Below are 63,150 nucleotides of genomic sequence, written 5' to 3'. Positions count from 1 at the left end.
GGCTGGGAGCATTTCTGAAGGCAGCAAGGTGAAAGCTGCTGAGAAGAGAGTGATTTTTTGGGGTTTTTTGGGTGCCCGCTGTGGTTTCTTGACTAGCTTTTTAAAATGTGCTGCTTGCCCCACATACTCTTTACAATTAACAAAAGCTGGGTGTTGTGCAGTGCTAAGAACAATACACTCAAAAAGAAGATTTTATTCTGAGTCAGAAAAGGAGTTTGCCTGCAATGCCGTGGGAGGGATGCAGAAAGGAATCTATGAGAGAAACCTAAATTAAGTCCCTTCAGCCCAGGGCCAGGGGCAGAAGGGAAATTTGAACTTTTCTGCCATTTGCTTTGTCGCTTCTTTAGATTTTTCACTCTCCTGCATGCTCTGTGCTCTTATGTCTCCAGGACAACCCTGTCATCAAGAGGAAGAGGGAACAGAAATAGCCAGAACACCACAGAAAACACCACCAGCATCCAGAGAAGGAAAGGTTGCATTGCACTTTCTGTTAATTATCTACCTCAGTATGAATAAGAGAGAATTCTTGGAGTCCAGAGCAGCGAGAAGCAGTTTCAGGGAGAGACAAATGTGCCAATGCTTGTGAAAGTCACATACCCCTGTGGAAGAGAGTATGCTGGTTGTAGCCACCATAGTGGCAATGGCAGGCTGCAGCCCCATTGGTCACCATGGTCCTCAGCCATGGAGACACCCATGTGGAGATCAGCAAAGGTTCCAAGCTCCAGCAGATGTGAACACAGGTGGTCCCAGCAGGTTGATCAGATCAGATGTACAGTGTCATCTCCACTGCATTTTGCCTGCAGATGTGAGGGGACATCTGCCCCTCCAGACATCTTCTCTGCCACCCTCCAGAGCAGCAAAGAGCAATAGAAAAAGAGCAGCAGGGGGTAGTACTGGCGTGCTGCTGTCCCTCTGAGCAATCCCGTTCCCTGCTCCCCCTTCCCTCCTCATCCCCTCACCTCCCTGCCCTTCTGTACGACCCACAGTTGCATCCCGAGCCAGCCTTTTCCCCAAGAGATTGAGGTGGGTGGTGAGCAGGGAACAGCAAAGAAACAAGCCCCAGTGTCCCGCGCAGGATGGAGGGCCCCGAAGGGCATGTGGTTTTTATGCCACATCTGGGTGACAATGCCAGCCTTGCTGTGCTGAGCCACAGAGAGCACCTGGCCTCGAAACTGCTGATGCTGAGCTTTGCCGAAGCTTCGAAACCACAAATGGCACTAGAAACTTCTTGCTGTGAAGGCTGCACCTACTTCTCCCAACTTCCTAAAAATAGAGCCCAGTGTGGGGAGGCCCACGGCCCCAGTCCTGCCAAACAAGCCCCTCTTGCTTGAGTCACGGCGGAAGGGAGCAGAACATCCCGTGCCTTCCCCCACTCTGGGTCAAGTGCCAAAAGCTGCTCTCCCTGCACGGGGTGCGGGGCCCTGCGCCCATCAAAACCGCAGTGAAACGCCCCGGCGGCGCTCTGCCTTTTCATGTTGTGAAAGGAGAGGGGAGGAGTGGGGGAAAGCAAAACCCGGGGAGGCTGCAGGACTGCTGGTGCCAGCGCTGCCTCCCACGGCGCGGCGCGATGGGTGGGTGGGGAGGGTCCTAGCATTACCTTTACATCTCTCCTTCCTCCTTGCCTGCCCCGTCGGGACAAAAGGGTGGACGGGACTGCGTGTTCAGTATCCGTGTGGGACACACAAACAAAAGCCTCGGGAAGAGAGGGAGGATGCTGCTGTTCGTCTCCCCACTGTGGGGCTTAGCCCCGGCAGCCGCGACTGCAACTGGCTCCAAGCACTGGCTGGACTCCACAAACAAGCCTTGCCACTACCCAGCCTTGCGACAGCAGAGCCACCTCAGCTCCCACCACCCCACAAGAGCCCCTGGTCACCGGGTAGGACATGCCTATGGATCAAGGCATTGTGCCCCATGGACAGTTTCACAGCTCTTGACCAAAGTCCAGGAGGTGATGCCAAGCGCAGCACTGTGATGGATGGGACCCCAAGGATTTCGTGTGGGTTCTGTCCTGGGAGGTGGGTACCACACAACCTGAATCAACTGCCGTTCAGCTCAGCCTTTCTCTCCTTTCCCTCCCTCCACAGGTGGAGGTTTGCAGTGAGCCTTCACCATGGCTGAGTCCTGGGCTGGCCGTGCCTTGTTATCCCACTGGGACAGCACAGTGACACATCCTGCAGCAAATCATCTGGATCCTGATTGGAAATTATCAAGACATGAGCAATCTCCCAAGGCAGATTTGGCAGCTACTAGTTCAATCTTTTGCCTTCTTCTTCTGCATTACATCACAATCCCCCTGCCAAGGAAATATTATTGCAAATTACTCATCTTTTCCCAAATCTTTCACACATCAAGCTCCACAAGGCTCTCATCACAGGGCTTTCTTCACCACTACAGGAATCACCTCTGTGGCTCTTCACTCATCCCCTTTCAGCCTTTGCTGTCATTTCTCCTCTTTCCTCGTTGATCTTTGGATCCCCTGCAGGGGCTGTGCTCCAACCTTCAGATAACTAGGATCCCATTGGGGTCACACACAACCCCAAGGTGAGCAAGAGAGAGTGGCACTAAGTGCGTCAATGGCAGAAGATGAGCCAGGCAGGGTGAGCAGCCATAGGGGTGAGTGGCAGAAAAAGAACACTGCTCTGGCCTGAGAGTTCAGGGGAGGAAATCCTCAGCCCCTATTTGGCACTAACCAACCCCATGGAGAAGGCAGTACCGTGAACAGCAGGAATCTGTGCTCAGGTGGAAATTCACATGCAGCCATCTCAGTCTGGGAGCCCAACCAAGACACTGCATGCATGATCAGAGGCAGCAAAACCAATCTTGAATCCCTTGCAAAGCAATGCAGAAGCAGAGAAATGCTGCCTTCCATGCATGTATAGACACTGCAATGGTGTCACACAGCCCTTTTGCCTCGGAGCTGTAAGCCCAGGTGCTCTGAGCAGGTCATGTTGACATCACATGGAGCCCTTTCCCTGCACACTGCCACTCCTGCTGCAGCTGTGGCACGATGGTGGGAATGCTCACCTCAGTTCCAGCCCCAGCTTGCTCCTTGGCCAGGCTGAACACCTCCAGCCTTGGGGCATCATCTTGGTAACAAATCCACCATAAAATCCCTGTGAACCTGTGAGAGGAACAGCAGAGAGCAGAGAACAACTCTGCCATCTACTGATTCCCCCGGCTCCTCTCCCTGCCCCATCCATCCCTCCATCCCTGCCTCACACAGCCACCTGGAAAATTGTGGCTAAAAATGAAGGGTCTCCATGCTGGGATGTGACGCCACAGGAGATGCCAGAGAAGCCCTGAAGTCAAGCACACATCCTGCCTCACCTGCCCAGTGCCCCAGGGATGTGGTCACAGTTCAGGCTGCAGAGAAAAGAGCTTTGTGGGGAGAAGAGCAACGTAAAGCTGCAAAAGCTGCTGCTGACATAACAACATTCTTTGCACTCATGCAAGGGACAAGACCTGTTTAAAGAAAAGAGAAAGGCCAGTTTCCATAAAGCACTGATGCTTCAGGAATTCCTCTGTCTGAAGACACCTCAGGTGCAGGTTTCCTTTGCAAGGAAGTGGCACCTCATGATTGGTGAGTGTCTTGTCAAAGGTTCACAATGGCTTTCCTCACAGTCCATGCGAGCAGGGCTGGCTCAGTGTGTGCTCAACCCAAACACTGGCAGCCACGGCAGGGAAGAGTGGGTGACAGTCCCAAGCCAGTCTTGCAGCCCTGACACCATGACCAGAGCGGGTGCAAAGCCTGGGTTTGGGCTGAGCACTGACCTCACTCAGCTGATTCTCCTGATGGTCAAAGGAACATAGACAACCCCCCTTTTGTAGGAACTCCTGACTGGGCTGAGTACAGACACCCGAGCAGCACAATCAGCTCAGTGTCACCTCAGTAGTGAAATTAAAAGGAAACAAGACATAAGAAATATCCCTGGTGCTATGAAAACCACCCTGCCTGTGTGGGAAGGTACCTCATGGACTAAATCCTGGACACTGGGGCACTGCAAAGCAAAGGAGCTTTGGCTGTAGAGATTTGGGAAGACTCTCAATCTTAAGGACAAGAACATCACTGGCAGCACAGCGTCAGCTCATGCCTAAGTTCACACCTAAGCAGCACAGAGGCAGCTGTGTGTGATAAGTGGGAGTGTTGAAGCACCAGAAATTAATTTTCTCTTTTGTTTTCCTCTACAGCAGTGTCCTGGAGTACTGGGGTGCAGGATCTCCAAGGCTGAAGCACCAGGGCCTCAGCCCCAAATTCCCACCTCCACACCAAAGCTCCGAGAGGGTTCTGGAAAGGAAAATAGTGGCAGTATGACGACAAATGCCAAGTTTGCATCTCTGGGTCTGGGGACTGCTTCTCCTTGTAGCACTTGGGGTGTCCACCAGGTGGGGGATGGACACTCCCTGTGGCAGTGCTGCAGTGGGATGGTGTGACCAGACTTACTGACATGAGGGTCTTTAAGATTCTAAACAGTAGTTTCTCTTTCTAAACAGTGAGAAAGCTGAAACCATGGTTGCTGTGTAGATGAGCTGCCCCACCAATACCTTATTTTCCCAAGGCAGATTATTTCCTTTTCAACACAGGTATCAACGGCAAAAGGCTGGGTTGTGGCTTGAGCCCTCCTTCCTGCTGGCACACTGTTTCCATCACAGCCAGACACACTTGTCATCAGGAATACCTGCTTTGAATTTTATTCTTTTGGTCACCACCCAAAGATCTGCAGGTCTCCAAACACCCTGGTCAGATGTCTGTGCTAAGCATCCTTTCTGCAAAGGGTGCTGCGCACTTGAAAATGAGCAATGAGGACAACAGGGGTGGTCACGCATGGCACCTGGTGATGGCACAACATTGGATGGGCCAGTTCAGCATTCTCCTCTGCCCTTTTCAACGCAGAGGATATGCATTTCCAAGAGGTGGCTCCAGCCCGGGTGGATCACAGCCAGCAAGGCTCTGACATGCAAGCAGGACATCTCCAAGAGGATATTGCAGCCCCAGCTCCTGCATCCTGCTGATGCTGGGAGCAAAGCCATTACAGCTTCTAGGTACCTGTGGCTCTTACTGGCAGACATAGGGTGCTTCTCAGAGCTCACTGTCTCTTTACAGAGGCTGAGAGACCTCAGCTCATCTCACATTTACCACAGGGGCCAGAGGTGCATCCAGATAGTGCCCACAGAGCACCAGCCCTTCTTGGATCCCCACGCCTGGCTCCTCTCCCACCATACTCAGGCTGTGACGGGCTGGTGGCTGGAAACCCCTGAATGTGTCAGCAGCTTGCCAGAGATTTCCTGTAAGATATGGAAAAAATTGTGTAGAAAAAACAGAGAAACATGGCTTGTTCAAGCACTCTGTTTCAGGATATGATGGGGTTAAAAAACCCCCCAGACTGAGATGAGTATCCACATGCAGGTCCCCCAGGATGAAGTCACACCAGAGGGACAAGTTTCTCATGGAGAAGACCCCTGGAAACACATCTCATGCATAATAAATCAGACACAGAGCTATGTGCCTCATGGGTGGGTGCTAGTTGTGGGTCCAGATCGCCACATCAAATTGCATGGCCATGGGATTTCAACTTCTTTGCTGGTGCCCAGGCTCATCCAGGGTGCCCGACAGCACATCCCCACACCCCCTTGGAACAACCATGCCCTTACTTTCACTGATGAGAACTCACCTGAGGATAGACAGATGCTTTTCAGGACACACGTTTTCTTTCCAGAGCAGCTCCCTATAAGCCCAGGCTGTTGGACATATTTCTCCTCGCTCGCTTGAATGAGTCACCAAACCCCAGAGGCTGTAATTCCCTTTTAGCAGAAAAGTGACCTTATTTCAAAGTGGAAAATCTTTGGCCTAAAACCCCCTGCACACCCGGAGGGAAGTATTACACAGAGGTGATGTAGTCAGAGAGGCTTGAATGCTGGAATGGCCACTTGCTGCAAAACACAATGAAAGGAAAACCCCAAACATGCTGTTCAAGGAAAACATTACTGGCACTAAGCGTAAGGAAAGGGAAAAAAGGACCATTTCTCCCCAGTATTCAGGGAGGGGAAGATGAACATGCAACAATCACCATTTTGCTGAGCCACAAGAAAATCTACCCACGTAAGTATTGTGTTGTCATCTCTATGACAGTAATTGGGGGAATCATACCGGAAACCAAGTTCAGTGGTTGGACAGAAAGGAAAGCAAACCTAGAGCACATCCCAATCTGTTCTCTCAGCATCAGCCTCCTTACATCCCCTTTCAGGCCATGAGCCAGCCACGATGTGCATCCTGTTTGCCTTTGGGATCTGGGCATATAGATGGATCTGGAAGGCAGGACACTCACTTTCTCCTGCTGCCTGCGTCTGGTTGCTTATGATACCTTAGATAAGTCAGTTGGTCTCAATTTCATCACTGGTGAAATGAGGCATCTCTGCTGCTGGGAAGGGTAAAGATCCAGAGTTATAAATAGCCAAATGGATTCAGCATATATAGAAAAAAATCATTATGCCAGCTCTAATCTGCAGAGCAATATAATTTCAGGGTGGATTGAATCTCAGTGTGAGGCTGCAGGAAAAGCAAAATCTTTTTTTCCCCCAAGATGAGTCTGTTTTGGACACAATGGTAATTGCAGAGTGATATCCAAGTCCATATGTCAAAGTTTTTTTCATCTTAGCTTCCTTCCCTGTCTTGTTGAGTGGCTGGGTGGGCATCTGGCAGCCAAGGTCAACCCACCATGAGGTCCCAGCCCTCCCATGAGCTACTCTTGAGTTGCTACCCTGCAATGCAGCTCCTGAGGAACATCACTGCTCTTCCTGGCTTCCTTGCCCAGGAATTCACCCGGTTTTCAAACTGAGCTGAATCACTACAGCTAATAATGATGTACTGCAATGCTGAGTCCTAGTGCTGCCACAAGCACACAGCTGTGAAGCTCTGTTGCACTGACACATACAGAGTCTGTAAGTCACAGCCTGGATTTGGTGCAGAAAGGCAAATTTACCCCAAATTCCCTTCATAACAGCAGAGCATGCAGCCTCTGGGATGGTTGTTGGGGTCTTTGAAAAGCGGACTCGGGTGAGTTTTTTTAAGTTTTGCAGGGCAAGAAAATCAATGGAACTGAAAGTCAGTTCACACCACAGTGCCCACCCATGCAAAATTATCATGAACCACAAAACCAGGTAATTACACAACCTCCTTCTAATGTTTACCACATTCATTTTCTGAGCACTGGCTGCTGCATAAAGCAGCCTCAGAAGACTTTAGGTAGAAAAGACCTCTTGGTCTGCAATGGGCAGAAAACCCATTGAGCTTGTCCCAGAGGGTAGAAGCACAGGATTCAGGTCTCTGAGAATGAGCCCCAGTTTTCAAATAAGAAAGTGTTTTGTACAAACCCAGAGCTCTCACATCACCTTCCTTCACATACCTGAGATCACAGGGAGAAGATGTAAAGCAAGTTTTCCACCCTGTATGGTGAGGATGGACAGGCATCTCCCAGGAGACTAGAGCCTGAGGTTCAAGGTACCTGGAAAGAACTATATGGAAAGGCCAGATGGCAGGCAATGGGCATCTCTAAGACAAACTATGTCCTTTTAGCCCATTCCAGGAGCTGCCAAACACTGTCCCCACTGATATCCACACCAGGTTCTCCAGGTTCTCTTTGGTCATGGCCAAAGGCACTATCACACAGCAAAGATGTGGATAATCACTCCTTGCTCTAAGTAGATTTACTAAAACCGTGAGATATCCCTCTCCAGACTTGGGAAGAAGCACAATTTACAATCCCTTCGCACAGGTGGGGACATGCCACAGGGTGGGGACCCTTCTTGCATGGCACAGGAGCAGCAACATTCCCTGGAAACCTCCGCTGCCATGTCCTCTTCACAGCCTTGGATAACCCGTGTTCATAGGATGGGGCAAATTTCTGCTCCATCGCAGAATGAGGAGGAAATTTCTTCCCTAACAGCCACCACTACAACCCTTTGCAGCGTGGTGGCTCCTGCTGGGTGGCAAGGTGCCAGTGAGTCATTCATAAAATTATGCCTCAGGTAGGAAAAAGGTGAGAGCTCTGCATGGGAAATTAAATGCTCTTGAAGTTCCGTAGCTGTCCTGGGGATACTAACATACAAAATTAATGAGGAACCCTTGAGGGTTTCATACATCTGTCCAATGTGCAGCCTTGGTGAGCACCAAACCCCAGCACTTGCAGCTATGAGATGTGACTAAGGCCAAGGAAGCACTGACCAGACACAATTCCTGAATTTCTGTGTCCCTGCAGGGTGTGGTGGTGGCAGGAGCTCTCCCCTGGATTGGCAGCACATTGCCCAGTGGTTTTGGTCCACACACACAACATTAGAGGATGTGAGATGGGGTAGCATGATGCTCAGCACACACCATCACACAGATCAAGGGCTGGATTATAATTCCAGCCCAGCCCAGCTGGAGCTCAGGAGACACCAGGCATAAAAGCCATCCTACATTAAGATCACAGCTGCAATGCTGACCTCCAAGAATAGCTGACAACCAAGGAAATGAAGGATCCACCTTGTCCACATCAAAGTTTGCCTGTAACTTCCTACACTGGAGGTTACATCCAGAGAGCTGCGTTTAGGAGAGACCTGTGCTTCCTGCTGTCCCCCACAGCATCCCTGAGCTGGGAGCACCACAGTTTGGTCACACACTGCAACAGAAACAGTTCTTTCTCCTTGCTTCACCTTGTCTGATTCTTGCCAAGCTGCTCTATAGCTTCCACTTCCTTAGCCTTGAGAATTCACTGGTTTTACTGATGCAGTGCAGTAATGTGGCACTTTTCCAAGCTAAACCTGATGGAAGTTTGCTTCCCACACTGCACTGTTTGACAGCAGCTCTGGGACATAGCATGGCTCCCTAGGAAGCAGTGGTAGCTGTTAGAGCCTGGACCTTAGGAAGAAGATCTGGCTTGCCTGCAGTCTGTTACTGTCACCTTTTGAGGACTAAGGCATATGCAAAGCACTGTGCCTGGAGCAGGCATGAACTTCGCATTATCCCTCTTCCACTGGGCAATGCAGGCGGCTTTACCAAGTATCTTTCTCTATTATCAAAAGGCAAAAGGTAGTATTTGTGTTCCTTGCCCTAAACCATTACTTATTCTTGGGCCTTTTGCTGTTTATACAGCCAATATACTGTTCAAAGACTGCAGCAGTAGCAGAGTGTGACAAATGTCAAAGTCCTTGCGTTTACTGAGCATGTTTGTAATCTGAACATCTCCAGATGAGCCTTGTACTGATGGAGCCTCTTGGAATTACCATGCCAGCATCATGACGTGGCATCTGTCACCCAGGAGCTGCACCATGTATCTCTCACAAGCCCCAGCAGCACCATGAGTGCACTCACAAACCAGAGGCAAACTTCATGGCACGCGTGCAAATACATTGCACACCTTCAGGCACACAGAGTGATAATTGCCAGGTGCTGGAATGTGCAGAAGCAGCCAGACATTTGGATTTGCTGTTTTGACTGTTCTCACTCTCCTTGCATTGTAGTGGTGGAAGTAACACAAACCAGGAAATAAAGAGAAAAACCCTGGAAAGCAAAGAGAGATGCAGTATTTGTTTGATCCAATGACACAGGAGACTACTGCACATGTGTGAAGACCTGTTGCAAAAAAATACATATATAACAGGGTGAGATCAAGCAACCTTCCTGACTGAGCCATACTGACACAGCTAGACTGCCCAAGTTAAGAGGAGATGCTCATCCTCTGACCCTGCCACCCACACACCAGCAGCACCCAAGCACAACACAGAAGCCCAGCAATCCCTGGAGCATCACTGCAGAATGAATGATCACATCATAATCACTAATACTATTATTTTTCCAAAGAGATCAGCTAGGAATACATTAAATTTCTTGAAGAGAGATTTAGGGAGATCCAAGCTCTGAAAACAAACAAAAAAATAGTGGATCACATTTGTCCCCGGATAGTCAGTTACACTGAGCATTCAGGAAAAATGTAAGACCAGACTTATTTCCTCCATGGGCAGAAACAGCATCTTCTTTCATGCCATAAAGACTACAGGCTCTCAGTATTTTTCCTGTACGCTAGATGAATGAAATAGAGCTACTTGATTTTAGAGCCACCAAGGAATTAGACTGAAGTGATTGAAGCCATTGCTTCTGAAGGGTTCTTAGAGAAGTCCAGAAACAAACCAGATCTAAATGCAGGCTTGCAAGAAGGGCTCTTAGTTTCACATCCAACCACATTTAATCATGAAAACCCAAAAACTGGTTATTACCTGAATAATTTATCCAAACCTACTTCTGAATAATCATAAATAATCAAAGTAGCTGTCAGCCGAGACAGCCTCAAGAACATGCATCAAGAGCCAACATAACAGCTTAAAAAATCCTGCAAATGCTTAGAATGATTTGACTCATTTAATTGCTTAAATGAAGCCAAAATCCAATTTAATGACACCCTTGTAGACAAAGAATATGTCACAAATAATGCATCAACAGAAATACATGTTTAACACAAAGAAGTAAAACTGGTTTTGCAGCAGATGCTCATTTACGTATGTATCGATTTAATTGCAGATTTCTCTCCCTCCTTTCAGGATTGCTTAAAAAGATGAACACAATTCCAGAACTGCACAAACTGAGCCAGAGAGACTAGAGACACTAATTTCTTCCTTTGGTCGTGCCTACAGACATGTGCAACATTCCTGCTCTTATTGACATAAACAAACTCAGAGGCATGGGAAGGACTGCCACAGCTGCAGCTCCTGATGTTCCTCTGCATCTGAGGGAGCCTGTGTCTGCCTTCATAAGCATAACAGGCAGAATCAGGCCAGGAAATCCTGGGCTTTTCAGTCTGCATTAAAGCAGGTTTCTGTGCCTGCTGCAGCTGTGTGTATTAGAGACCAGGGCATGGATTTGCACAGGGGTATAAACCTGGCTCTGCGTTCTCGTGCTCCCCAGTTTGCAAAACCACAGAAAGCATTTTTCCCAGGCAAGGAGGAGCAATAGAGAAGGCTCTTATTTTCCTGAAACCCCTCCCTTCCCAAGCTTCTTCATAGAGACAGGCAGCCGTTCTCACTAGTCACTGTTACACAGTTGTTTTGTGCCCTGCAGCCTGTCAGTGTGGGAAAACTGCCTGGAATCAGAGCAGCCTGGCAGTCTGCTGCAGCACCAGCTCTGCAGGATAATCCCAGAGCTGCTTCCCAAACTGTCATTTCTCACCAGTATTTTCAGGCTGCTTTCCTGTGAAGCAAGAAAAAAGACCCAAACCCCAAATAAACCCAATTCCTTTTTGGGATATCTCTAGCCAGCCTGTGGGCAGACAACAGGTTTCTGTGCAGGCAGGGGCATCCTTCCTTGTGCCTGTGCCAGGAGAATGCTGCCCAGGATGCCTTGCAGGGATGAGGCACATCCCTGACTTTCTGTCTGCCCAGGTCTGTGAGCTCCACTGTGGCTTTGTCTCCTGATCCCATTGTCCCACCATCCCATGGGTGTTCCTGTGAGACGAGCCCCACAACAGTGTGTTTTTAAGGGCAGACCTAGAAGCCTCCTCATCAGACCCAGCTCATCCTCCAGCCCTGTCCTGACTCATGCCCTGTCAGCAGCTCAGCCCCAACTTGATGGGGAAGGAGCCCCACTGACCACCTCTGTTCAATGTACCACCTTAGAGGTGATACATGTGGATTTTATGCCTTAAATCCATCTAATAAACCAAATTCTCTGTAATAATTTTTTTGCAGGAGACAGTAGTGCAACCATGATCTTGCTCCTACATATTTGAACAAACACAGAAAAACAGTCCCAATCATCCAGGGCAGGTGTTGGGCAATCATTTCATGCTCTGCAAATGTAGAGGTCAGCAAGAGGGTGCTTAAATCCTGCATGGAGCAGAGTGGAAACAGGCCCAGCCTCTCCTGCCCCTGCTCTTTTAGTCAGAGTAAATCACCTTAGTGCTACACAGCAAGTTTGGTTGTTGGGCATCCAGAAGTGGCACAGTCCTTAACTGCTGTTTTTCTAGCAAAGTCCCTTTGTCATTCGCAAGCACAATAATGCCTGACTGTTCTTTGCACACTTCCAGTCAGCAGCCATTAGTGCAACCTTGGGAAGGGGAAAAAAAGAGTTTTCATGCTAATCTTTTCCTAAAATGTGGCACAAATCCAGCACCAACGAACAACGTGGGGTAAGTGGAACTGTGACAGCATCACATGCCTCAAGTGTCTTGGTTATGTGACAGCTTGACTAAAGCCAGGAAGTTTACCTTAAAATCTACTTAGTCTACCTTAGAAAAGAAAAACCAAACAACTTTGTGCATTAAAAAGTCCAGCTGGAGAACTTTCCTTATTGCCTATCATTTTTAATTGGCTGATGTGTTTTTCCCCTGGAGTGGGTTGAGCACAGTATCCAGGCTACACACATTGTACCTTGGCTGGGGAGCTGCATATGGCAACTTCTCTTACATATCATTTATCCAGCACGTTTGAGACTTGATATTTGGGCAGTTCACATGAAGCCCGTGGAGTGTGGGTGCATCTCCACTGCTCTCCAGGCACAGGATGACAGTGCCCAACAGACAGCTGGTGCAGGATTATTTTAGGCTGTACTCAGTCACCAGCGATGCCCGTTGGGTGTTCAGTACATTCAGTTTCCTTCCATCCACTCAATTTGTTTTTCTGTTTGGCAGAGGGATCTATCTAAAGTGACATCGCGCTCTGGGAAAACACAGTATTGGGAGTTAATTGAGTGCTTTATAATTCTGAGCTTAGAAACTTTTTATTTTTGTGGGGGAAAGAGCTGTTATTTTATCCCTATCTCAGATAGAAAGGTCATAATCAGGAGCTGTAATACTGCTGTATTCCAGAATGAAATGCTGTTTGATAATAGTTTTATAAGCCTGCGCTGATTCCAGCATTAGCCTTTTGGAGAAAGAGAGGTGGGGAAAACACAAATGTCCCTGCTCAGACACAAATCCAGAGCTTGCAAATCCCAGGTTGGGACAATGGAATGAGATGGGGGTACAGAGGTGAGGATGAAGGTCATGGAAGCAGCCACCTTTCTGAGGGCTTTGCTGCACCCAACTTAACCCCCACCTAGAAACCAGGCTTGGGGAGAGCACGAATCACAGCAGTGAATTCCTGGCACTAGGCTCAGCCAGGTTCATGGTGGCTCACAGGGGACCCTGGGCACTCCTGCTGAACCCTGGTCCTGCGGAACACCGCATCTGAGTTGGCTCACATTGGCTCAGCCAGCTCCATTACAGCTCCAGTCACCTGCAAACATCCTCTGTGCTGTTCTGGAGAGCCCAGCTGCTGCCTGCCCACCTCTCAGCTACCCTTGCACCTCCTCAGTAAATTGTGATCTGTAGGATGTGACCTAGAGCAGCTGCTTGTGCAGCAATATTGTCAGAGCAGTAACCCTCTGACATGGCCCATGATACTGAAACCCCTCCCAGATACCAAGGCACCAAAACCAGCAGTTTGCACCAGTTTTCTGCTGAAATCCTCCAAGTGTAATGATATATGCTAGCTCAGAGGAGTACCAAACTCTCAGTGGGCCAGCAGCTAAGTGGAATAGAGCCCTGAGCCCAAAACATGCAGTGTTTTAAACCAGACACTGCATGAAAACAACACAGAACAAAGTGTCGCAACACTTTTTCCCTGGACCAGGATTGCTGCGCTTGGTACAGCCTGCCAGAAAAGAGAACTAAAACCCACAAGCCGGTTGAAAATTCCAGTGATGACTGAATGTTTACCAAAGGCTACAACATGCCACATGGGTACATGAGGTGTCCCTCACTCACCTGGGAGGGGACAAATTAATTGACACCCAAACAAAAATGAAAGCAAATGAAAACTTGTGTTCCCTTCTTTGAAAGTGATGAACATTGCTGCCTTTATATATATATATATATATATATATAAAACACTTTAGGTTTTTCTTTCATAGCAAAAGAATCTCTCTTGTTTGTCACTGCAGTCTGGGACTATTTTTAACTCTAATGAGTGACTAAAGCAGGGTGGAGTAGCTAAACCAGCTCGCTGCTCCCAGCCACCCACAAGGTTTATCCGACCCTCAGAGGAAGACCTGGACCAGGGCCAGCTCATGTGAGGAGTCAGAGCTTGCAAGACGCCTGCAAAGTGTCTGCGTCCTGGGTCACACATGGTGGAAAAAATGCACACCAGTTCGTTCCTGCAGCTGAGTAAAAAAAGGCCCAGACTCCACACAGGGCAGGCATGTCCAATGCTTGACATAAATCTCTGAGACTAATGCGTCTCAGCAATGCGTTAATCTCTGACCAGAGCTCATAGAGCATGGAGCTGGCATCGCATCTGCCCATCAGAAAAAGACAGGACAAAAGCCATCTGTGCAAACAAGTTATTCCTGGACTAGAGGACACCCAATCAAAGGCAAGTAGTGGTTTCTCACAGAGAAATTAATAGAAAATCATGAAATCATTACGGTTGGAAAAATCCCCCAGAGCATCAAGTCCAATCATTAATCCAGCATCACTGTGTTTCACCATTAAACCACATCCCCAAGAGCCACATCCACACACTTTTTGAACACTTCCAGGGATGTAACACGTGGCCCCTTTCTATCCTTCAGAATGGTCGCTGCAGAGGCCCATTAGCATTCAGGGAGTCAGAAGCTGTTGAAAAGGGAACATCCAGTATCCCTTCTCCCATCACCTCCAGGACTGCTGCATTCAGAGGAGGGATGGAAAATAACTGTGGGAAGTACCAGATGGCAGCTGCTGGATGCAGTGTCCCAGCTGCCAAGTCCTTCCCAGGAAGGAGAGTACGTACTGAATGGGAATGAAGACACAGTCACTGGAACATGACGACAGCAGGACAGCACAGGAACACAGCAACAGCCTGGGCTGGAGAGCAAGAAACACTCCACTCTGGACAAACAATATTTTAGAGGAGCATAGATGTGTATCTATATTGTTTTAATCCATACACATATAAATAAAAGCCTATCTGATGTAGAGAACTTCTGTGAAACGCTCAAAACTCTATTATACTAAAACATTAGAGGCAAATTGGAGCGATGGGTTAACAATGGTTATTGCAGAAGAGCAGTGAGACGCCATAAATGCAGGCACACTCTGGTGCACGGTGCTGTGGTGGTGTAAGACAAAATGCCAAAGTAGCAGAGCCTCTGTGCCGCAGCTTTATATTCCATCCTCATTTCTCTAAAAGCCAGGGAGGAGAGCAAGTATCTGTGTGCCTGGTGTGAAGCCTGCGCTGCCAAGGGGTCCAGAGACCTTTGGGCTACTTGGACACTTGCTCCCTTTCTCCAGGTCTGCAGACAGCTGGACACTGAGGACACAAACCTTGCAGCAACGGCTCACAGCGTTACCCTGTCAAGGCAGATGCCTCATGTTCTTGCAATAAGGGACATGCATTTAAAAACAATTGCTTTCCCCCCCCCCACACTGTCCAAACCCACTTGGCTGATTCACCAGCACGAAGGACTCTATAAGCAGTCTTGAATATTTCCCAGCTGTAACATGCCCAGAACCAAATTGTTCAAGGAAGCACTACATTTAAGAGCATTTAAATCTACTGTCTTCTCAGACCTTGCACAGAAATTACATAAGCATTTTCCTTTGGAAGGGATAGAAGAGGAAGAAAAAAAATACTTCAATATTTTGAAGCAATAGAATTATAATTCGCTAGACTTATAGCACATGCCAGTAAGACAGATGTACAGAGCACAGCTTGGAAATCTTGGCTTTGGCCCACAGAGGAAGTCAGATTATATTACAATGTAGCCTTAAAAATCAGGGAATCAAGTGATTTGGGATAACAAAAGAAAACTACTTGGAAAAGTATTCTTAAAAGAGAAGAAAGGTATTTTTGTAGAAATATTAAAAAAGAGTGGGTGTTTTTTTCAGTGCTCATCTATAGGGAGACGGGATATTGGTGTATCTTTTATTAATTTAGTTAAAACAGAATTTTAACTAAATCTTGTGATCTCAGATTGATCTAGAGCAGGTAACTTCTAGAGCAGACCTGTAAAATTAAAAAAAATTCATTTTAAAATCTCAGTTTGTAAATTAGTACCTGATGTTACTAAACTCACATTATTTATAAAATTACACAAGGTGTTACAACTGGAGCAGTGGCAGCAGAGATATCTGGTGCAACAGTCACAAACACTTACACCAGCTCAGGATTTGTTCTATAAAATCACAAGCTCTGTGATCTCAGAGGTCAAATTGCCTTACGCAACTGCATAGAGCTGTCAGAAAATGCTAATCATGCTCCATTATATTGTATTAATGTATAACAAATGGAGAAGGAAAAAATAAACCCAAAGAGTTTATTTACACCTGCAGAGAGGCTGGGAAAATAGAAGAGTCCTACCCACAGCTTTTTGCTGAATGGTATTTTAATTGTACTCAGTGAGAATCCAGGTTTCCTCTCAGAGCTACTGTGAATTCACTGCTTTCTAGAGGATGATTATACATTAGTGAGACGGCGAAACAGAGCCTTCAGGCACAGGCATATTATATAACTTCTAAAGAGTATCCCTGGGATCCCTGAAGGCAAGTATGGTTACAAATTGCTGCACTTTCAAAACATAAATAAAATAATGTGCTTTACTAGCCTGTGGTTGAAGTCTCTCGCAAGTGGTCTAAGACTATTTTAAACAATACTGAGATATCAAATCAAGCTAAGAAGCTGCAGCATTGAATTTATGCTAACTGCATCCCTGCACTTATCGGTTATCAGCTGCATTGATAAGAATTGTGCTTCTTATCAGGAGATGGTAAATGAATAAACACAGAAAGATTAAAAAGTGCAGGAATCCTTTCAAGAGGGCTACATGAAAAGTCTTAAATAGACAATATATCACCACAACAAACATACTGTCAGGTTAATACCACAAACATTAGAAATTATTTACTGTATAGAAAAGGATTATTTTGTCATTCCCCAAATAGTAAATAGTACATGTATTCTTCCAGCTGAGAGAAAAACACAGGATAGCTGCAGTTCATTTCGTCTTGATTCACAGTTGCAAATAATAAAAGTTCACAGAAATAACTTTACCTTTCCCAACAAAGTAGAAACATCCAGTTGCTAGAAGTACAAATCTCGTCTTCTGTCATGAATCTGAATACCTGAAAGACACAGCAGCATCAGGACAGTCAAACAGCACAGTCCTCACAATCTCTTAAGATGTCACGCAAACAAAATTGCACCTTTGGGTCTGGTGCAAAAGAGCCCTTACTAGAATAACCAGAATGACCCATTCAAAGTATCCGCAAAACACTGCACATCAAAGAACCGACACGGGGTATGACCAGTCTCAAGAGACCAATAAAAATATGGAAGCCTGAATGCTTTGGGAATAATTTCTTAGAACAACTCACCCAGCAGTATGGTGGGTTTGTTGGTGCAAACTGCAGCGGTGTTACCACATGAGTGCTTGAGGTACAATGCAAGGGCTGTTCTATCTTTCTGGGATCTGAAACTTGGACAGTGAGCGCAAAACACGCATTGTGAAATGGCAGCCTGATGGTATAAGCACAGAAACTAAGGTAGATGGGGTTAAAAAAAAAAAAAAGTATCTCATTTTAATATAATGTCATGTTTTTCTTCTTCTTTGTTAATGTAGTTATGGGGGGTGGTGGTTCTATCTGGGGGAAGAACAAGCTTTTGAAATACAGTCTGGAAGCAAACAAGGAAGCATCTTTAATGCCGCATGCATAGGCAAGGCTGCTGTCTGATTTGTTCCAAACCTGCTGGTTTCTTTACTCACCTGCAGTGGCATGACTTACACTGGGATTTTCTGAGCCGTGGTGAGAGCTTGATTTCCTCTCTTAAAAAAAAAAAAAATTAAAAATACCAGCAATGAGCAGATATTCAGCACAGAGCTAAAAGTAGACAGTAGTTACTAAAGAAACCTTGCGCTTTTGCAGCCCAGCCTATAGCACAGGTGCTGAGGAGCTCTGTGCTGGTCTGGCACAGCAACATACACTTCCAGAAATATAAATATCAGCTGTTCTTAAACATGACACAGAGCAAGAAGTATATTTAACAGATAGAGCCAAGAAACAGGGACTCCTACAGCCAAACTAAATGCACACATCCTAGGGATTTGCCAAAGACTTCCTGTGAACATGGACCAGCCACTTCTTATCTATCCTTGTTGGGTTGTTTGATAATCACAAGGATAGTGTTACATGTGTGGTGTTTAGAGGCTCCCAAATATTCAGAAAAGCCCTGTATACATCCTGAAAGCAAAGACTTTAATTGGTAATGGCTGGGGAATACTGAGCTCTTTAATTTCCTTTTCAATTTTTTCCCTCACTCATTTTCTTCCTGAATTTTTGGGAAAAAAAGTCCACTGTTTTTAGCAGTGTTTCCCTGTTTTCAACACAAAACTAATTTCATGAAATACCTCTTTTTCTGAATGAGTCAGTTCCTGGGGCTCCCAAGCGTTGATAGGCTCACATTGCCCCCTTGGGGGAAGAGGGCACCTTACCTTGTTCTTAAATGAAATCCCAGTTCAGAGAGTGTCTTTAATTAAACTCACATTCATTAGCTACACAAAGTCTAGGGCGAGTGCCTGTGCAACACATACACAAAACCTCTGCTCATATACCATGAGCAGAAAGTTTGCATTCCAGCTGAAGATACAGACATTCTCCCTTTACCATGCACAGACACAGACAGGCATTAGACATTCTAGCAGTAATAAGTTAACAAAACACCTACAGTCAGGGTCCTCATAACAACATAGCTCTGCTGTATCCTCAAAATAGATAAACCATAGATAAACTCCTGTTTGTATCTGCAGGCAGTCTTTAACCCACATTCTGCCAAAGTCCTGCTGATGCAGTTTCAAAACTGGGTAACCAGGAGATATTTCACAGCTGCTTATTTTTTGAAACCTAAGCCTCAGGATTGCTTCTTCACATGCCTGATCTTTTTTGTCTAGAAGCACCAGGTAGGATGCACTGTATTTTTTCAGCAGATTCCCTAAGCAATTCCACAACCCTTTTTCTTGGAGACCAGTGTCAAGCTGCCTGACTGGGGAACGCCCAGGAACACCAATGCAGATGTACCCCAACATGCATCAGTGCTTAGGCCAGGAAGTCTGACCCCAGAGAGCTTCTCAAAGGCAGAATTACTCACAAGGGAGCAATTTTATCCAGCAGATCTAGACACTGTGGGGATATAAATGAACTTCAGGTATCTTTCTGCTGTGTGCTGGTAGTACCTAGTATTGGGATTCCTAGTAATTGTGGATAATAAACAAGCAACAATCATCACTCTATGAATTTCATTAGCTCTGAGAAATCTGCAGGGAGCAGACACAGCCTTTGGCAGGCAGGGCAGCAGTGCCTCATGGCAGGGAGCTCTTAGCCAGGACGCAAGGCAAGGCTGGTCCACCGGCCCCTGTACCCTCATCATTCCAGCTACAGACAGACTGGGAGGGAGAAAAACCCCAGGCCATGTGGTAAGGGCTGCAGTTTCCCATCCTGTATTCAGAACATAATTAACAGCCTGCACAGTGAGAGAGGCTGCTCAGGGATCTTTCCTGGCCACCCCTTTCTGGTCCCAATGAGGGGGCGTGTGGTACACACAACACCTAATACCCATGGGTATTAGAGATCGTGATAGCACTGAATAAAGCTTATATTCACTTAAAATATCTCCCCAATGTAAGCCAGAAGGTAAAATATTGTGTGAGTAGGCAACGTACGTTTTTTGATTAACCCATACTACATGGGCTAATTGATCTCAAGTACCACAGTACATATCAGGGTTATCTACTGTAAAAGATTTCTGTGGGTTTGCCTGAAGTTGGATCCAGCTTGAGAAGCTTAGGAAGAGATGTCACTTTACATCAGATGCCATTAAAGAATAAAGTGATAGTAAGTTATTTTCTTACCTCCCCCAGGAGCTGAACTTTGACTCATATTTTGTAACCTGGCAGGTCCAGTCAAACAAGCAGAACTTGAGTGTTGCTTCATGGTGCATTCTTGCATGGATGCTAAGCATCTTTCCTGTTGCAGAAGGCCAAGAAGAGAACTGTATTTCCTGTCAGAGATCGGCTCATCAGCCACATGCAGGTCAGGGAGGGTGTGAGGATACACTGAACTGGTGACACTGGGAGTTCCAATTGGAGGGAAGGGCCATAAATCTGCAGGTTGAGCTGGATGACTCTGCAGAGATGATGGCTGGCACTGGCCTACCACACCAGCAGCAGAAAAATTCAGAGCAGAATTTGCCATGCTCGTTGCAGAAGATGACGGATATGGTTTGTAGCAATGTGAAGAGAAATTCCACTGATGGGGAGACATGCTGTCTACTTAAAAAGAGAAAAAAAGCATCTGAAGTCTCATCAATTCTTACTTTTTTTCCCCAAGGCAAATTCCAGTGGACTTCTAAGGGAATGCTACCAGATGGCATATTCATTTTTACAGAAATACATAATCACTTTAGTGCTGCTTATCTTAAACATCAACCACAAATTCATACTAAAAGCAGATTAAACTACCACCATCAAAGTTTCTACTAAGTATTAAATGTGTACTACACAACCACCAACTTCGGCAGGTTTTTGACAGTTGCAAGCTTGGACAAATAGATTTTTGTGAAGATGATAAGTTAAGTCATAATGCACTTATTGCTTCCAGCAGTGATGGAGAAGCTTGGCTGGAAAATGATGCTGGAAAACAATGACCTAGTCCTGCCAACAGGCCCGTGGAAAGCTTGGGAATCACTCCAGCAATCACAGGGATTTACCCAGGAAGTCCCAGCTACATAACCTAGGGCTTTACAAGCATGATTTTCTTGCCTTCTGTTTGCATGCAATTCCAAATTTAAGCTCAATGGATCTTAAATTCCTTAATGAAAGCCAGTCACCCCCATCCAACACCAGGCTCATATATGGAAAGGAGCTCACCGTTTTTCAGGACAACGGTCTCACCCTTGTGCTTTGTGCTCAGATCTTGGGGGTTCTTGGCATTGCTGAGAGCTCTAGAAAAATGTTCATCTACCATGCTGTTAATGTCCCCTTGGAAATAGGTGAACACGACGCTCTGAGATCCCCATTCTGTTTTCACAGGCTCTTTGCTTTTACTCAGCTTTGGGGAGAGCTTCCTTGTTTCTTCCATTTTCTATGACCAACAGTCCCTGCAAAAAAAACCAAAAAAACCAAAAAACCAAAACCAAAAAAACCAGACAGGTCAGAGAGACAATATTCAACTTCAAGTGCCTAGTGAGTGGTGAGCCCAGCTTCATCCCAAAAATGGTAGGGGCCAGAAGAACACTTACTAGTAGGATTAGATTCTCTGTGTTTCTGCTTTTTCCATGCACCTCTTCTTTCCTGATTTCCTTATGAGATACTTCTAAAATGAAATACTTGGGCATAATGGGCACATCTATCCACCAGCTGTCATTTCTCACCCTGACTTTATAATTTTGGGCTAAGGACCAAGTACCGTGCAAATGTGCCCTCATGATGGAACTGTGCTGGAAGAACTGAAACACTTAAAAAAAAATAATTCAGAGGTGGCACAATCCCTGAATGAAGTTCAGGGTGAACTTATCAAGATGTTTTGTCCAATTCTGATTTTTGTATTGCTCAAAAAACGTAATGATAGAGTGAAAAAAAACCCAAAACAAATAAAACAAGACCAACAAAAACCCCAAACCTCACTATACTCCATTAAAACTGAAAATAATAATTTTAGATAAGGTAAAGTCTGAAGTACCTTGACCACTGTCAGCACAGATCTCCAAAACAAAAGGACTTCTAAGAGTAATTAGTTGCTTAACCTGTTAGAAAAAGACATTCAGATTAAATCATTGGAAATTTAAATCATGGCAAATTCAAGTAAAAAAAAAACCAAACACCCAAAAACCAAACAACAAAAGAAATAACCTTTTCTTGTTTGAAACAAGTTAGTAGGAACATGGTGGGTCTGCCAGCTGCTTGAAACTTTGGAGCAAGACTAAAACACACTCTGGGTCAACCAGAATTTACAGGTTCAAGGCAGGAGCTCCACTAAAATAGCTTGCAGGAAGTCAACGGAAGACTATAAGACTCCTTTTTGTTCTCTTTAAAAATCTCTGCTGCCAGATATGGTAAGAGTAAGACAAGGAATGTCACTGCTTGCCCTGGAGAAGCATTGTTTTCACGTGTTTGTACAGCTTCTGGCTGCAAGGGAGCAAGTTCCCAGCCAGAGCTCACAAGTCCTGCTCTAATCAAAATCATATTTAGCAAGGCTCAGGTTACAAATGCAGTGAAGTGCCTGCTGTTTCTATTCAATTTTCCAGTCTCATTGTCAGCTCATGACACTGCACAGCATAATTGATTTACCATGGTAGCAAAAGGAAAGCTGTTATTTTTCAGACATCAGGGAAACCTTTAGCCAATAGCCAGTTGTACTGCACAAAACCTCATGAATCATTAGATATGTATTTCCATCCAACTAACCCTGCAATACACAGCACTGCTTAACCTAGTTCAACACATTTATCTGACTTCTTTCCTAGTCATAAATCCCCCAGTCCGCAGAAGCTTTCCAATTAGCATTGCACTAATTTTTGTCTCAAAGGATACTCTGAAGTGCCTGTGACGAGTGCCTTCAAATGGTTTCTCAGAATTTTCTTACACATGAAAAAAACTGTTCAGGCTGTAAAACAAGTATCCAGATATTAAGAAATATGAGGATGAAGGTTATCAAGCCATAATCTATCCCCATTTTAATGCTTAAGCCTTCACCTACAAACTTCTTGTCCATGTTTATTACTTGCTTCCATGTCTAGCTTTGCTTGTTACCTCCATCTCCCCCCATGTTCTCTGTTCAGTTCTCCCTGCTTCATGGTTACTTGCTCAGCCAACCCATATCTCCTGTCACCAAGAGTTACTCCTGCCAACTCATGTCCAAACTCGAGAGGTCCTTAGTCCTTATCTCAGGATTTCTATTGCATTGCTCCAGTTCCATCCTCCTAGATTCACCTAAACACAGCAGTGGGAATAGGACTGCAAGGCCACACTCTCAGAGTCATCTGATTCAGAAGACAGTCTTTCACAACTTTAAAACTGACCCAGCTTTCCCAGACACGGAAAACTTAAAACCAAAAAACACTTCTTCCCAATTTACAGCCACCTTCCCAAGGCCCATGAGGGGAAGCAGGAACTAGCACAACCCAGCCACCCAACTGGAAGGACTTTGAGCATGGGAAGAGACACTGGATTTTCCCAGTATTGTTTTAGAAAGCATCCTGTTGTTGAGGTTAAGGAACTTTACGGTTGCTCAGCTGGGGGCCAACACTTGCCATTGAAAATTCCAACCCAAGGAGTGAAAGCTTGGCAAAGACATGAGCAAGCAGATGGCCTGAGAAAGGACAAGGAGTCATATTGACAGCAAGAAGCAAAGCAGCTCTTCCTACTCTGCTCCAGCACTACACATCAACATACAATTTAGAAAGCATTAGCGCTGGCCCAGAGGATCACTTTTCCTGTTCTTCACTCAGTACAAGCCATTGTGTCTTTGTACCACTTTAACATGCATAACTGGCTCCTGACATTAATTCTGGGCTCCTTTAGCATAGTTTATTCATGTGCAGGAGCTTGTATGACTATGACCAATTACAACGCTGGAAAAATGGTATATTTTAAACAAAAAAAGGCCCTATATCTCTTTCCCACTGTTTCCCTTAAAAACCGCTTGTGCTTTCCAACAGGTAGCCAAAAGTAGGCTGGGTATAACCTAGGTTACATCTCAGTCCTCTCGGCGATCATATGCACATAAAGATTCTAAATGTCCCAGGAGACAGGACCTAAATTTGGAGCACTGTAGTCTTCTTTACCTGAACTTCCTATTATTCCATCATCCAGCACAAAGTCTGCAGAAGGCAGAAATCCTTCCAACTTGTGTCTGCCACAAACCATTGTCAAAATAGAGTAGAAGTGGAGCTCAGGATGAAATGGACCCAGCTCATATCACACTACTCTCAGAACGGGTTAAAAGTGGCAAAATAGTGCAAGTATTTGTCCAAGTTATTTCTCCCTCAGGTGGACAAGGACCCATGGTCAACACAGGCTTAAGAGTGGTGGCTGTTGACAGCTCACCACAAGAGCTAATACTTTACAATGTTTTTCACATTCCCCACCCTTGCCAGCAGTATTGATTTCCCATCACTGGAGCATCTGACAGGGAACTCTTAATTCTGGATTTCATGTAGCTCAAACCAGTGTAAAAACAAAAAAAATTCCCACCTCCCTAGTATTAAGCCACAATTTAACAAGCAGGCATTCCCTCTCATCAAGTTATCCCTCAAATAAGGGAACATTTGAAGAAGTTGGTGAGTTCTCCTACCTTAACTCACTGTCAGCAGCAGTGTCACACCAGTCAGATTTTCCAGATGTGGGACACTCATGTTGTGTCCAGCAGGTCGGGATTCTTTCTGGGCCCGGCCAGCTGAGTGCACTGCAGTGACTGCAGCAGAAGACAAGCCACATTCATGAACTCCCCACACTTTCTAGCCTCCAGCTGCGCAGAACGAGGCGTTTCCTTCAGCCTATCTGCTAAGAATGCATGAAATGCACTCCAACGAGTCAACCAGGTTAGGAGGTTTCAGGAATGAGGAAAATAGGACTGTAAGTAGGTTTCGTTTGTTTGGCTTTTTTTTTTATGACAATGTGTACGCAATAAAGAAGACAGTGTGGACTTCGGAAAAGTTTGGAGTAAGATGATAAACAAGTTATGGCAGAGAACCAAACCTGGCCAGGATGATAAAGGACTTTTCCTATGCCATGTTACAGAATATTTACTATTAAGTTGGTAACTACAAACACCTGTGAGAAAAAGATGACCTGTTTCCAACCCAGATAAACTGGATAACCAATTTTCTCTCTTTTCTTTGCTGGATCTGTTTTAATAACCACAGGAAAAAAAAAAAAATTCTCGTTCTGTAAGGGCTGTAGCAGGAAAGAGTTTGCATTATGTCTTATAGAGTACCTTAGGAGTTTGTTTACTCACCCAGAAAGCTGGAGAGCACAATCCAATTCCCTCTGCCTAAATACATATGAATCCACCCTCTGCCCTTCCCAGAACAACTTAACTACCAGGCTGGGAGAGTTCTCGTGATGGTGCTTAGTCTTTTATTGACACACAGTTTGCATAAACACATTTTCATTGTGAGACAGACTGGATTTCAGTTCACCAGCAGGGCAAGTGCCCTCAACATCTCCATGGCTCTTTCTCTGACCCCCTTTTCAAAACTGTCTCACATGGCAGACATTTCCTCTGCTAAAGCTTTTCAAGACCTTATCTGAGATCTTCTTCTCATGCGGGCAGTTAAAGCTCTCCTCAGGTTAAGATGGCATCAGTTTAAAGCTCCTAGAAAATACTACAGGGTAAAATGGGATTATAATCCCTATTCTTCAGTACAGGAATTGAATGACTGATTTCCAGTGCTTTTGAAGTATTCAAACTGTCAAAGCTTTGACAAAAAAAAATTTAAAAATACTTTGATACTAAAAATTAAAATTGTCCTTATTAATTACTTGTACTTATTAAAAACATCTTCACAACCTCAATTTTAACTACAGTGTCTGCAGTGGTCCCTCCTGCTCCTTTTCTCTCCATGCAGGTCCACTAACACCCAAGCCAGGAAGAAGGCTGAGACCAAACCCATAAACAGGAAACAAATACCATATCCCACTTACAGTTCCAGCAGTGTGTCTACTGGATCCAGCTGGAAGCTCTGGCATGTTAACACATGTGTTTTATAAACTGAAGCCCCTGTGCACCAAATGTTATGGTATCTTTTACTGAGGAAAAAAAGACAAATACATTATCTTAAAACTAATCAGCAAAGACTTGTTCTGTTCATGAGTTTGTTTATTAAAAAGGTAGTATAAAACACAACCCCTTTAAGAAACAAATTGAAGACAAACGAAGGGTATTCTCAGATGCTATCACAAGTTTAGATATTATTCAAATACCATTTGCTTTTTAATGTTTCTTTTCTAAGGGATAAATGAAAATGGTTAATTTATTGAAAAAAATCACCTGTCAGAAAAAATTCCAAGTCTACTTACTGAAAAGCTTAATCTAACAATATACTTTCATATTACAGAATGAGCAAAAAACCATTTTGCTGCAAAAGGTTTCATAATTCTATAAATATTTTACAGAACTTTCAGAGTATCCTGACAGTAAGATGTCAAGCTATAATGAGCTCTGAAATACACACAAGTCAAATCAACACAAATACACAACTCACAGCATTCATTTACCATACTGCAGTATGTTTCCTCAAATGCAGAAATAAAAACAAGAAGTTAAAATCCAATTAAAATCTATAGGAATGTATTTTAAATTTTTTTTTTCTAAATTTGGTTTGGTTTAGGTTCAAGAATTCAAGGTATGAATACTGAAGAAAGGCAAGTTTGGGTTTCTATGAAGCATCCAACACCTTCAAGTTTTATTAAGTGAATCAAGCTAATTAATTATTTGTAATTGTTAATAGGTTTACCTTAACTGAATAATGTCTAGGATATGTTTTAGCTAAAATGCACTGCATTTAACATACTAAAGATTTTAAGTGAATTGCAATCCTTATACAAAACCTAAGCTGTACAAGGGACTGAAATTCAATTAAAAAAAATTTTAAAAGTCAGTAGGAGAAACAGATAAACATTTTGATGCAAAATGAAACTAATTCTCTCTTTACACCTGTATATGAACATTCGAGAACCTGCAAAAAAAGAGAAAGCCTTCTAGAAAGGCTTGTATTTTGAGGCTTTTTGTTTCCAGGTGTCTACCTTTGAGGCCATGCGCCTCAAACCATGTCATCTCTGGTGAATACCTGTAACTCCATAAAAATTCCTTCTCAGCAAACCACTGAACGGCATTTGATTCTGAAGCAAACTACCAATTTATCCTGAAGCTAAGCAATGATTTTGGATGGTTCAGAAAGTGATTCTGTGAGATTATATTAAAGGGTCAGTTAATACTCTGTCGTATTGTATTTAAGTGGCTTCACATCCATTTTGTTACACTGAGAATTGGTAGAAACAACTATTTCTCTAGTTCAAAACTGAGCAAAAATAATTATCCATAAATTGTTTCAGCCTGCTGCTAGTTACTGTTTTCATCATATACAGAGGAAAGGAGACAGATTCTCTTAAAATGAACCTCCCACCAAAAGCAGAGGGATGGAGGAACATGCAGTATACTGGAACACTGGAATGGGACTTAAAAAACCCTTAGAAACTGAGCAAGAAGGTTGTTTTAGTCACTTCTAATGAGCAAGAAAAGTAATTAGAAAACCCTTTTAATTACAGAACAAATAAAGTGAAAATTCCTTTAAGGCTTTAATTTCTTACCACTTTACGTATGATGCTGATCAGTAAGAAAAATGTGTGCACTTAAAAAGCAACTCTGTTAGTTCAGATTTGTTAAAATTTCTTAATTAAACATTACTGCTCTATACTATAAGAATTTCATAATCATACTTAAAAATAGCAATTTTAACTCCTGTGAAAATTTTTGATTTCTGTTCAGATTGATTTATAAAAATTTCATAAATTCAAAGTAATTTCATAAATAACTTCAAAAAGGAAAACATCTAAAGAATCTGGTTTCAATGAAAATCTGCTGAAAAGAGTCACAGCTGCATTAACCTCTTTGGACTACTAAATGCCTCAGTAACTCAATTAATAGATTATAAAAATATATTTTTTACATTTTACTGGGTGGAAAACAGAGGTGGACAAAAGGAAAATATGAGTTTGAGTATAATGCCACACTTGAGAACACTGTATTTGCATGGAAAAAGAGCTTTTATTTTTTAATAATCCTAGTTAATAGGAAAGCCAGTAAAGCATTTGGTCTCAGTCTTTGTTAGTACTCTACCTTAGTGTGAAGTCTAAAGGAGAAGGTGAAAGGACTAAGAAAGGACTTCTGCAGCAAGCCAGTCAAATTTGCACATTAATTGGAGAGAGGAAGGTTTACTGCCCATACAATAATTCCTTATTTTTCAAAGTCTTATTTCAAACATTAACACTAACCTTGTTTTCCGTATCTGATACCATGATAAGGCTTCACAGAACTTTACAAGTTTTATATATTTGTCCACAAGTTTCCCTATATCAGTTGTCATTCTACTGTAAAACAGGTGATTTAACAGTGTAGTGTTACACAAATGGGCTCCCTTAAAAAAAAAAAGCAAACAAAACACAAGAGTAAGAAATCTAAAGACTGGAGTCTAGAAGCTGGAAGAAAAAAGGAGCACTGGAAGAAATACCACACTGAATTACACTCCTCATATGAAAACACTTCCAGTTCTCAAAGGTCTGTGGTGCTTATTACCAATAAAAATAACTAAGGCAGAATCAACACAACCCAGAAACGTATCTGAATATACCACTATGTGCAGCTACTAACCAGGCAGTGTTCCAGATTCCCTGAATTCTTCAAACACCTGCTTTGCTGAAACACACAGTCCACACACTTGGAAAGATGAGAAAATTGACTTATTTTAGCTGTCGAGAGCTGTATCTCTTCTTTATAATGCAACTCAAAATGGGAAATTTGTCATATTAGCGTATTATGAGCCCCCAGACTTTTAACCCCTGAATTCAAATATGACAGCTCTTTCTGTCACAAAAAGATGTAATTTATAACCACAGTGGCAACTGACAACTGAGATGCTCTGGTTGGCATAGTCACCCACACATATTGACTACATATATTAAAAAAACCCAACAAAATAAACTTAGAGAACCATATAGACTTCAGGAAAAAATCTGTATGGTAGTCTCAGAGCACAAAGTTTGAAAATAACATTTTCAGAGTACTCTGATTACCTTGTGATGGAAATACAGGAATTAACATCTATAGTTTCTTGTAATCCAATATGAATTTAAAAAATTCAAAAGAGCATCCTTGCAAATGTGTACTGGTAACGATCCATATGAACAGCATGCTATCAATTTTTAATTGTTTAGTGCCTAAACCAGTGTTCTTCTATCCTTACTTATCAAAATAACGGAATTCTAAATTAAGAATGACTATGTCCAAAACAGCTCCAACCAGTTATTTTTGAAAGCCTGCCACTTATTAAGATATCTAAAGTTAGATTATCTCTTAAGTCCTTGCTTTCAGAAATATTTTGAAGAGGACTAGCATTTGCTTTTCCATATAAGAGCATTAGTTGAAAGCGTATTTTAAAGTATACTAACTTTTGCACAACCAGCTGTAGTTTGAGCTGCCATTTAAATTTTATGAAGTATGGAAGATCCTCCCCACTGTGAAGAGCACACAGAGCTAAACTAAAATGTTGAGAACTCATACTCATCATGCTAACAAAGTTAAACAAAACTCCTTACTCCAATATAAAAGCAAGAACTAATAAAGCCACCACAAAAATCCAAAGCCTATTTTGATACCTACTGCATACAGACCATGAGAGTTTAAGACCAATCTGCCTAGAATATGAGTGTTCATGCATTTCTAGTCTCCTTGACATAATTCCAGCCTCTATCCAACATCCAGAAGATCTAAACAGGGAAAGGAAAAAAACAATTTGCTGAATGCTGTGATTTAATAACCTATCTTCACTCAGTTTGCCCTAGGGCTGCTATGTGAACACTGTCTGCCACTTTCTTTAAGCTTGTGACCTGATACTATTCATCATCTGCCATCTAATACATAGCAATGCATCCAATGCATTCACCCTATATGTATCACAGCACCTGTTCCATAAAATGATCCAACATATCAGGACACACATTATTGAAATACTGAGTTCCAAGGGGTACAGGAAAATAAACAGTACAATCCATAAATCTTGTAAAAGCTTTGCATTACTGAAGCTACATATAGTTACATAAACTTAAGGGTTGGAACGTATTTCACACTCACATGATGAAACACTGACAAGCATAGCTAGAACAAAAGAAGCCTGATGAGTTTTACTGCGTTCTTGGCAACTTGAGTTTCTTTACCTGAACAGCCAATTAATACAAACTTTTAGAACCTCATTAAATACTGCTTTTAATGAAAACTTCAAAGCACACAGGTGATGACATTCTAATATGCCTATATTCACATGAATATTGTCAACAGTCACCCTGAAGAAAGTGATATACTCAAACATCACCCTAAAAATCATGCTTTCATAAAGTATTAAAGGTGTTATGTATCAGCTTCACCATCACTGCCTGCAAGGCTGCTGTCTGTGGATGGAGCTCCATCTTCATTAATACCCTCATCACTATTCTCCCTCTTACGAGCTTCATCATTTGCATCCTCCTTAGGCGTGTCATTAACCTCTGGAGGTTGTTTCCCTTCGGGCAGTTTAACATCATTTGACGCAGAATCCAAATCAGATGTAGTCTGTTGCTCCTTTGCATCAGGATCCCCTAAAAATGACTCCCACACCTTGAGCCTTTCTTCCCTTTCTCTTGCAGTCTCCTCCACCTGTTAAAGAAGTGTTTATACACATCATTACAGAGTCATACTTGTCAAAATGAGTATTTACAAGATAAAATTAAACAAATATTTCTATTACAGAAATATCTCAATGCTGACTGTGAGCTAATGATCTGTACATCCAGTGGCTAATCCTCTAAGTTGACACTTTCAGTACTCAAACAGGTCCTCTAATTTTCTGCTAAGCTGAATAATTGAGAATGATTTTTGGAGACATTCTACAGCTTTTGAAGAGAAGCAAGATAATGCAGGGATTAGCAGGGGAAGGGTATGGGGACAAGAATGCCAATCACTCCTAGAATTCAATCAGATTTACTGTTTGGAAGACATACTTGATAAAACAGAACCATGAAAGGCTACCTGATAATCCGTTACACCATCCCACGTTTCAGCACTGAGCTGACGGCCACCAAACCACCTTCCATTTAGAGTCAGCTTGCACAGATCAGCTTCTGTTGCTTCTTTAAATGACACAGAAGCAACGCCATCAGGATGCCTCTGTAAGGACAGGCAACTTGCATTTAATAATATTCTAACTAATGTATTTATTCCAATACCCTTTAGATTGTCTTATAAAATCAATAAGGACATAGCTCCATTTTGATCATACATAATTGTATTTTAAAAGTTAAGTTTTCAAGTTTCCATATGTTTTTCTACCGGCACACAGAACACAATTTTTGAACACGGAAAACAAAAAATATTTCAGCTAGCTTAGCTACAAATACTGTATCCATACACTTTCAAACTTGTGACATGTATCCAAGCTCCTGGGAAGAGGTAGCTTGCCTTCACATATGCTGAAGTAGACAGGCGCTTAGACATTAAGTTCCAAAAGTTTTAAAGTACTGAAAGATTAAGTCAAGTTTCCATGAAATAAACACACCCAAATAAGTGCTCCACTCATATTAAAAGCAGCCTAAATGTTTTGCACCTTTGCACATTACATCAATTCTGCCAACACAACCTGTAAAAATACCTACATCAAATATGAGAACCTTCTTTACTTGACCAAACTTTTCACACTCTGTCCGCAGATCTTCTCTTATCTCATTTAGCACTAAAGGGTCCTCCTACAAAGCAATTACACAGCTTTAATTAAACACAAGCACTCACTTCTTTCAGCTTTATTTTTGCTCCATAATCAGTGGTACACATCTGCCAGTCTGTTAAGAGTCCATAAATTAAGTGCTGTTATGCAGCATTTTCAAAGCCACCTGGGAGTTGGCAGACAGCTCTTATTTGAATTTAATAAATACTACAAGTTAATAAAGCTTTTTTGTGCTCATTTCTCCATTTTAACAATTACTGTTGTTTACTCCTCTTTTGATCCCAGAAAGGAATATTGTCAGATATATAGGTTTTTCAGGCAGTGAAAAACCCTGATTTGAAAAATACATTCTTACCAACATTTTTTTCTTGCTTTTGCAGAGAGATGAATGAATTTAAAGCAGATGTTTGGCACAGGAAAACATCCTTCCCAAACAACAAGTTTAATTTTATTTTCATCTGCTTAGAATTTTGCTACAATTTGTACAGCAGAAAGTTCAGACAATGATAACTTTTAACAGCACAATCTACAGAAGCAAACTGCATCTTCCTACCTCAAAGTCCTTGGGGTGAAACATATTCCTGATAATAACGATGCGTTCATGCCGCATTCGAGTTGCCCCATCTTTCTTCTCCGGCCTCCAATCCAGCTGTCTAATGAAATGAATCAACAGTAAGAAGATATTGTTGCGGCTCTCTTCAGTTTCTACAAGTATTTGTTGAAAAAAAATCGTTAATTTGGCATTTCTTGCAATATATTACCATATATTTTGACACAAAGAGTTAAGTTACTCTTCTAAAAAATGCAGTAATTAGCCATGTTTACTACTCCTACAAAGCATTTGAGGTTTTAAGGTACTTAAAGGCTCATAGAGAGAATATAAATAATTTTTCAAAGTAAACTATTTTTTAAAAGACTGAGAAAATATTTGTGAAGTATTAATTCCTTCCTAATATCAACACAGATAAAGGAACCAGCCGTTTTCAACTACAACTAAAGTGTCAGTGTTTTACCATTTGTTCCTAACTTATTCTGTAAAAAAGGAGATCCACTATTCTCCTTTGTAAAATTTAACTGCTTTTATTTAAAAGAACATGCAAGAACACCTTGACTCTTACATAGGCATTACTACAAGATGTATTTTGTTCCCCAGTGTAGAGCCACTAACACAAACTAGTCATGTAACCCAGCACATCTGTTCTAGGACTTTGCCTTCCTACATCAAATCTTACTTCTCAGAGAAATGCCTACTTCATATCCTATTACAAAAAACCCCACACGTTTACTTACACTTTCAAATCTCAAGATCATACATTGGGGGGGGGGGGGGGGGGGGGGGGGAATCTTAAGTTTCTCCTTATACCTGCTACTTTAGCTGACGAAAACTTGGATTTCCAATGAGAGTAGTTCTACAAGTAACTTATGCTCTTCAACTCAAAAGGAACACAGTCCTTTTATTCACACTAATTGCTGTCAAATGCAATTTCATAATTTTCATACACCTGCCTACACACTGAAGACTTCTTACAGCAAGAACTGTCAGTGTATCTTCGGGGCAGATACATTTCAAGTTACTTCTGGCTTTAATTGATAAGATATCAAATAGCTTTTGCTCCCTTTAACTATGGGAAAACATTTCTGCATTACTATTTACAATGTTAAGTGGAATGTTGCTTTCATTAAAATATTGAAAGTCTTATATTCAAACTTTTTTCTTCTTTAATCTGCATCTTCTTGGTTCCAAAAGGAAGAAAAACATTTTTAAATTGACAAAAGCAATGAACTCAAACCCCAGTATATTTTATAGCAGAGAGAGATGTCTGGGAATCTACAGAGGTATTTTAGTATTTGCTCCTGTGGCAGCCAGCATTTCTTGCCCTTTGCAACTACTGCAGTATGGCACTAAATAGATGTGAGCAGCCAGAGTATTATGACCTTCCAGCAGTAAGCCCAGATATCGTGACAGGACTTGCATGCTCTTATCCACTGAGGAAGAGAGTCTTTTATTTCCCCAGAGCCATAGTACTTTCTTCTACATCTGAAGGCACCACTGCTCCCTACATATTATTTCAATGTGTGAATCACAAAGAAGTTCATTATATCAACACTTAATCTAGGAGTTCGTCCCCTTTAAACGTGCAACAGTTAAGTTATTGCACTGTCAGGAAATACTTTAATTTTGGCATAACTTAGCATTGCATTTGAAAGAAAGCATCACTTTACTAATAGCACTTAGAACTCCAGCAATATTCTACTGAAATAAAAAATACAAACTTCTGCTGTTGAGACAACTTCTTCTTGTAGTCTTTACACTTCTTCTTCTTTTTGCTTGCATCATACTCCCCCTTCAGTTGGAACTTTGCAACTTCCACATGCAATTTATAGCCTCGGATTTCTGCTTCATCCAGAAGCCTCAAAGCAAGGTGAACTGATTCTCTCTATTTGAAGATAAACAGCACAAACTTTAAAGCGCATGGCAAGGTCGAACTGTATTGCAATAACATGTCATTAAGTATACTGTGCTAAGAATCAAGTCCCTGTCACTGAAAACCATACTGATGTCTTCTGACACATAGCTGGCAACGCTTTCCTGATCAAAACATAGTATTTCTTCACTCCTGTTGTAATTGATTAATACTTCCAAAAGCAGCTGCATATATTTCATTCAAATATGTCACAAACACTAAATGCAATATCCAAGCAAGCAGATGAACTTAAAAGCAAGAATAAAAAGACCTCAGGGGACTGATTTCCTGTAAAACTTGTATCACTTTTGCACAAATGGCAGATGTTTAGACTCTGAAGTAATTTTTAATGTTTTCCTAAAAGTCCTTTAGAGTGAAGACTGTATTTATGCTTGTGCACTCCACAGCCCTAACTACTACAATTACAAAAATAGCACAAACTACATGCCATTTCATTTAGTTCTGCCTGCTGCTTCTTGCAGAACTAAAGCAGGCTGCATTTGCAATCACCAACTTTCCAAATGATTCACAAGTGAAACACAAAAAAATAGTACTGCAGCCTAAACTTTTATAGCTTAATAAAGAATGAAAGCACAGTTCTGAACAAGCCAGTTCTCGACTAAAAGCTCTAAATACAGGACTACAGTATGTTCCTTCCTGGATCGTTGTTTTTGTATTCTTGATTACACAGTGGCATACTTTCAAATTAAAAGGTGAGGAGCCCCCCACTTCAGCCCATAATCTCTGGCACCCAAGACAGGAGCATGCAGAGACATGTTCAGCAGGTATTATGGCCATTTCCAGGCAGAGGGTGGGGTTGGATAAAAGGAAACAAATGAGGTAAGTGGGCATTTCCAGAGTAAATCTTTAAAACAGACACCTATATTCCAAATCATGCTTTAGATTTCAATAATCTTCTGAACGTGATTCTGAAACAGTGGCTATACGTGGCCTCACTGGTAAGGAAAACTGAATTTCAGTGCACCACTGACCTTCAGATAACAACAGAGGCCATCTCCTTTAAGATTTCCTTCCTTATCTTTGTACAGTTTGATCTTGTGTTCTTCTGTCTGAGGATCTCGCATGATGATACCACATTTTGACATGACTTGTACAAATTCATCTTTTGTAATATCTGGAGGCAAACCTGCAAAATAAATTCAAACAGAAGGCTTGAGTATGATCGATTCTTAAAAAAAAACCTCTGTGAACAAATGTTCCCATAGTGTTTCTTTAAATGAAAGATATCAAAATAAAGGACATTCTACATACACTGCATGAAACCACTGCCCTTGGGCTTTACCTTCTACACATTACTTCATACCAGTATTTTGAAAATCCTTGTACTTTATAATAGGTGTAATGCACAGAAACATCTCTGTGCTCCCTGGTATGGACACCTAGAGCTTCACTGTCACATATGTCATCAACACTGCAGTGGACACAAAGGCCTCTGCAAATGTAACTCTCCTGCCCAAGCTTCAAGTTCCACTGCACCTCTAGGTATCAGAGACAAAAAAAAAAAAAAAAAAACTCATAAGAACACAACCTATAAACAGACAACTGTTTTCTCCACTCACAAATCCAATAAAAAGAGTAACTGATTATGTATAGAGATTTTAAGACCTGAACTCTGAATTGAGGATAAGTAAAAAACCAAAATGGATGAGAAAACTATGTGGATGTCCCATCCTAATTTGGCCTGCCTGAAGATTTTTTGAAAATGCAAGTATGTGCGCTCCTGTGACTGCTCACAACCACCAAGTGTACCTAAGTATATACATCTAGAGATAGCACCCCACCATCCAAAACAGGTGCACAGATAATTTCATCTGAGTTTTCACATTACTTTCTCACTGTTGCAAACTCTTTTTTACTTCCTCCTTCTTACCTAATAATTATTTGTTAGAGCAAATGAAAATTATAGATTAAGCAATGCGTATAGTTGAGGCCCTATCTCATTATAAACTTGTCATTATCCTATCCCTTAAAAGCCTGCAGAAATTATTTTTCTTATAAAAGAATAAATTAGTGACTTGGCTGACACAGCTCACAGAATACCTCATGTAACAGATAAAAGCATGAAATACGTCCCTTCTACTTCTTTCTGCAATTTAAAGGTCACAAAGACATTATGCAGTCAGGAACACAACATTAAGTAGCTTGCAAGTGACAGACTGAATATATAATATTAGAGACATATATGAGTCCCTTTTACCATCTTTAGCTCAAAGTAGATAAATAAACACTATTACTTACCTGTCACATAAACATTTGTGTTTCTGTCTTCTTCAACATGAAACCACCCTAAACACAAGAGTTTAATTCAGTTATGGTAATATATTAAACATGGGAGCATACACATTTATATTCCATCAGATTTGTAAGACTTTTTGCTTGCACACAGGGAAACTTTGAACATGCCTTAATTTGCTTTCCCCCCCTTGTATACAAATTCAGGAGGATACCTATGAAGCACCATACAATTTTAGAACCATTCTGGAAATTTCCAGCACAACCTTATCTTTGCTGTACCAGATAACAACAATCAACTGCCAGTTTTCCCTCAGCACAATACAGGTCACAGCCTACACAGAGGGAAGTGCTTTGTCACTTACCTGGCTCTAGCTTCCTTTTTTCTGATTTTTGTTTTGGATCCGTTTGTTTTCGTCCTGTTTCATTTGCTGATGGTTGTGTTCCTGATGTCTTAGAACTTACTGGTTGCTTACTTTCAACGGCTGTACCAGAAGCAGATGAAGTGTCTGTCTCATCTGCATGGAAGCCATAGTTGGCATGATAGGTTGCCAGGAAATCTTCTGTTATCTGAAAAGAAATTAGGAAAAGTAATATAAAATTTCAAAGAACTATAAATTCAGGTTTGTATTTTAACGTTAATTAGGTGACTGTCATTTTCTAATCTGTCAACATAGAAAATAACAATATTATAAAACTATTTAAATGATCTTTGCAAAGCCATACACACAACAAGAACAACCAGTTCACGCATTTCCTGAACTAGACGAAGATAAATTCCATACAGCACAAGAAATTTTTACACAAACATTTCACAAGTTCTGACATTTTTCAAACCAAGCTTTCTGCTTTTCATGGGAATTGGATCTGCCTGAGGGACAGAAACCAAGTGCTCCTAGCCATGGTGAAGAGATAAAGCAACACTGATGGTAAGCCAACAACTTATCCACAGATGATGAATGGCTGACATTTGCAGGCATCTGCCTTTTCATGGAATCACTTCAAGAAACGACTTATATTTATGCTGACAGGCAGTAAATATTGCACTTAACCAGAGATGTATCTTAACACTCTGCATCTAAGGCAACGGGCTTTACTTTATATCCTACTAATAGTTAAAGAATTAGTTTGCTCTTTTCCAGAGAGAGACTATATTTGGATAAAATATAAGATTGGCCAATGCCTATGTTTTAGCAGTCAATCCCCCCCCCATAAATTACATCCAGTACTTCCAGCCACTAGCAATCACACACAAAGATACATCATAGCTGCATTTGTCAGCATCCCTGCATTATGAAGTATTTTCTGAAGTTACACACCCTGAAATATTTTTTCTCAAAACTGAGCCTTGACCTTTGAAAATTTTATCTGATTCTGATCTGTGCTGCACTTGCTTCATCTGTATTCAAAAAGGAACAAAACTTAATGCCATTAAGCTATTGTAAGAGAGCAATTTCAAGTGTCAGTGATGAAAATGTAATCTCTTATATTCCATTGTGATTTGAAACTTGATGTTTCAACTCTAGAATTTCATTATGACAGATCAGAAATGCAAAATTGACAGTAACAGGCTTGTCAGGAATAATGCAAGATGCCATGGAGCCTCCTAACTTTAAAGGTTAGCACAAAATAGCTCTTAGGCTAAACAAGATTTGCCACACACCTCAATAAAGAATGTAAATGGCTGCTCTTACAGGTATGACATAACAGAACATCATGAGAAAGAAAAAGTACAACTAAGTTTACTGAAGAAAAGAAGACTCTGTGCTCTAATCAGGTTCACTATATTTGACATTAGCAATCTTAGCAAATCCTTAATGTCACAGTTGATGAGATCCAGAGAATTAAGAAGCTTCTATACTTTCTGGTGAACAGCATTATTAATTTTCATCAGAGAACCTACTGGTAAATTAGTGATTAAACCTGCAACAGGATTATTTTGCAGTTTCTGGGGGAACTGCATTCTGTGTAAACCTCCCATTTATTCTTAGCAAATTACCTACCATGGACTATCAAATTTTGCCACTCAGTAACAAAGATGTTTTTTGCATAACATGCTATCATCCTACCATATAACCATTACCACTACTTCACTTTAAAATGGTTTTTTTTTGCAAGCACAGAGAAGCTTATACACGTATAGCAGCTTTTATTGGAACTTCTATCATACCATGACTATGAGAAACAAGCACTCACAAAACTGGTTACTGGGGGCTTCAATCCCATTCTGGTGGAGAACATCACAGAGAAATCAGTCCTACCTGCACACCCACACAGTCAAGCTGTTTGGGGTGATTAAGCTTATAGGAAAAGAAACACAATACTACAGGACATGTGAGCATGTAGTTAACTGCTGGTCCCACTGAAATGGAAAGGAATAGATTAACCAAATGAAGAACAGATACCCTGTGCTTGCAGATGACAGCCAATGTCTGTATTTTCACAGCAAGTGACGCAAGCAGCAGATGCATTCCACATGTTATTTTGTGCTATGTCTGTGAAGCACTAAAAAAGCTGGTATTCATCAAGACAGTACCATTGAAAGAAAAAAAATTAAGTAATAAACGAGGTTACAATTGCTTCTGTTAAATATTTGATTGTCTCCAAATTTTTCTGGGGAATGCTGGCAATTAGTGTCGTTCACTTTTTGCACTGCTGTGAAATATGCTTTAGCGCAAGTTCAGCAGACACTGTATTCCCAAAGCAGAGCAGCAGTGCAATCCCAGTCTGTAGATAACGATCACTTAGAGCAGTCAGAATATTTTCATCTTTTGTCAAGAAACAGATTAAAAGTTTTATTACTGCTCGTGGAGAAAGAAGTACAGCTTCTGGTTACAACAGTCTCTTCAGTTTACCTGGATAAAACATTCTGTTAATAATCATCAGCCAAAAGAAGTAACCTGAAAAACACTATAATACACTATGACATCCAGCTGGGTAAAGAATCTTTGTGCAGCACTATGGGTCATGGATAGGTCACCAACTTCTACTATACATCATATTTACTAATGAACTTTGCTGCTTCTATTTAACCTGTCCAACCCTTAATGTTATCTCCTCCTCAAGACAGAAGAGACAAGAAAAGCACTTAGGAAAGACAAATGCTACTCAGAAGAGACACATTTCAAAAGAGGTGAGAAGGGGAAGAAATGGGATCAAAACAGGAAGAACCCTCTTACAGGTTACTGTGCTTACTGGATATAGCACCCCACAGGGAGCCAGGAATACTCACTTCTCCACTGCTCCACTTTGTGAGTCTGGATTTTTCACATTTTTACCCCTCCATACGCCATTTGCTCCACAGACACCTTCCTAGGTTTACACACAAACTTGGCACTACAGGCTTCACTCTCACTCAGATCTCTGAATTGCAATGAATTCAGTCACAAGCTAGAACTGGCACATTACATCCATCAAGTAAATACCATAAAATGTCTTAATATTAAATTAAGTGATTGCCCTCACTCATTGCTATATGATAACAAAACTACTATTTCACTTGCATATCAGTAGATTGGCTCAACATATTAAATCTATGTTCATTCTCCCCTTGAAGAGCCATATTATCACAGCAAGATCATATTTTATACTTAAAATATTTACTAAATTAAAAAAGAAAAAACCAGAAGGTATAACATATTTCCATGCTGTGGAGTGCCGCTAAGACAAACACTTATTTTTCAAGTGCATTTCTAAGACTGAAGGAGATGGAACAACACATCGCTTATCTGACATAATTTTCAGATAATAGTAAAAGACGGACAATACCACTCTATTTTCATCTAGATCTCGTAAAATACTAATTCATTTCTAGACTGCCCACAAAGAGATCACAGCTACTGTGACAGAGACCTAAACACATCCCAGGCACCCCCGAGCAACAGTCACAAATATAACCGTGACTTCATCCCAGGCCCGAGCAACTCTACGGATTCTCCGCTAACACGCAACACACAGCTCCTCACAACAGCGCAGCCAGTCAAAGACGGAGACAACACCGTGGTTTTTCCTGTAAAAATGAGTGTTTTGGTGCTACTGAGACCTCGCAGCAGACACGATGTGGCTGAATGCGGACACTTCTGTACCGACGAGTTCCGGCATCAACTGCTCCTCCTTCTCCCCCTTCCTCGGGGGTCTCCCACACCCACCTTGGGGAACCAGGCCTTCTTCTCCAGGTCCCACTCGTAAGCAGCCCCGTCCGCCGGGTCCACGTAGGTAAAGGGGTCGGACTCGCCCTCGCCTTCGCCCTCGGTTGGCTTGGCTTCGTACTGCTGCTGGAGCTGCAGCTGCCGGTAGAACTCCTCGTTTCCGTCCTTGCCGCTCATCCTGCCCCGTTCACCGGGCCTGGGCACCCGCGCTCTTTCCGCCGCCGCCTGAGGCACGCCCACCCCGCCCCTCTCGGTGGCAGGAGCGCGCGCGGACAACCCCGTATACCTCACGCGGCCGCCGTGACCGTCCCGGGCCCCAGCGCGCGCACAACACCGGAAACAACCCACCCCCGCCGCCGCCGTACCTTCCGCCCGTCCCGCCCCTTTACCTCGCGATGTAGCCAATGAGACGAGCGCTGGTGGGTCACGCGGGGAACGGCGAAGCCAATGGGGAGCAGGGAGGGAGGGAGGGGAGCCTTTCCCGGGGAGGGCGGCGCCGGCGCACTCAGGGCGCCGGCGCGGGAGTGGGCCGTGTTTTCCCGCCTCTGGGCGGGCCCTGAGGGCGGTGGGTCCGCTATGGGACGGGGGCAGTCGTCGCAGTGGCCTTGCCCCTTTTTCTCTTTCCCGTTTTTTCCTTTCCCTTCAGCCTTAGGCTCCAGCGCTGTTTCCCCACAGGCGGGAGTTCTGCATGAGGGCAGCTGCCCCTGGCGCACCAGACTGCTTTGGGCGAGAAGCTGTACCTTGATGGGCTTTGCATGGGGACTACTGCAGGTTTTCTTACATGATAGATAAAAGTTTGGGGCACGGAAAGTCCTCCCTGCTGCAATGTTTTTCCCTATTGCGCCTAGGACAACACTGGACAGTGAAACGGCTTGTTGTCAGCGGTGCTGTGCAAGGTTGGCTGCTGTCTGGCACTGGAAGTGTACTCATGTCCTGCTAGAGGCAAAGACAGAAGCAAAAATAGATAAATGAGGTTGAAATGGCACTCTTAAGTGTCAAGAAATCACATTGTTTCTCTTTGGTCTCTTGGCTGAGGGTGTCCAGCGGTTGTACTCACTTAGGAAAGGGTTAGTACGTCGTATTAGTGGGATGAAGCTTGGCTTCAAAACACTTAATTCCTTTTGCATTAATGAAGCTGCAATTAGTACTCTGTCTGTGGATACTTAAATATTTTAAATATAATTTTCTCTCAAATCAGTTCTTTTAAATGCCCTTCATCTAGTGCCATCTAGTGGTTTTTACAGTGTAGCCCAGACAGCATTACATCAAAACCGAATTTTAATTGCCAACGTATTTTAAAGTATTTCTATTTAGAGGATAAACCAGCACACTCTTCATGTTTTCTTTAGCAAACCTTAACCAAGAGCTATAAAGCCCCGTGTATCAGTGTACATGTTATAAATGGAAATTGAGCTGAACAGCCCCAGCAAAGCTGGCAGTGGCTGGTTGCCAGGGCCAAAACAATATTTCCACTCAGAAATAAAAATTATAAACAGAAGTTTTCGGGAAACTAGTGTACCAGGAACAAATATACAGACTGGAATGATAATAAAATCAAAGACGTGTTTGTCTCTGCAGGGAGAGACGAACATCAGCTCCCTGCCTGGGCACCAAGCTGTCAGACAAAATTTCTGAGAATATAGAGTTCTAGTAACCTTTGGCTGTTGCACAAAGAACATCCAGCCTAGTTAATGGCACCTCTGATTCTTCAAGAATTTTCTCTTGGCAGGTGTGCTACGGTAGTTGCCCAAAGATTGTTTTGTGATCACTTATAAACTTATTGCCTAAGGGACATTTGTCTTCACTTTCAAACAGTTGTTGGATTTTGGAGAGAAGCATGAGGGGCTTGACATAAACTGCACTTGCTTATAAAATTTGGAATTGGGTATATGTTTGGAAATCAGATAATTATAGCCTTAAACTTTGTAAGAGAAATACAATTTAAGTCTTAAACTGCTTGTTTTATTTTTGCAGGGTTTTTAATGTTTATTACCTGAGTGATTTCAGTGAGATTTGTACAGCTTTCCCTACTGTGCGGATCTGCCTACAGCGAGGCACTGGGACACTATCCTGGGGAGCAGGAGATCCAAATTTACTCTCAATCCAATGGGAGTTAGAGAGTGCTTGTGTGCAGCCGGGTTAATGCTCAGTAAATCTGCTCTGCACACTGTAATGTAGTTATGAGGATAAACTGCCTCGAGTTCCCTCACGCTTCCTTCACATAACAGAACGTGTGACGGCAGCTGCTGCGGCGCAGCCTACAACGGCTCCACAGCCATCTGTTCCCCTCCTCCTTGATAAAGACACAGTGAATAGCCCCGGGAGCCGACTCAGTTGGAAACTCATCATTTTGTGGGGTCGAGACAACTTTCCTCTCAATCTCACTCTTGAAATGATACAGATCATGGCTGCACAAGCACTGCTGCAGCAAGCTGCATCTTCTGAGGAGGGTGCAAAGAGCTCAAGCGTTCCACAGCTCGATCAGTCCAAGCTGTCAAGAAAGGGTGTTTTAAATCCTGGCAAAATGTCTCAAAGTAAATATGAAAAGAAGGCATTAGCATGATGATTCTGTATCTGTGTCTGTGTGATACAAGGCAATTTTGGCTCATCAAAACTGACTGATGGTCTGAAGATATCACCTGAACGTTGTTCGAGAGGTGCCACCTACTAAAAATACAGATACACAGGTTTTCCTGAAATGTTTTGCTCCCTGTAAGAGGGGAATCAGCAATTTGCTAGCTAATCCTTAATTAGGTAAACACTCTTTTCTTAAGCTGCTTTGTTATGTTAAATGAAGGCGGTAACTAGGGACTAAGTACAGACAGGCTACTCCTCTTTGAGCTTTTCAGGGGCCTGGAGACTGTAGCTGTTACACAGATTACTGACAGTGATGAGAAGTTTTCATGGTGGGAAAATTAAAGAACCTGTACAGATGTACTAAAAATTCAATATCCTGTCGTATGCATAGAAATTCCACCTCACAGTGCACCTCGCACCGGGGGGACCATCTATGGCAGAGCCAACAACTAAATGCTGATTAAAGCCCATATTACATTTTTAAATAACACTGATTGAAATGTGTAAGTGCTGTAGCTGCGTGTAGCTTTGGGTTATTCTTTAATTGTAATATTCTCAGCAGAAACATGGGAGTGTCAACAGGCAGCCCATGTAAAATGAAACAATTTCTATGGGAACAGGAGCGGGAGCTTTAAAATGGCTATAATTGTGTAACTGACTTTAATACCCCAGTCATTTGCACCTTAGCAGTGCTTTGACATAGGTTTCTTAATTTTTGTGGATTTTGGAGGGGATTAACGAAACCAGCAACTCATAGTGATACACAGACATTAAAACTGTTGCTAATGTGAAGATGAAATGTGTACATCTCATTCACAAAACAAACAACAAAAAAAAGTACTTCCTAGAAATTGTATTTACTTTCTCATTATGACTCCAGATGGACATGAGCTTTGAGGGAGTCTACCTTTGAGTATTCTGTGCCTTTTTTTCTACCTATTCTTACACTGTGGACATAAATAGGGAACCCCTAATTATTCATCCTATTTATTTGCTAGATAACACTCAATATTCATGCAAATAGATGGTATTCCCACATGCTCTTATAGAATTACACTTGTATTACTTAACAGTCAAAGAAACTGGTTTTGGAACACCGAGAAAAGATTGCAAAGGAAACAACTCTTTCCCCCTAAATCCAGTTATGGTAATGTGGAGACTTTTTATGGATAATGATACTGTGGGGAGTAGATGGAATTAATAATATCAGATTGGCTGGATAAAAAGATGCGTTGACCCATATATCACTCCAATACATCATGCCATGAAGATTTGAAAGTACAGAATTGCCAAAGCATAAAGTACACAGAATAATTAAATTGTGGGTTGAAATATTGCCAGTCTTTAACCAGAACATGTGCAGAATATAGCAAAACCATCAGTTTTGTAACAGGATATATTAGCAGTAGATAGACAATCCAGTTAGAGGAGTAGTTACGTAAGTGAAAAGTAGCTGCATGCAAAGAAAGAAAAATGGTGAATTAGGAAATTGCGTTTTAAGGGCTACTGTGAGGTGTAGTCAAAGATTTTGCAGTGGGAAATTTGGTCTCTGACAGAGACAAATTGTGAAGTCCAGAAACACGTAGGAGATCTGTATCCCAAAGGCGTTACTAAGCTAGAATAAAGAACGATGTAAGGAATGGTAATGTTGGTGGATTTTTCTTTTGTTTAGAATTCCCTATAGTAAGATCCAGAAAGATAAATGTAGGTTCATAAGTGTGTAGGCATATCTACTTATTTCAGTCTCACCCTAAAGCTCCATGAAGGAAAGAGAGAAGAAGAAAATAGCAGTGCAGCATGTTTGTTGTATTTGTACATAGCTCTCTACCAGACAAAGAGAGCAAAATAAGGTCTCTGGAGTCTGCTGTGCCATAAATTGTATTTCTGTGCTGTTGGATTTCCATTTATTTCAGTGATCCTATCCTGGTATACAATTGGTACAATAAAAGGAGGAATCCATTTGAAAATTAGTGCTTGTAGCGTTGCAGCTTGTAGCACAAGGACTGTAGTAAAATAAGGCTGGGCCTGATGGGATTAAACCAGTCTGTCATTAACTGGTTTACAATGACGACATTGTATTGCAATGCCCCTGGGATTTATAGTTTGGTTTTACTTTTCTGATTAGAACAGGCAACAGAGAGAGTCTGTAAATCTATTTCCTCATCAGATAATAGTGCATCAGTGGATGGATTTCTAGCCATGTGTTGCTAAGAGGCTCTGTGCAGTTGAAGGGGGGCTATACCTTCAAGGATTAGTTGAAATTGAAGCTTGTGTGACTGACAGACTTATTTTAATGCATATGTTGCAACTTCTGTTCTATACTTTAACGCACTAATTCTTTTTTGGAATAGAAGTCCCTTAGTTTAAACAATGGAAAATCTATTGTGTTTTCTATCACCAGCTTCCACTGAACAAAATTTTGGTTCAGGGAAAGACAAAATTCATAAAAATAAGTGCCACTCAACTATTTTGTAACATGAGGTAGGAAGACTTGCCTCCTGTACTTCCTGATGGGACGGCAGTCCCTGCCAGCAGTGCTGCTGAGCGTGGACAGCCTGACCTGATTTGCCTCTGCAAGCCCAGTCATAAAATCAGTGGAACTGAGATTAGAAGGCCTATGGCATTAAGACAGCCTATCCTAATATTAAAAAGGGATACGACTTGAAGAATAGAAAATTAGTATAATAGAAAAATCCAGCTCTCCCAGTGTGCTTGAATGTGTGCAGACCACTTAGATACAATCATGTACACTACAGCAGGAGTGGATCTCTGCAGGTAAAGGGTCAGTCTGACTCTTCACACTGTACATTTTTCACTTCAAATTCGCTCTAGTCTGGTTTGGTAGATTGGACATACAGTTCCACATCTGAGAGAAGTCCACGTTGTGCACTCAAGACTACTTTGGGATATAAAGTAAGGCAGGAGAGGATGTTTTAAGCACTTCAGAAGTGCACCGTAAATCCCAACTAGAACTCTTGGTACAGATCCACCCCAATTTCCTGATATTAAATTACTGTAACAATAAAGAAACTCTGCACTATCAAGATGTTTTACCCATATATCACAAAGAATTTTACAAGTGTGGTTAAAGATGATTATAGCTTTCTTGGAGAGATTATCACCTGCTGGTTCCCTTGACTTCCTTAGGAACATCCATCTCACAGCAGTCAGCTCTTACACAGAATTTCTAAGTCACTGACAGAGAAACAGCTACTGTGGATCTGGCCCATAATGCTTTCTCTTTTTTTACTTCACAGTGCTACAAACCTTAGCCTTCTTTCATTTTAGCATTCTTTCTCATGTGTTTACCAATTATTAGCATTTAGGACGAGAAAATAAATGAATCAAAAATGTGCCTGGTTGGTTGTGTTACGACCAAGTGGCTTTTCTTGCTTGCTGTAGAAGCAAGTAGCTGTCAGAGGGAGCTCTCAGGCATGACTCAAAGAGCAAGTCACCAAGAACAAAACCATCCTTACAGCCAATTCTTGCACCAACTTTGCTGAGTCCTCTCCTTTCCAGTCCAGGAATTCCAGCTAGGAATCTATGTTCATGCCTGGAAACATGAGCAATCCCTTTGAGCTTATGCTGGAAAGTTTCAGCTTCTTCCCCTCCGCAGTTTGATTTCTTTATTCTATATTTTGAAAAATGAGGAACTCCTGATGAACACACTTTCACAGACAGGGCAAGCCATGGCGCCTCTTTCCAGGATCCCAGTAGCAGTGACTTGATAGCAAAGACTCAGTTTCTGTCCTTCTTCATCCCACATGGACTAAACACTTTCCTCTTCTTTCGTGATGCTGTAATCTGTTAGCAGTGTAACACTGATTTCTGAGCCATGCATGCTGCCCGTGACCGACAGGGCTCTGGTAGGAGAACTGCTCTGGGGAGCACTGGGAGGCTTTGCACAGAATGCTGCCTTGCAGCATAAGACTTGCTTTTTAAAATGTTGCCGGAAACTTTTACTCAGCCAATAAAGAGCAAAAGGATTGACGCAAGAATTGCTGAAGGCCAAGGCGCGGGAAAAAATAGTTGCTATAAGATGAAAGGTGGAAGCATCAACAGACGTGTGGTATGTGAAAGAGCGGTACAGGTAGAGGATGTGGTTGGGCAGCCAGCAGAAGGCAAACAGAGCCACAAGCACCAGCACTGTCTTGGCAACTCTCTTGCGGGATTCAATCTACAAGAAATTAATGCATAGCTGGTATTAATACCAATTAATAAAATGTTTGTGTTGTTGGTGCTGATTTGCAAAGCAGTGTAAAAGTCTAAATGCATGAGTAATCAAAAAAGCAAAAAGTAAAAAGAAAATGAAAAAACAAGCAAAAATCCTAAACCAGAAGAATTAAACAGGAAAGTAAATCTATTTCATAATTTTTTAACAAAGTATTCCCAGTGCAGATCACATTTCCTTTCCATTATAAATCATATGGCACTCTCATCTAGACTTGCATTTAAAAGTACAGTAATTAATGTGTCAGCTCACATGGATGAGGTCCCAGTGTTTAAAATTCAGGTTTTTCTGAAATGTTTTGCTCCCTATAAGAGGGGAACCAGCAGTTTGCTAGCTAATCCTTAATTAGGTAAACACTCTTTTCTTAAGCTGCTTTGTTATGTTAAATGAAGGCAGTAACTAGTGACTAAGTACAGACAGGCTACTCCTCTTTTTAACAGGGTCATGATAAAGCATGACAGACCCGTCCCTCTTTAGGGCAGTGTGGACACTCACAAGTAATGAGTCATGAGCATGTGTCATGCCTAAGTGCACAGCTGAGTTTGGATTTGAGTTTGGTATGGGCTGAGTTTGTGGAGATTTTTACTCCATTGCCAGGTTTTGTACTCAAGAATTCAGATTTAATCAGCACAATACACTTTGGAAAATTGGAGAGTTTAGTGCTTGATCAGAGCTTACCTGCTTATGGGCATGACCATGTTCTTCTGCTGGCATGTTGGATGTACTTTTGTATAAAGTTCTGGCGATAAGAAAGTAGTAGACAGAAATGACAGCTAAGGGCACAATATAGAACACTAAGAAGCAAACCAGGGAGTGAGCTTCCTGCAGGATCTTCTCAGATACAGGATAGGGGGCACATGCCTCAAAAGTTACATTTTTCTCAGGACTGCTGAAAGAATACAAATCTGAAAAAACAGCCTCTGGGATAGCAAATATCATGGAGACAATCCAAACACAGCCAGCTTTACAGCAGGTCTTCAGGAGTGCATCTGAAGTCTGCAGTTCCAAGGGTTTAACGATGGCTCTGTACCTAGAATGACCAACATCACTATTAGAATAAACACAGAAATAATGCGAGCTCTGACACTGCAAAATTCTTAAGGCTAAAGCCATTACTCTTCTTGCTAAACTAAGGGTGCTGGAATTCTCTTGGAAATGAAAACAGACACTAGCTCTTTGGAATTAAAATGGAAATGGAAAAATTAACTTCAAGCATGTATTTTAATGGATTGGCAGGCAGGACTTGCCATTGAAACCTTCCTATGTAAAGATGACTTCTACAGTTTAAATTGGGATCACTAAGGGCAATCATCACTCCTAATTTTATGACACTGCCTTGAAAGATAAATGAGGGAATTAGTATGCAAAACTGATGAAGGGATGAAACAGGTTAAATATTTCATAAATACATGAAACCAAGCATGTTCGCCCCTCCTTTCTTCCTAAGACCACAGCTGAGTGCAGTGATCTGACTCAAAATAATGCTCTAGGATTCATTCATATTTATAAAGCAGGAGAGGGCACTGCTGTTGATTCATGCCTGTGATTCTGCAGCATGTGGACTGAGTCAGGCATACGAGAAAAATCTGGATTAATCTATAGATGTATGATAATCTGTGTGGAAGTGGCACATGGAAAAAGACCAACTTCCATGAAGGCAGATGAAGAACAGAAAACATTATACCCTGTTCCTAAAGGACCAGGGAGTATTGATAACACAGAAAGAAGCAACCCCTCCAGGGGGGCACAAGGCTGGCATGAAAAGAAAGGTGGTGAAAAAGGACCCAGAGGATAAGACAGCTTAGTTGTACCATTTTGCGCAAGCTGAGGATCTGGTCTTTTTCTCCTCTAGGCAAATTTAAATAGCAAGCTGGAAGCTGGCTTGCTATTTATCAAATAAATACCATTTTTATTGACTTTGAGCTCTTCTAGCACAGTGGAACACAACGGTCTGGTGTTGAGCACATGACCTGAGCTTTCTCTGTACGTTTACCATGTAGTGACTCTGTGAGAATGTAGTGCAGAGTATTTATGTAGCAGCTACCGTGAAGAATTGAATACAGAAGCAAGTGTCTAAACCATAGAATCAGAGAAGAGCTGGGGTTGGAAGGGATCTTTAAAGGTCATCTAGTCATGGTGAATTCTGAATTGATATCATACAGGACCAAGACCTTGGAGCTACAATAGATAGTTCAGTGTAAACATTAGCATTATCTTTAGCAGTAGTTAAAAAACCCTAAAATAAACCCAAACCAAAACAACAACAAAAAAGCAAAATGTTAGGTAGTATTAGGAAAATAATGGAGCGCAAAAGAGACAATTGTGCAATTACCTGTATCCCTGATTCATGCAACTTTTGAATACCATGTGTTGCTCTGCACACCTTAACTAAAAGAAACACAAACAACCTAAGGAGAGATTATGACATGAATAGCCTGGAGACATAAACAGGGATCACTGTCTCTTATGACAAAAGAGCCAGCACCCTAAATGAAGCCATGTGCAGTGCAGAAGTAAAAGGAGTTGTTTGGTACAGGCAGTGAAAGTCATTGTTAAACAAGTTCAAGAAGAGGCTGAACAAGTATCCAGAAGAGAAATCCTTTGAGGTTATTAAATAGACAGAAACCACATCTGTTCAGTGTCATCTGAAGGCGTAGGGTCAAAAATGTAGTTGGATAGAGGTTTTTATTCTTCCTACTTGTCTTTTCTTGTTCTTATACTACCACTTCTGGAGGCTGGTATTGGTCTACATGGATCCTTGATCTGACCCTATGTGGCCATTCCTGTGCTGGCTGATTATTTTAGAGTACAGTAACAGTACCATTGGTAAAATTCTGGACACATGAACAATTCGCTATTACATACAATCTAAAATTGCTGGCGGACAAGATGAAGATATTTTTCCCTCTTAAGAGTAAATTTTATTTTTTTGTTTTTCTACCCCTCAGTGCTCCTGCTCCTGCTGATTATCAGAACTGAAATATCATCTTAGTTTTATTCATTCAAGAAAGAAGTACAAGGAAAAAAGATTCAGCACTTCCTGACAGCAGTCAGAATACTGATCCCTCCTAGCAATGCTGTCCTTACCTCCTGAGTTTAACTTCAGGACCCCTGGGCTATAATATTTCTGTAAAAGACAGAAGAACTACAAGAGAAAAAAAAAATAATAGATATGCACTTTTCAAGCTGAAAAGTATATTAGCCATCACATCATGAGAGTAATTCATTTGTCCGTAAGTCTGTTCTGTGTTTTCTTTTGGCGTTTTATCCCATGTCAGTCTTTTATGTTCTAGGATTTTAAATCCTCCCTGAGTGCATAGATCAAAGAATTTTCACTCATATTCAGTTTTATTTTTCATGTTCCTCAACTACTTCACTGTACCACTAGATAGCACCAATATACTGTCTTTTTTTCTCAACTTAAGCCATTTCCCTTTTTTGTGCAATTGAGACTAACCCTTGTACTGTACTTCAAACTAATAAAAGGTCAGAAGAGTTAAAGAGTTTTTCTCACTTCACTACCTTAAAAAGAAGTGCTACAATTTTACTAACACGCATTTTTAAATTACATGGGAGACTGGTAGTTTGGGATTTTTAGTCTATTACAGTGTGCCATTTAAGACTGTGCAAAATGATAATACCTGCTATTTTATCCATTTCTAACTTCAAACCTGCAGCATCTCCTGGTAAATCAGTTGCACAGACCCACCTGTCAGCACTGAGAACAGTCAGGGTAAACACTGATACTCCAACTGATGTTAACTGGATAAAAGACAGCAGCTTGCACCCAATTCTTCCGAAGAGCCAGGTATCCACAATGTAACGTGTTGCATCTATAGGCACACATGTTAACAAAAGCAGCAGGTCTCCGAATGCCAGGCTGGTGATGAAGATGTTGGGAACCGTCTGCATTGATTTAATCTTGAAAAAGACTTTGATGAGTATTGCATTTCCAAGGAGACCCACTGAAATGATCACAGCATATATAACATAAATTATGCACAGTATTTTTAATCCTGGAAAGGAGTCTTCAGTCCATTTTTCATTCGTGGTTTCATTATCAGAGCTTGATTTCAGTTCTGTACCATCTGTAGATGCACACAAAGTCTGATTAGCTGATTGCAAGTATAATTGAGACATTTCTTTAACTGTTTCTTCTCCCCAGGCTGGACTTCAATTAATCAAAAAAATGTTTAATATTTAGCTTGCAGCATATCAGCAGGGTCAGGGGACAGGTACAGGTTTGCGTCGGAAATTCAGATTCCTGTTCCACATTGACTACTTTCATCCCCTTCTGGATCTCGAAAAATGCCTAGGAGAAATGCACATAGATCTTGTTCTGAACTGGGGAGGAGGAGAATATTTTTATTGGCTTTTCAGCTACTGGAACAGAGAGGGAGGGGGAAAAGGGAAACGAAGTTTCTTTAAAGACATTAGCTGAAATAAGGTGGGTTTTTTCCTGGAGATGTCTGGCAAGTAAATATCATATTGTATCAAAACTGTAATGTTAGGGTTTGTATATTACGTAGCAAACCTTTGTTACCGTTGTTCAAAATTTTCTAAAATGGAAATAAAATGAAAACCTGAAATAGTTTTCTCAGTAGTACAGGTAAGCAGAGAATATACTAATTTAACACAAAACTCTTCAGTATACATTAATGACAGATAAAAGATATCAGAATATAGTTAGTATTTGTGGAAAAAGCTATAGAGACAGACTATGCTCTGATTAGTCTTTCTATCACAGAAATGCAGTGACCTTCCAAAAGGCAATATAAAATCAAAATTCATGGCCACAGTCCTGGTAACACTTAGGTTTTTTCCCTTGAAGCAGCCCCACTGACATTAAAACCACACCTTATGCTAAAGTTTGAACAACTTCATACGTAGTTGCTGGATAGATGCCTGTTATCTTGCAATAACCCATGTATGTATTGGCTGTACAACTGATGATTTAAATCTTCTGGGAGAAAAAAAACTTTTCCTGATGCTTTCTCAAACAGTCATGTTAGTAGTAGTATGGGTTTTCTTATCTTTAGATTAGTCAACAATCAAATCTCACATCATCTCATTATGTGCTCAAATCATCTTACTTTGATGAACTCCTGACTAACTTTTGTGTAAACTAAGATACAAGAAATGTGGTGCATTGAATTAAATCTCTTAAAATTAAGAAAGCCAAGATCTAATTTCTAAATAGTGAGAGTGGAAAAGGGATCAAAGCCTTATGCCTCAAAAATTTAGATCAGGTGCTGGAGTATTTTTGCTTTGGATTGTTCTTGAGCTGTGACATTGGAGTGGGGAAGGTACCCTGCTCAAATCACAAAAGCAACCTTATAGCAGAGTCCCTTTAGCTGCACACACGCAGACACACAAAATCAAGCTTGTTTCATTTACTCAAAAAAACTTCTCTAAGTACTATGCATGAAAGGCCTAATTTGTCCTCTCCCAACCCCAGTCCTTTCAAATATAACCATGCCAGAGATATCAGGTGGTGAAAGACCAGGTGGTAGATTGTACATCAAATGGAAGATCTGTACTGTGGCATGGTGGGAGAAGGAGTCACTGATGGAAAGAGGATTCATGGGTTAAAAATTCCAATTATGCTTTTTGAAAGTGCTTTTAGAAGAGAAGCTCTTGTCATCATCAACCACAATATGTCCTTTCATGCAGGCACACTATGTAGGTTGCTCACAGATTTAGGTACCTTTGAGGATCCTGATTATGTTGTCCACCCACACTGGCGTAGTACCATGCATTAAATTTAATACAGAGTTCAGTAACTGTAGCAGATTGTGACAGCTTAATGTCAGATACTTACATAAAATGTTTCATTTTCCTGTATGGGAGAAGCAGGGTGTCACCAAACATTGGAACTAATTGCACTCCACCAGGTGTTGAGTACTCAAGGGTGGCATCTGAATGAAGCATCGGGTGTTTAGCTGAAACTGGAATTGAGCTGAAAGAAGCTTGTTGCCTGCCTTGAATTACACCAGAGGTTGATTAATGCACCAAAGCAGCAGAGATCCCAACCAACGCTTAACAGTCCCTGAGTTTCCAGAGCCATCTGAGAGATTCGGGCTGGCAGTGTGAACTCTGAAGCTTGGTAGTTCTGTCACTTGAGCATTTTGTATGTTGGGATGGAGGACCTAAACTGATACCCCTCTGTGTAACTCATAATCCACAGGACTGGGCTCTTGAGCTGTGAGTTGCTCCCACCAGTTGGTTTGGGGGATGATTCAGATATGAAGGGAAAGCAGACAGACCTCCCAACCCATATTAAAGCCTCTTGAGGACATCAACATGTGTCACAGATGCAAGCAACTCCAGAAAGTGGCAAAAGCTTAAAATTCTCATTACTCCTGGTACTTCATGTGCTGTTCATCCTGAACTGGATCTGAGTTCATGTACCTGGACCTGAATGCCCGTTCTGATGCTTCATGCTTTAGAATCCCCCCCAGTCTGGAAACACAGACACATTTTCCCTGCTCTCTCTCTCTAACAGAGCACAGTACATATGTCTAATCCTGCTCAGAGCAACATGAAATTCTACTTGGTTTTCTCTTTCCACTGAGAAACTGCTTTTCCCCCCATCTTTCTGCCTCCCAGTGGGAATGTGGCAGAAGGAAGTTTCATCATTTCTCACAATTCCTTCTTCAGTCCTTATATTACTGGAAGTTTTAGGTAGTTGCCCAGGTTCTCTCTTTATGGAGCCTAAGATACTGTCTTAGTGGATCAGTAGGAGGTGAAAAACACTATTTTCAAAAAGCACACAAAATAACATTGTTTAGAACCAATGAAAATCTGAAGGACAAACAGCAAACCACATCTGCAATTTGTTTATGATAGTAGAATTTTAGCTATTTCTGATAGCTTTCTGTTGTACAAATCCAGCTGAAAAGGAAGAGAATGGCATTGTTATTCCAAACGGTAAAGTACTCTAAGGCATTATTTTAGAGCTTTGCCTCCTGGTATGAAAAGCAATTTGAGTAATTCTGGCTACTTTTTCAAGTTCCAGCTTCACAGAAAATAAATGCTCCTTTTGAACTCCATGCTGCAAAAAAAAGAAGAGTAAAATACTCAAGAGTATATCATTTAGCTGCATTTTTAATGCAAATTTTCTGTTTTAATGCAGTGTGCAGACTGACTGAAATCATTGCCATGCGCTGCATAGTGTCACCCACTCAGAAAAATCTTTCAGAACCATTTGCTCTGCACCAAGCCAAAATAGGAAGAAAACAGCCAAAGCCTTAACTCACATTAACGAAAATTATTTTCCAAAATAGTAATTGTTTTGTGTTGCTTATTTTTGTTATTTCAAGGTACATTGGTCATGCTGCATTGATCGTTATTTATACAAATATGTCAGAATGCTTTGTAGCTGAAGTGCTGGCAACACAAAACTGATACACACTGAACTGCAGCTATATTAGCCAGCCTGGTGTTTTTAGGGTAATTTTAGCTCACTTTTTTTCGGTTGTTATTGGTATCACTTCTGAATAGAACTATTTAGTTGTCTTAATTCTTCTTTTATGTCTCAAACTCATTTTAGAACCTTCGATTGTCTCTCCTAGCAGTTTCACCATCTGTTTATTGTTGGCTGACGTATCCTTCTGTCTCTCCCCTGAGTGAACTGACATTTATGTTTGTCGGGTGTTTACGGTAGAGAGGTTCTGAACAGCTTGTCTATCCTAGTTCTGAATTGGGTAGACTCCGTTGTGGCATCTTCTCTTATAAAAGGCTGTTCTTAGGTTAGGATCTCTCCTGCAGGTGAGCCTGGTTGCTCTCCACGTGCCCAAACTCTTTAGTGCAAAGTGGGACTCTGCTGCTGGGACACCACAGGCACATTCCTCCTACTCCTCCCAGGATGAGGAAAACTGATTTAAGTCTAGAAGTCTTCCCAGATCAATGTAAATCTTTCCCTTTCAGCAAGTCCCAGTAGCCTTCCTTTTAGGTCATGTTTTTCTGACATGCAGGAAAGCTTTTTGCTCCTTCATCAAGAAGTCCTGACCTGGAGTCCTTTAACAACTCCAATTTATAAACCAGAGTTTGCATTTGTAACTAGAACTTCTGAAACGTATTTTTCTTCCTAGTGTTTTCTGAACTGGCTTTGCCACCTCTGTGTTGGGAAGAGGAGTCCCTGCTCTAGAGACCATATTCTCAGGGATAGGTGTGTGCAATTACCATGTTTCTGACTTACAGCAGTCAGAATGTGTCAGAGCTTTAATGTCTTCTCTTTAAACTGATATTGTCAATGGCATGACAAATAATGGCAAGATGAGGGGACAAAAAGCCATGTCATGGCTGTGTGACTGTTCCCGATCCTTTTTCTAGTTTTCAGGAAGGCAAGTGTTAAGTGGAGAAGCCTATATGCATACTGGAGTGAGCATCCACGTCGGAGAGAGCAGTCCATGTTCAGAGAAGATTACCAACATATTCGGGGCTGTGTTCTGTTCTGCTCTGTCCTACTGGGAGAATGGGAGTAAGTAATTTCCATGGACCACACCGAGTGCTTCCTGGAGCAGAGAGAACATCACCTCCTCATCTTGCCAGGCATCTATTTCAGAGCTACAAGTCTCAGGCAAAGGGGAGGAATGTTGCAGAGGGCACTGCCCACACTGGATTCCTTCACTTGTGATGACAAGAGCTTGATTTCAGTGTCTGTCAATCTGAAGGTTTTCACCACTAAGTGGGAACATCTTCTCTACCCTGTATTTTGATTTGTTACTATTGCCCAGTCTCCTCAGCAGCTGGAGACTAAACAACTACTGAGCTATGAAAATGGAAAATATTTTTTAGTACACTTCAGTGACAATTTCCTCATCTGTGTCACATTCATAGCAGAGTGTAACCATTTATTGTCAAAGACTACCTATTTAGGAGAAAAATACATTGGTTTATTTTTGGGTTTATCTGTGTGGAGTTGATTTTACACCAAGGGCCGAGGGAGCTGTGCAGGTACTGAGACTCAGGGCATAAAATCCTGTTGCAATGCTTAATTGGAACAGTGTCCCTGTTTTTTGAAACTGAAGACAAGCTACCCAATTAAACTTTCAAATACCACAAGACTTATCAGCATGTCTAGAAGCAAAAATAATACCATCCCAGCCGGCACTGTTACAAAAGTGAGATGGAAGGTCAGTTCAGAGGAGCTGTCCGGAGCAGCATTCAGTGATGCAGCAACAAGATGGAGTATCTTTTTGGTTAAAAATATAAGAAAAGAGTTTCTGATTTTGTTACGATGCCCAAATCCAGCCTGTTCAGTGGACTTAGTGTGCTGCAATTTGGCTGCAACAGGATCTCAGATGCTGTCATTAATCTATGGCTCCAAATACCTTTTATCCTGTTTTTCCATTCTTGCATCCCTTCCAGCCCCCTTCTCCAGGAGTTTCCTCAGCCAGTGTCAGTATGGGAATGGCCAGTGAAATATTGGTGTAATTTCTTAGAAAAGAGAAAAAAATAAACACTGGAACATGTCCTCACGCTTCTCTAGTTACAGGAGCAATCAGGCAATGAAGTAATATAGCAAGAATAATTCTTTTGGGCATCTTTGAAACTCTCCACGATACATTTAATTTGGAACCATTAAAGTGCCATTACATGCTAAATACTTTCTGATACCAAAAAGCACAGAGAATTGTGCATTAAGACTCAACAATCATCTTATGCAATAGGCAATTATCTTCCCAGTATTTTGATTTTTAATCTCAAATCATTTCCCCATATGACATTTCTTTCATTGTCCCAATAATAACTTTCTGCTAAATTTAGAAAGAATTATACATCTTGGGTGTACTGCTAACCACTACTGCAGATTCACACAGTCAGGAGGAAGCTTAAACAAGCCATACTGACCCTTAGCTGTCATCCTATGTAATATTTATCTATCCCAGGGTTACCAAACCACTGTACGTATGCTGAACTAGAAAGCAGCTTTAGCTACTTGTCCATGAGGAGACTTAAAAAGTCTCCAGGAACGCATGAGTGAGCTGCCTACACCTTGGATCTGCATCCCGTGACTTAGCTAGGATGAAGAGTGGTGGAGTTTTGTGCCAGTCTAAATAGTAAAGTCGGAGGGGGGAGTGTTTTGTTCAATTTACCACAACTGCGGCTGTGATTTTACTATCATTTTTTATTTCTCTTGTATCATCTAACCTATTGTTAACAACCCACTGAGATCTGACATCAAATAATTGTCTTCATAGATAAATATACCTTCTGAAATCCTTTTACTGCTTTAAAATAGAGCACACATTTCCTGGTGTATGTATCACTAAAAATAAGCAATCTAGGAGTAAATTGAGAGTTACTTAGAAATCAAAGCAGCTTTTACATTGAGTCATAGAATCATGGAGTGGTTTGGGTTGAAAGGGACCTTAAGATCATCTCGTTCCAGCACCCTGCCATGGGTAGAAGTTAACTGATAGAATCCAAACGGGGAGAAGGAGGATGTTCTTGTATTGGTCACACACCGCTCATGTTCCAGCCAGAGCTGCAGAAGCTGCTCCCATCATTTAAAATTATTAGGATGTGAAACACAAGCGCATAGAAAATTTTATTAGATTTGTCTTTGTGCGTGTCCTCTCCCTGTGAAAACCATCAATGCACAATTCTGTGACAGAATGTCAGCACAGATATGTTGAAGAGCAAATGCAACAGTGCTGGTGCGGGAGGTATTATTTCAGCCCAAGGAAAATTACACATCTTCATTCCAGCTGACAACCTACACAATGCCACGCTTGAAACATAAATGATACACTGTTTAGCTGGAAAAGGCATTAGGCATGTGATGGAGAGTGGAAGTGAGCTAACCACCTTCCCAGAACAAATAGCGCTTTGCATTTTACATAAACAACTTGACAGGTTTTTAAAAATTGACTTCCAGATTAAAAAAAAAAAAAAAAAAAAAAAAAAAAAAAATCAGTAGGGAGAATGAAGACCTCCCCTCTGTGCAGTTAGCCCTTCTTCCCACTGGTACACCTCCAAAGTGGGAAGCATGCTGATGGATATGCCCAGGAAATGGCATTTCCAGACATTTCTCGGCAGCCTGAGAAATCTTCCGTATTCCAGCACTTTTCTCACTGCTTGTCCAGCTTTTACGTGAATCTTTGTTTCTCCTAATCCTTTATGAGGGCATCTAGCACAAACTTTAGAAAATAAAGGTACATTTCAGCTTTTATCAGGAATGTAAAAAAACAATTACAGGATGCAGGAGACAAGGCCAGTCTTATGTTGCTCTCATGTTTTGCCCCCTTCTGATGTCTTTTTATTTTAAATTAGAGTCATAGAAAATACTCTTGGAAGGACTTGCCCTAAGGCAAAAATCAACCAATACCAATTCTGGCAGATATTTGTCTCATCACCCTGAGTGTTTTTTAAGACCTGCAGTGACGGCAATTCCATGTGCTCTCCAGACCTCTTATTCCTTAAAAATAGAAATTGTTACCTAACGTCTATTTGTAATGTAAGCCTAATATTTTCTGTCCTCTGAAGTGGATGCAGAAAGAATTACTGCATGAAGGAGAAAGTGCAGGTCAAAGCAAGGTGATAGAGACAAATCAGACTGTCCACCCACCTGGTCTTATTGATGTGGTGGAGAGAAACTGGTCTCAAAGGGGCCTGGGGGAGGACTAAAACTCCAGTTCTCCCAAAGAACTACATAGTCTCTTTTCTTAGTCTCTCAGGATCCCTGAGAGTGGGGTGTGCAGCAGCCAGGTTAGGGGTGCAGGGGAGGTTAGGCACAGCTTTAGCACTACAGCACAGTGTGTTGTGCTTCACACTGGAAAGCAGCGAAAACAGCAGCAGATTGTGGAACAAAGAGTTTACTAAAGAAAATAAGCAATTTCAAGTTAGAAACAAGTACAAGCTGGACCTTGGTTGCATGTTTTTAATGCCGAGATTTCTCCCATAGAACCAAGGAACTGAAGGTGATCTGTCTGATTTTAAGTAGGTTGGCTGTAGCTACTGTACATTAAAATATTCATCTTTTTCCACTAATTGCTATGTGGGAGTTATTCACAGACTGAAAGAACCTTTTGTCTTCTGTATCGTACATACCAGTTCTAAGACATCACTCCATTATATCATTTTACTCCTCTATCATGGGTACAGGTTAGTGTTCCACTATATTAACAATAATTTTAAAATCTTTACTTGAATGATACAGAGAAGGGCATTCAAAACTAGGATGGTTGAGCAGGCAAATTACTGATTCAAACACATTTGCTGAAAAAAAGCCCCTGCTCAGCAGATGAGGAAAGTTAAGTCTCTCTTGTGATGTTATGAAATAGAGTTCACATCCTGCTGTATTCACAGCAAAACAACACTAAAGGGAAAACTTCCTTATTTCCAGCTCCAACGATAGTAGGGCTTTATTGTTCTGTTTGGGTTTAGTTTTGGGGTTTTTTTAGGACAGATAATCTGAAACCTATACCATACCTGTGGATACCCCTTGAAGGTGGGAATTTCAGTTTTTAATGTTTCCACGTTCCATTGGAAGGTACTGGGCAAAATTTTCAAACACTTAGACATGCATCTACATCTCTTTAGGGATCTAAGCAAGTCATCATTGTGTAGTGGGTTGAGTTCGAAACCGGGCAGAAACACCAATTAAATGTAGTGGTTTTGGTTCAAAATATTCATTACTTACTTATTTTCCTTCTGTGAGATAAGAATTAGGAGAAAAGCAAAGCAGGCACAAACCTTAAACAGTTGCAGTACAATGAAAGAGTTTTATTACTAATAGAATTAAAAGTAAAGAGAAAATAACAAAACAAAATTAAAGCAAATCCCCCCTCCAGCACTTCTCTCCTTTTACCCAGCTCACACAAAGATGACAGAACATGGGATGTTAGTCAGTGTTCCAGTTCTTGAAAAGTCTCTCTCTTATGCTTAAGGAAAAAAGGGTTTTCCTTCAGTTGCACGTGGTTCCCAAACTGCCACCCGCAGCAGACCCACCCGGAAACAAACAATCTGCTGTGTGTAGAACATCTCTCCCATGAAAAATCTCACAGTTCCTTCACACTGCAAAACATGGGCCATCACATGGGGTTATTCATCTTTTTAAGGATAAGTTATTTTGGCCTGCACACAAAGGCTTTTCTTCGCCACAAGTCTCTAGCAGCCTCTTACTACTATATAGCCTGGCATCGGCATTCTTCACAATCTTCACAGGCACACGAAGATACTCCATCCCCCCATGTTCTTCAAATGGATTAAAGAGACAAACAGTTTGTGGTATTACAGTTTCTTACCACGGCATGCAAGAAGGTTTCTTTTAAGCTGCGCGCCAGAATCACGGCACCGCCCTCTTTTCTCCCGTCGCCATTTCCAGCTCCGTCCCACGGGACTCACTTCTCTTTCTCTCTGACTGACACCGCCATGCTGAAGAGTGTTCTTGTTCAGCCTTTACGGTGGGGAAAGCCTCGCTCCCTTTGTGCTGCTGGCTGCATGGTGTCCTCTTCAGTTCAGCACGAAGTGTGCTGGCTGCAGACAGGAGGCTCTGCCGGCTCCCGTTGACTCCGCCGGCCCCGCGTGGAGAGGAGAGGGACCCGCCGGTCCCCAGAAGCCGCGCTGGATGGGTTTAGCTGTGAGCACTCCATGGCTGGTTTGAGCTGCCTGTGGCTCTGAGGCAGTCCCCCCCAGCCACCCAGGGTCCGTGCCGCAGCGTTGGGAAAGGGGGGAAGAGGCAGTGGCCCCGGCCCGGCCCAGCCTGGCCCGGCGGGGCCGGGAGGCTCGGAGCCCCCCCACCTTCCAGCAAGCGAGCGCCGACAAGAAGGGGAAGTCCCGTTTTTCTGTGCGGTTTAAATATGTAAATTGTGAGAAGCGTAATTGGTCTTAAAGACTGTCCATCAACTCAGGGTCAACCCAATACACATTGACAGCATGTCTGAAAATAAAAACATACAACTGAGAGGAACGTCGTGGAAATCTGAGTACAACTTTTTCATGTATGAGTTGGTCAAAGACCATTTCAGAAAAGTAAGGAAAGAAACTGATCAAGGATCCTAGATATCCATGCTTGAGACAGTCAGCCAACAGGCTCAAAAATATCACTTGTAACTCAATATTACCGGTATTAGATTCTGAGATTGATGCCTGAAGTGAAACCTAAGGCATCAAGATAAGTATCAGATGAAGAAGGAAACAGAGGGCTATCAGGACAGTGGAAAGGGAAAAAAAAGGAGGATGAACTATGAACGGGGCTCAGGATGAGGAATGTTTCCAGTCTCTGTTTAACATGAGGATTAATCTTGGAAACACAGTGGGACCATATCCTTTTGTGGTCAGTACTGCTACTCCTAATGAAGCCTAAAGTTGAGTCATGGGATGTTTTAGCTCTATAATTGTGTCCAGAGTGATATCTGTACATCACAAGTAATTCTTTAGAACTGTGTTTCTACATGCCTCAAAAGAGAACCATCATTAGATAAGCAGAGGAAAACAAATTCAGTATCGGTGTAAAAATCCTACTTTCTGTGGATACTGCAACCCTGTATCCATAGATAGTATTCTTCGTGGACAAGGATGGCTGGTCTCACCATCTTCTGGAGATACAGCAGCGGGGTTGTAATGGACTTCAGCTGTGGGAAAGATCTGGGAACATTTTTCCATTATAATAACTTGGTTTATTGTATTTAGAAAGAACCTGCCTATGCAGTCTTAATGTATGTCTTTGAGGAAATAACAGAAATCAGCATTTTTCCAAGACTAACCAGGAACGTTTGGTGCCATTCCTTTTTCAGAATATGTCTCTGCAACAATTTCTCCATCTTGGAAGGCAAAACCTTCTGCTGGGATTCTCCTGGTTTAAAAAGGCTCAGAGCATGTCCTGTTTAACTTTCTGTAAACCCCAAGATCCTTGCTCTTTTGGGAATGCAATTCCAGTTAGAGAGCACCATAGTCTATCTCAAGACTATGGTGCTCCCTAATTGGGAATAGGTCCCATGAGAGTGGCAGTCAGCCGGCAGAGGGTAGAATATTCCTTAGGTACCTAGGGTGGCAGCTGAGCAGGGAGTTCCTGTCCTTTTGGAGAAGAGCCATCCCAGGATTTTAAGAGCTTTCTTATTTTCCCTAGTACAGCAAAAGCCATCTGTAATGTTAACCCCCAAATGGAAGCCTGGCATAGACAAAGCAGCGAAAGGTTTCCTATTTATTTCCATTGGTTAGGATTTGACAGCCACCATAAGGAATTTATTATAGTATATATCTATTATAGTCTATGCAGTGCACACAGTTTTTCTTACCAGTCTTAAAATCTGCATCTGGAGAAGTCCTGGGAAGGAAATCTGCATTGAAAGTTGAACTTGTTCCATTAGAATGTAGACTCCACAAAGCCTGGGAGGGTGATCTGTGGTTTAAATGCTTCGGCTTAAATCCAGCAGTTGCACCTGACCCACTCCAGTCTGAAATCAGAGAGTGGAAGGTGCAGAAATAAAATTCTGTACAGGTGCCACATCTCAAGCTACCAGACAGCAGAGAGGGGAATGGTCTGTGCTTGCTTCCTGTGCCATCCTTGTGCCATCCTTATTCCTGCCCGGAGGCCAGGGGTCTCTGTGCCACACAGTGCACAATTCCTGATATTAATTTTTACATTAGCTCTATCACACTTGTGCAGGTGGGGCTGGATACCAGCAATTCAGTCTTCTATTTCCCCTTGAGGACCCAATCTAGTAATACTAATTTGATAAGGTCACAAAGAAGAAGGCAGGAGTCACACAAAGGGTAGGAATTGCAGCCTCATCTTTATTCTGTCATACAACACTGACCTGGCTTCTGCTCAAGGGAGAACACTCTGTGTGCTACTGAGAGCACTTGTGCTGAACTCCCCCTCTGTAAACGGAAGGCTGCCTCTTCTTCAACAGCACAGGGTGCACAGGATGCTGTGCACAAGACACAGGTGTTAACACAGGATTTTTAGTCTGGTTTCCTGAAAACCAACGGGCTAAGCTTCTCCTTTGTTATACCCATTCAT

At 42.0% G+C, this 63,150-nt stretch overlaps 3 protein-coding genes across 3 annotated transcripts; all 3 read right to left on the bottom strand.

The window, feature by feature from the left end:
- Window positions 1-2,943: 2,943 nt before the first annotated feature.
- On the bottom strand, window positions 2,944-21,903 carry VGLL1 (vestigial like family member 1; the record flags this gene model as incomplete). The annotated part of the gene is made up of 8 exons (XM_082289134.1): window positions 21,884-21,903; window positions 21,714-21,777; window positions 20,903-21,132; window positions 19,886-20,302; window positions 17,747-17,806; window positions 17,358-17,458; window positions 17,035-17,105; window positions 2,944-3,121 (listed from the first exon to the last, which is right to left on the bottom strand). The coding sequence occupies exons 3-8, from the start codon at window positions 21,111-21,113 to the stop codon at window positions 2,944-2,946; spliced, it is 1,038 nt and encodes a 345-aa protein (XP_082145260.1). The 5' UTR covers window positions 21,114-21,132; window positions 21,714-21,777; window positions 21,884-21,903.
- Window positions 21,904-27,780: 5,877 nt separating this feature from the next.
- On the bottom strand, window positions 27,781-40,674 carry HTATSF1 (HIV-1 Tat specific factor 1). The gene is made up of 9 exons (XM_082289413.1): window positions 40,370-40,674; window positions 36,587-36,791; window positions 36,228-36,275; window positions 34,961-35,115; window positions 33,778-33,941; window positions 32,057-32,156; window positions 31,436-31,525; window positions 30,813-30,950; window positions 27,781-30,440 (listed from the first exon to the last, which is right to left on the bottom strand). The coding sequence occupies exons 1-9, from the start codon at window positions 40,544-40,546 to the stop codon at window positions 30,156-30,158; spliced, it is 1,362 nt and encodes a 453-aa protein (XP_082145539.1). The 5' UTR covers window positions 40,547-40,674; the 3' UTR covers window positions 27,781-30,155.
- A 6,041-nt stretch (window positions 40,675-46,715) lies between these two features.
- BRS3 (bombesin receptor subtype 3) lies at window positions 46,716-51,317 on the bottom strand (the record flags this gene model as incomplete). The annotated part of the gene is made up of 3 exons (XM_082289357.1): window positions 46,716-47,123; window positions 47,856-48,207; window positions 50,887-51,317. The coding sequence occupies 3 exons, from the start codon at window positions 51,315-51,317 to the stop codon at window positions 46,716-46,718; spliced, it is 1,191 nt and encodes a 396-aa protein (XP_082145483.1).
- Between the last annotated feature and the right edge of the window lie 11,833 nt (window positions 51,318-63,150).

This window comes from Coloeus monedula (assembly GCF_965178545.1).
Source record: "Coloeus monedula genome assembly, chromosome: 12".
Lineage (NCBI taxonomy): Eukaryota > Metazoa > Chordata > Aves > Passeriformes > Corvidae > Coloeus > Coloeus monedula.
Note: the sequence above shows the minus strand (reverse complement) of the source record. Positions and strands in the feature narration are given on the sequence as shown.

Coding starts and splice junctions, on each gene's coding strand:
- HTATSF1 (XM_082289413.1), bottom strand. CDS start 40,546: ATGAGCGGCAAGGACGGAAACGAGGAGTTCTACCGGCAGCTGCAGCTC. Junction 36,276..36,586: donor AAAAAGGAAGCTAGAGCCAG/GTAAGTGACAAA, acceptor TCTTGTGTTTAG/GGTGGTTTCATGTTGAAGAA. Junction 32,157..33,777: donor AAGTTGTCTCAACAGCAGAA/GTTTGTATTTTT, acceptor TCATTTCATTAG/ACAGCTGGATTGGAGGCCGG.